This window comes from Aplidium turbinatum, chromosome 9 (genome assembly GCF_918807975.1).
Source record: "Aplidium turbinatum chromosome 9, kaAplTurb1.1, whole genome shotgun sequence".
Lineage (NCBI taxonomy): Eukaryota > Metazoa > Chordata > Ascidiacea > Aplousobranchia > Polyclinidae > Aplidium > Aplidium turbinatum.
In genome coordinates this window covers 13,344,576-13,416,664 of record NC_137480.1, presented here as the reverse complement: position 1 = coordinate 13,416,664, position 72,089 = coordinate 13,344,576, and the positions used below count along the sequence as shown (strand labels likewise).

Sequence of the window (72,089 nt, the reverse complement as noted above, 5' to 3'; positions counted from 1 at the left end):
TAAAACCATGATGCGTGCTAACTTCAAAAAAAAATTTTTTTTTTTAATTGGGTAGAGGAAAGATTGATGAAAAGTTTGGCAAAAGCAGTGTAGTGCTAAAGTCCCAACTTTTAGCCCAAATCATATTTAAATGTAGTAAAAGATGAAAACATTTTGATGTTTTTTTATTTTCCCTGAAGAGGTTCAATACTTCTTTGTGATGTCATAGTCATGTTTGTTTTCCCTTAATCACACCGAATATTGTGCTGTCATAGGCATGTTTAAAAGAAGTATGGTTGCACTTAATCCATCCAATTTGAACTAGTTTGCAGGACTTTGAGACTTTAGCACTTTTCTGTTTTTGCCAAACTTTTCGTCAATCTTTCCTCGACCCAATAAAAATTTGTTTTTTTTAAGTTGCGCATCATGGTTTTATTGGTGCGTAACGATAAGAGGTCAATTTCTTTTTATCTTTAAAAGTAGTAGGCCTAGTTTCCAAATAAAATAAGTTTTCATCTTTGATGTTCGTTATGTATTTTTATCCTGCATTGCGGGAATATGAGTAAAACTTTATACTTGTATATTTCATCACCCACCAGGACAAGAAACAATAACTTAAACTGGATATCAAACCTCAATCGTCTTAGGCTACTGTGTGATGTGCAGTCTAACCGTGGAAAGAGCTCAACACCTGCTTTCCTGGGCCACATTGAAACGGGTTTTTGCCTGAGGATGGGTTTCTTTTATGTCCGGTTTTCTTTCTCCATCCTATTATTATTATTATGACTGCTCATCCACATCAATATTGGAACTGGCAAATTCAATCCACAACACTTTTCATTAGGCTGTCATTCATTACTACATGTGTGCTTCTCTCTGTTTTTGTTTTATTTTTTGCTATTTGTTTTTTTGGGTTTTGTGGCCGTGCTAACTACTGATATATAGCCTACTACATAATTTTTCATTCAGGCACGTTTTAAACCTTTCAAGGTTTTGCCACCTTTTCCCGTTCGTTAACGTGCTGGTAGGTTTATATCGATTTTTGTAGTTAGTATCTTTTTCGTCCCGGACGCGTTAATGACGAAAAATAAAATGATTGATTGATTGTCAGGAAAAGTGTTATGAAGCATTTATTCACTATGTGAACACTGAGCAGTGCTGAAAAACTCCACTTTAAAGGGAAAATTTCTTCATTCAGGGTTGGTAGTTACTAGCAATAGGCTAGTCAACATGGGTGGTGGGCATTTGAAAGGAACATTAACCTAAACCTTTTCTGACACATGCATTTAGGCTACTTTTGACAGCTAAAAATATCAGTGATAAGATCTCTTGCATTATGTCACAAATGACCTGCAAGAAGCATCAATGACAAAGTGTTTAAGACCTTACAAGTTACAACACACGAAAAGAATACTTCTGTTTCAACATTTATAAAGCATATACTACATAGTTGTTAAGCTATCAGTTAAAAAACATGTTTAAACAAGCTATTGGCAATAGCTTGCATTAATAAATTACCACAAACAAGGTAATGTGTGTTCTGAATACTGCCATCTTGTTTTTGCCAAAATTTCGTCAGCCCATTGAGTGTGTACAAGAATAACCAGTCCCGGTATACTAACATCGTAGGCTAACTTCCATAAAAGGAAAAAGAAATTAACTCATCTACATTATGTGACCCAGTGGCGTATATTCAGGGTGTTCAAGGTGTGCACTGAACACCCCAAGAAATCCAGAAAAAAAGAAAACTTCCATCGGTTGTCGATGTTCTTTACTTTCATGATATTCTAACATCTTGTTGCATGCTGATTGCTTTCTTTTCAATTGCAAAACTCGTCCCCTTCTAATTTTAATACTCCAACGTTTGAGGTCATTGCCTTTAATTTTTTTCGGTCATTACCTTTAAGCTGGGTGTGCACTGACAGCTTGGCGAGTGTTATTTAAAATAAACAATTAAGAAAAATGACGTCACAAGGCAGCGAAAACAGCAATGGTTTTAGGTCAGCCAGGCTGTGAACTCGCTGATCTGAACACCTTGGCGCGTCATTGGGGGAATCCCAGGCAATAGCAAGTTTTAGCTTGCTGGATTAGAGTTTGAGGTGATCAGAGTTGGAAACAAGATAAGATAAAATGTTTTTTATGCACCAAGTGCCAGTAAATTAGGACTAGCTTGTCTGAATCTGCAACAAAGCTTATGGCAACAGCCAATATCTTTGATGCACCATTCTAAAACAACACATCTAATCGTTTTGTAATTTCCACACAAGGACAAGAAAGACTGAGCTCGCTCAGCTTTCTTTCAATAGAGAAGGAACTTTTGCTAGAACTGAAGCAAAAGCAAGCTTTCTACGACGATGTAATTCAAAAATTTATTGCACAAACAAGAAGAATCGAATTATGCTATAGATGAATTTTCCTTCTGTAGTCGAGGTGTTAAACATTTTCGTTTTTACTAAGTAGTACGGCGGATAAAAGTACAGACGACCAACATAGCAATCGACTTTCTTTTCTTGTTTGGTATCGAGTTGCTTTGCTATTGTTTTTTGTTTTAACTTTCACCTGTTTGTTTTTAATTCGCTTGTACATTTCTCAAGGTGTTGCGACCGTGCCTAATCCTTGCATGAAGTAAATCATTTCCATCTCGAGCACGCTTTAACTTTCGCGTTTTTTCAGACTCCTGCTGTGTTATGGCAAGTAGCCTAATATTGTTCGTTTTGATGGTCGGAAATAAAAACTGAACTGAAGTATGTGACTTTAGAAATGCAACTTAATGTTTGATATTATTAAGTCTTTCATTCAATAGGCGCTGTCAAATAAATATCTATTTTGTATTCTTCTCCATTGCGACAACATTATTTTTGTCAGTTCTGTTCATGTTCAGAATTTGTGCTGAAAATGCTCTCAGAAGGCACCAAATTCAATGTTAATTTTAAAAAATTTCTGCGGGAGGCCCCCAGACCCCCCGCTGTTGCTTTGCCGTCACTGAACACCCTGTGAAAGTGGTCACGGTACGCCACTGATTATGTCATGTATCAAATTGCATTAATTCAATGTTTGTCAGGTCTACTGCCACAACACATGCCTGAGAATGAAGAAGAAAGCGAAACAACGTAGGACTATGCAAAAAGCATATGCTGCTGCCAAGCACAAACACTTAGGAATTTCAGCACAACCATAAAACCATTTTTACTAGTTTAATGTTTTTCAAGAGCATTATTATAAAACTAAGCTGCAAATTGTAAAAAATATGAAAAAAAAACAAAAAAACAAAAAACGCGTGTTTTTTTGGCCCAAGTTTTTTTTGAAAAAAAAACGGTTCGTTTTTTTTTTGCATTTACATCTCTAATCACAACCTAAGCTTACTTGTGCGGATGAATATGATCTACCTAGTATCATTTCAAACTCATTTATGCTTCGTGTTTTGTTTAAAAGACATTGTAAAAACGATTGTTTGTAGTACTGTACAGTAGAATTCGCCTATACTGTAGTGACTTTGGCTATAGTGACACTTCGCCTATAGTGACACCTGTTGCAAAGTCCCGTTTGCAAACCATATGTTTTGCATAGAAATGACTTCGCCTATGGTGACTTCGTGTATAAGAACACGTTGCTTACAGTGACACCACATTTCTGTTCCTTGGGCTCAAAATTTTCCGTATAAGGACACTTTACGATGTATTTCCAGTTTAAGTTAGAATCATATTTTGTCCTTATCAGCATTCGCCAGTTCCCAGCCAGAAAATCCATCTTTTTACATTGATTTAACGTATGCAGAGGTTGAACCATAAAGGATTGATTTGCTGACTAGGTTTGAATTAAACCAACATGGGATGCGCATGCGCAGATACTGCACAAGTGACGTTATCAAAGACGTCATCATTCGTCTATAGCGACACTTCGCTTATAGTGACGCTTTTTCCGCGTTCCCTTCAGGTGTCACTATAGGCGAATTCTACTGTATTATTTTACCAGAGTTGAGCGGCCTCGACCTCCATTTTCCATCTGCTTTAGGTCACCTTCAGAGTTTTTCAATTTTTCAATTTCACCAGATACGTGCGTGGAATAGAAATGAAAAAATACTGTGGGAGTGGTAACAGCAAGAAGCTGAAAGAGGAAAAAGTAGATTGCTGATAAATATATTTGCAACTACAGTACTTTAAAGTTGTGATTTGCACTAGTTGCTTAACGTGAACATATTATATAAACTTTAAAAATCTGACTTGAAACAAGTCATAAAAGCCACTTGGTCTAGGCTACATAAAGACCATAGACCAAACTTAACAGTGAAGTGCAAAATAAATTGTAGACTTGCGTTCCTTCTGCGTGTCGACTGGTTTGTTTAAAATAAAATGCAACGAATCATGAATTATCCCGCAAATAAATATTAATTTTTTGAAATGACATAAGGCGTATATCCTCTACTAATACCTGAAAAGCCCAAAATCTCATGTGCGAGATTTTAGCAAACTGATTGTAACACATGTTCGTACATCCAACGACATCCTCGCTACACTTGAAAGCAGATTGCTCGTCGCTGTAAACTATACAACGTAATGAAGTAAGTAAAGGTCCCATATTAAGTTACTGAACTATGTGTAATGAAAATATAAGGTTTTCACAGGGATTCATACTATAGGGATCGCCAACTCGGCTGGAAATCCGACAATCGGAGTGTAAAAGTGTTGCCAGATATTTTTTATATTTTTAGAAAAAAATATTATTTTGGCATTTTTAAAGTAGTAGTTGCCCAAAACTTGCCCTTAAATAAATATTTTAAAACTAATCTAAAACAATTTTATTGTTCACTTATCAAACTATCATATTTTTGGCAAATTTAACCTCTCTTGTACATAATACATATTACTTGAAAAATAATTACCGGCTTCAACACTTAAAACATGAAGCTCTTTATTCCTGAGGTCTATTTTTAAGTTTCTCAATTTTTTTTGTTCTTAACTGGTTAGTATCATTTTTTTTAAACCTGCAAGTTTTATTTAAGTTTTGCACATAAATTCAGCACATTCTTATTGCAAAGTAACACAACTACAAATTACTTTAACTCAATCTTGTGCAACTTTAAACTTCAGATTAGTTTTAAACGGACAAGCTTTGGGCGACCACTACTCTTTAAAAATGCCAAAATAACATTTTTTCTAAAAATATAAAAAATATCTGGCAACACTTTTACACTCCGATTGTCGGATTTTCAGCCGAGTTGGTGATCCCTATACTATGAATCCCTGGGTTTTCATCACACAAAGTCTTGGAGCTAACGAGAGTAGGGTGGCCAATTCTTTTCTCTCGACCGTCTTTACTTCAGTAACTGCGTCCATCCAATTTACCACAGCACCTTAGGGATGAAGGTGAGTGGTGCTTTCAACAACCAGCTTCAGATGGGGTGTCGAACCAGGATCGTATTATTGAAAAACCAGTAGTAAAGTAAGCAACTCACTCTGAACGCTAAACCACGTTATGTAAAGCTAATGCATGTAGGCAGGGGCTCTACTCTATCCACTTTTAGAATTCGGGGGGGGGGGGGTGATTTTGGACAGTGGGTTAAAATTATCATAGTCATTTAAACTTCTGGGGGGCTACGCCCCCCAGACCCCCCATTGCAGCTTCGGCTTCATTGTTCATGAACGTGCACAGGGTTTCCAAATGGTTCCACAAACTATGTTTCGGAAATGGCAGCTTTGGGTAAGCATTTAACTAAGTTAAAACTCCACAGTGTAAACGCCTGTCTCGTAGTTCAAGGTTACCAAATCAAAAAAGTGATAACAGCCGAAATAATTTTTTTTCAAGATTCGATCAATAAAATATCACAAAACCTTTTCAAAGCCAAATGAGTGGGGGGTGATTTTGCATTGCTCATCCCCCTCACCCTCCCCCCCTTGGATATAGCCCATGCATGTAGGCCACAATAGATCAGACCAAGTCATTGCAATTTGACACTGTAAGATCGAGGTTACAAAAATGCTTCATTTTCCAAATTTTTGGGTTATATACTGGTTTACAAGTCGTTAACACGGAAAGACTGACTTTTAAATAGTAGCATCTGGACTGGAAACGCAGTGACCAACAAAAGGCCAAACAGTTGGAACAACAGTTGGCCAACAGCCAAGTAACTAACCCTGTTGGCCCACTGTTGGCCAACTGTTGTACCAACTGTTTGGCCTTTTGTTGGTCACAGCGTTTTCAGTCCAGATGCTACTATTTAGAAGTCCATGCTTAAGTCTACTGGCGCTTTTAGTTTATTGGCATAAAGACCTCCACTATGGCGTGCAACAGACCACAGCAGGCAGAAATGCATCAAAGCATTCAGGTTCCTTGCCCATTGCCTGCCATGGCTCCTTAGCTAAAATTCAAAGCTCTACAAATCACGAAATAGTTGTTAGCACTAAAAGATGAACGAAATGTTTTGGTTTTCCGCTCTGTTGTAAAGCAATAAAAAGGAATTCGAGAAAAATCAACAAAATGAACTATTTATTGCCGAATAAATTATATTAATTCACCTGCATTTCCAACAGTTGCAACGACGATTAGTCGAAAAAGAAACACCAATACATACCACAATTTTCCAAGAAATGAACTGTACTTGGTGACCTAAATTTAAAGAGATGATTTACGGACGTGCGTCGTGCAGTTATCCTGTATCTGCCAAAGATAAGATATACAGCGAAGATTTTTGTCATTTTACATAGTAAAACAAAATTTCTTATTGTATTGAAAAGAGCGTTCTTCCCGGCTATCAGCACAAGGCTGAGCACTAGGGTGGCTCGTTTTTGCACTTTTTTTTTTAATTTTCTCGGGGTAGTGGGGAAATGGTGCCAATGAGTGAGAAAATAATCATGACAAAATTTGAGATTCGTAACAAATTGTCTTCAGCCTCCTCATGGGGCCCAAAAATCGAAAAATGGGGTCAAAAACGCATTTTTTTTCAAAAATATTTTTACTTTGGGTAGATACAAAATTGTTTAGATATATCTAAATAACCTAAAAAAGAATTGAAGTCATTTGAACTATTCCTTCAGCTACCTCACAGCTTTTGAAAATTTTCATTTTGGTGAAAATTTCGCATTTTGTTTGTGGTTACATAACTACAAACTTCGTCAGTGACGTAAATTCAAATAAAAGACGTCACTTTTTCCTACCAAATTAACCCAATTTCATTAAAAAATGACGCAACACCTCAAGACAGGTCTATAAAGAGAAATACAATGACGTTTTATAGCTGGCAAAATGTCTAACGCAATTATGTATCATGTAACCACCCACAAAAATGCAAAATTTTTACCAAAATGAAAATTTTCAGCAGCTGTGAGGAAGCTGAAGGAATAGTTCAATTGACTCCAATTTTTTTTCTTAGGCTAATTAGATATATCTAAACAATATTATATCTACCCAAACTAAAAATATTTTTGAAAAAAAATGCGTTTTTGACCCCATTTTTCGATTTTTGGGCCCCATGAGGAGGCTGAAGACAATTTTTTACGAATCTCAAATTTTGTCATGAGCGTTTTCTCACTCATTGGCACCATTTCCCCACTACCCCGAAAGAATTAAAAAAAAAAGTTCAAAAACGAGCCACCCTACTGAGCACTCATCAGTACAGCGAACACGGTGTCTATCACTGTCAATTCTTGCCACAATCGGCTGCCGAGAAACAAATTTCTTATTTTGCAATGTCAAAAAATTAACTCATTTTACCGGATTCCGTTTCCACGTTTTTTTGACGTAAATCAGTGTAAAACTAATTCTTATCAGAGAAAAAATTCACACACAAAAAATCTTTAGGCACGGTAACAAAATGTCATTCATAAGCATTGGTTACAGGAAAACAAAGGACCGACGCTAACTCAGGATTCCGGTTCGATTCCCACCGGCAACAGTTGGCTTTGTCAAGATAAGGTAAGAGTGTTATGTCTGAGGGAGGTCATAAAGATGAGTTTCCTTGGCTTACCGTGCAATTAGCGTACAATCCTTCAAAATATTGTCAGCGACACTAAGCGAGTATGAAACCAATCATTACAACTTATTTTTAAAAGAGTGATACACAACCGTAAAATAGCATATGGCCAGTAGGGATAATTAATCAAATTTATTTGAGAAAAACGTAATTTTGCCTCAGCAATATGGCTGACGTTTTTTTTTTTTTTCTTTCTTTAAACAAATGCCGTCTGTAAATAATAAAATCTTCATCATCTTTTCTTCGTTATCGTGATCAACCTTTTCTTTGCGACTACTAAGACAAGAGATAGGCTTAGTAAGGGTCTTGATCATTGTGTTTGCGATGGCAGTAATCTTAGATTAGTTAAATATTAGGAAAGGTGTCAAGCGACCATTGTACTGGTTTATCAGTTAGTTCAGGCAAGTCTTGCACTCCGTCAGAAGCGCTGCAGATTGTGCTGTTTCGTGTACAATGAAATCCACACTTTTTATATCATGTCACCAACCTGTTCAGAAATGTTTTCCAATGTGTTCCACATCTCGAAGTCTCTTTTTAAATCACAGTAATTACAAACAGATTCAGTCTAAACAGCATGAAGATTATTTGCCTAGCCTCAAATTGAAGGCATCTCAAATGCGTTCAATGTTCTCACGGCATGATTAAACTATCAACCTTTTGCAAACAGCAACAAAAAGAAAAAGTTGTTCCTCTGGCGTCAAAAAAAATACCTTAAAAATCTTTCAAACGTTGGCTGCAAGGTTAGAAAAGAAATTAGCACTCCAGTTCATTTACGACGTAAGAAATGGGTTTTGTTGCATGCGTGCAACTGCATGAGTACATGAAGACCTGCGATTATTCGATTAGTCTACCTACACCTGTCATCGAAAAGCTTTCTACTCGTCGATGCTTATTCGATAGCCACAATTTAATGCAATTTTACTTTTCAATGGAGTTGTCAGCGCTTAATTTTGTGTCCCGTGCTTGCATGTGTCGATTTGACACCCTCTCAAGAGCATGTGGCTGTGTCTTTGGCAGGACACTTCATGTGTGTAGAAAAATTTCTTTACAAAAACACTTATAAATTGTAAGGTGAACGTGAGGAACAAAGTGAAGTCATTTCGCCGACTTTCATAAGAATAGTTTTAAAAGACAAGCCTTTGATGTGTAAATCAAACATCTATCCCACGTGTTTTGGCAACACCAATAGGCTAAGCTAATCGGTAAGGTTGTTCTAAAGCTAAACAATATTGTTTGAAATAAAAAATATATAAATTGGAATTGACCAAAAATATAGAGTGAACTAGCTGTTTTGTGTCTTGACTACTTTTCTTTTGCTTTATTAGTTTCAAACCGAAACACTCACCTAACCCTGAAGGTTGGTGTTGAAAAGTAATGAAGTAAAGAAAAAGTAATAGTCTAGTTTTTTTGTGAAATAAACTTTAAATTGCCCTTGCACTTGCAAGTGTTAATAGGACTACTGTATTTAAAAAAAAAAAGGGTTTTACTTTTTCTATCTTTCTTCTAGGTTTGGTGGCTGTATAATTTTAAGATAGTGGTAACACTGTTTTATCGATGAATATTTTAAACCTTTGAGTTTTGCCATCTTTCCCTTTTTCTGGAGTCAAATTTGTATGCTTACTTTGCCATTCTGTACACTGTACAGTGTAGCCTACATGCATGTTTGCGCCAGCAGTAAAAAATAAAATTGAATTTAACTGAAAACTCTATTTGTTTAAATTTCGTTTCACATTAAATACATTGCTAAAAACCTTTCGAATCAAAAAGATTAATTTTGGTAAAAACAAAACTTAATTTCCTTCTAAATTTATTACTAACAAGCTATTTTCTCGTAGGCTATTCGTTTGCTAAAGACTAAGACCTGCCCTTTCCTGAGATTATTTGCTTCTATGCTACACATAAACAGTAGTTTACGAAAATCTTCAGCTTGCATTCACCGAAGTGTTGACCTACGAAATTTTATACGACCTACCAAATAACGTTTCAAAAAGTAGCCTCAGCGAAAATCTTCAGATAACTTATCACTGACAACTGACAAACGAGCAGGAGTGCTGCCTTGATTAGCAAATTTAACAAGCGTATCTCCATATCTTGGGAACAGACCAACTAGACTTCGAAGAGCTTTATTATATTATTTCATCATAGTAAGCATTGTTTTTCACTGACTTTGAAGCTTCTCTCATTTTATAGGCCTATTTCAGATTGCAAAGCGTGCAAACTGCAAAGTAATCAAAAATAACTTTCTTTCTCAGCAGCCGATTGTAGCAAGAATTGACAGTTATAGCCCGGAAAAACGCTGCTTTCTTCACAAAAATAATTTCTGTTGCACAAATCAAGTCCTACTCATATTGTTAAAATGTCATATCTCTACAACAGCGCACTTTACAAAGTTATAGCGATTGTACAAGATAAAATGAAAACTAAAATGAGATAAAGTAAAATGAAAACCATGAAAACACTTATTTTTACTCCCTTTCTGCTACTTCTTATCTTATAATATCCAGATTAGCAACGCTCAATGAGCAAATCATCTAAAACAAAGCTACATCTGCAGATTAAAGTTGAAAGACGCAAATCACTGAAAATTTATCACTGTTTGTGTTTAAAGTGTAAAAGCATAGGCCTACAGATAATTCATAAAAAAAATGTAATTGCATTAATATAGCTAACATGTGCACTGAGAAGTGTCAGAAACATTTTTTGCTGAAACAAAATTTGTATTCAATAAAAGGAATCAGAGAACACTTCTACAAAAGGCTTAAGCTATAAATATGAAAAAAAAAACAAGAGTTAGATTTCAAATAGTTTGGGTTTTTTTATTATTATTTTGTGTTTGCATTAGTTTACCTCGTGAATTAGTATTTTATCTAAACAGCAATGGGGCGGCAATTTGTGCAATTTAAGGGTGCCGATGTACAATGGGCTACTTAAGGGCGCCAATGGTGCTGCAACTACAACGTCACTGCTTGTAGTCAGGGGCGATTTTAACTGAGGAGCACTTTTAGATCGGGGGGTCCGTGCAAAAAGTTTTTCGTGCCGAAGGCGTGAAAAGCTTTACAAGGTAACTTGTAAGTCCCCCACTATGCTGGCAATCCCTTTGCCAAACTCAGTCGCCACCTTGTGACTAAAAATTAACCTTGAAAGAAAAAAGAGGCATTTTGTAGAAACTTCAAAGGCTGAAAAAATAATAATAACAATAACACAAAATCACATTTTTTCCACGTCGGGGGGCCTTCAAAAAGAAAGCCGGGGCAACTGCACCCTCTGCTACCCCCAAAAAAATCCGGGCTTGCTTGTAGAGCTGTCCAAAAACAAACATGTATCGAAATATTTTGCATCGTTTTTTTATTTTCATTTGTTTCTTTTGAACAAAAAAGAAACTTTATGTCGCAGTGAATTTGATTACCTTATTAGTTTTCAATACAAAAATATTTCAAAATATCATGATTTTAGTTAAATTTTCTGCAAAAGACTTCACTATAAAAACCTTGGACTAGGCCTGCGGTTAAAAATGACTAACCTACTTTACACTATGAAAATAACAGATTTCTCTTCACTGAAATGTCATTTTTAAAATGTGATTTTGGCGTCACTGTCAAGCATCCTCAATAGACTATGAGAAATAGTTATCACTAACGTAATGCAATCGGTTGAGTTTCGCTTTTAGCAGTATGGTCGTTGTTTATATCTGCATTATGTATCTACATTTGCGATATAAGTGTAATGATTGACATTTACTGTATTGAAATAGCTGATTTTTCTTTAACAAAATCAAGTGTTAAAATTTCATGACCGTTTTGACAAGATAATGCAATAGATTGAGTTTCTTTTTCAGCAGCATAATCGTTGTTTATCACAAATGAGGGCAAAGTAGGTAATGTGGTGATAAGCTCTCAGAATAATTGGCTTGCGATCAATAGTTATTTTCTCTTTGATGTACAATAATATTCTATCTACACTCACTACAATGTATAGAAAAAATATATAAACATTGGCTCAACTGGCTCAACTACTTTGATCACACTAATCTTTTTTGTGTCTAAAATAACCCGTCTAATTTTTAATAAAATGGGTTTTAATATGGACCATTAATTCCACTCACTCACAAGATATCATTTCACTTACAAGCCAGGCAATGCAAAGTATGATACAATATTGTAATCAATTTATAATGCTGTAAAAATTAGTCGCTATGGCATATGTAAACAGGGAAACCAGGAGTACAAGCTCTGTGTTGCCAACGTAGCCAGACCATTGCACCCACTGCTTCATGGTTCTGGTATTCTTGAAGTTTTCAAAACAAACAACGCAAGTGTTGTTTTCATAATATGTTTAACTTTTTTGCTCTTCTGTGATGTGGAAGATGATGCAATATCACGGAAGCAGTAACGGTAGCTCCTAAGGGATACGGAGGTATGTGCTCCCCAATCATTTCGAAGTTTCAGTAATTTTTTTTCGTTTAGTTTTTTTAGATCGTTGGTTATAAACTTTTCTGAATTATAAAGTATCGGGTGGGGGGTCCGGGTCACTTAACTTGTGCAATTCAAAAACTCAAAACTTTTCTGTTTTGAAAACTTGAAAGCAAGTTAAAGAAATAGCAGTGCCATACCAAGGTACTACGATAGTTTATCGAACGACTATTGATCGAACGATAGTTTATCGAAACGACAGTTTATCGAAACGACTGTTCACCGAACGACAATTTATCGAACGACAGTTAATCGAAAACCTAACCCCTAAGCTAAAACCTAACCCTAACCCCTAATCCTAACCCTAACCCCTAACCCTAACCTTAAACCCTAACCCCTAACCCTAACCCCTAACCCTAACCCTAACCCTAACCCCTAACCCTAACCCCTAACCCTAACCCCTAACCCTAACCCCTAACCCTAACCCCTAACCCTAACCCCTAACTCTAACCTATCCATTGCATATGTGCTTCGTCGTTCGATAAACTGTCGTTTCGATAAACATTCGGTCGATGAGCTGTCGTTTCGATAAACAGTCGGTTCGATGAACTGTCGTTTCGATGAATTGTCGTTCGATAAACTGTCTTTCGATAAACTGTCGTTCGATTAACTGTCGTTCGATAAATTGTCTTTCGATAAATTGTCGCGTCACGCCATACCAAGAATACGTCACTAATGAAGTTGTTGTTTTTAAAAACGTTGTTACCAATCAAATATTTTCTAACGCATTTATCGTGTTTCGGTGACATCAGTTTTGTTGGTCTTTTACTTGTCAGCGGAGTAGAAGTTAGCTGTTTTGCGACGTGCAGATTTTACAATTTTCAGGATAAAGATATTTTTATGAGTTTTTGCATTACTAAAATCTTTACCCTGGCTGGTTTGGAGGTCAATCACACCCATTGAGTGTGATATCTGAACTTTTTTTATTACTTTATTTTCACTAACTTGTGGCTTTCTTGAGCAAGTTATTATAATCTTTCCGAATCACTCAAAGTCTGACCAACTCTGCCCTTGCGGTCAGCCGGTCACCCGTTATTTTTTGTTATCAACGCGAATATTATTTACTTTGTTCAAGTAGCGGTTAAGGAACACATAACCTATGTTTTGACAATTCATAAATTTTAGTCAAGAAATTTTCCATGACGAAATAACAAAGTACAAAAATGTGTGGTTGATAAATAAAAATTTATAAATGTTTGCCTGCTTTAAAATATGCTTTTGGTGTTTTGAATGCCTGGTTGGGTTACCGTATATAAAACGAAATTAGTTTACTGTCGACCCAGGCGAACCGCCTGCTTGAATAACTGGTCTATTTGTCTTTGGTGGCTGGTCTAATTTTTCGGAATGGCCCATTTCGGTGAGTCCGATTCGGTGAGTCCGATCTCTATTCGGTGATTTTTTCAATTTTTTTTTTAATTATCGGGTACCGTAGCCTAATTATCATTGTTGTTTTAAGGTTAGGGGTTAGAGGTTAGGAACTCACCGAATCGGACTCACCGAATAGTAGCAGACCCCTAATTTTTAGTGGGCTACAGTTTTAACAGTGTGTTAAGACTACTCGGTTTAATTTAACAAGGCCAAAAAATGAGTGAAGGTTTTTTTGATGATGTTTCAAGCTCAACAAAAAACGGGTCAAATCGAGCTGTTAAACTGTTGCAGTTGCATCACCAGATGTTCCATTTAACCTTTGTACTTTATGCAAGTTTACAATGTTCTCTGCTCTGTAGGTAACTTACCGCAAGCATGTCAATTCGGAGTCACGTGTCAGTATACAAGTTTCCTTGAAAGTTTTCCCACAACAACTAAAGTGAGTTTGTGAGTTCAGAAGTATGTAGGTTTGAACCAGAAAACTTTCTTACGTGAAGCCACCTTCTTAGCCTATGCCTTTGGTTTAAACCAAAACCATCATGGTGTGTTTCTTGCTAAACATGAAGTTTCAGGTTTGGCCATGAGATATCCTGTTTCCGTGTTTCTATCTCCATGTTTTTAATGGTATGAACCATGGACGTAGCCACAGAGGAGTTTGATGAGCAATAGCCTTCTCAAAATTTTATTTTGCCCCTCCCCCAAAAATGTTTTGATAATGTTACTGCGTTTTAATATCATTGCTATCCAAGTTCAATAACGTCTGCCCCCAACAGTTGTTTTAATCGCTCTAAAAAAAAATCTAGCTACGTCACTGGTACGAACTTCCGAATTGCATTCGTGCTTGCATGTTTCAATCAGCCAACGTTTTGTAGCAGGTAGCTAATTCACATCGTGGTATTTTGTTTTTCTAGGCATTGGGCCTGTGGAGAGTTTCTTTTCATTAAGCAAATGAGTAAGCAACGATGCATAATATAAATAAGTCATATACAGTAGGCCTATGTAGGCTACTGCTCAACTCTATAGTTTCTTCATTTCTTCTTATTAATGTTTTGTTTGCATCAGACCAATTGGTCCATATTTAGGCTACTATCAAACATGCAAAGAAAAACAACAAACAATAACCGAATAAACAGATAATGTTGTTGCGGAGAATTGTCGGCGAGTTAACTGAGAATGTCGCCATTGAAACAGGACGATTTGTCAAGAGAGTCAGAATTGCAGAGAGCATTCATGTAACACTTTTTTGAAGACTGACATCTACATAAAGAGTTGTAAAGAGATTTGCGAAGTAGGCTACTGTATCAAAGGTCAAGATATTTTGTTCAATTTAAATAGGGCGGGCCCTAATAATAATGTTATGATTTTAATTTTACATATTGTCGCTCTACAACAGCTGAAGTCTTTCAGCGACAGGGCTCATTTTTAATTTTATATCAGGTTCACAATTTCATCAAATTATTACCCGACTTGTTCTCACTACGTTATACAACAAAGAACACAATCGGTACCGTTTTTAGCCTAAAGCCTTTGGTTTGACCTTACCTGGAATCGATCTCAGATCTACCAGAACCAAAGCGAAGGCGAAACCACTGGGCCACTGAGCTGGTTGTGCGGGCACTAGCATTAGCGAGATAAGCCATGTAGACTATCATAGGCTACGAAAGGCATCGTTGTATGCAATACGCAAATGATTGATGGAGGCACGAGTAAAATTACATCAAAGTTGACATGCATAAAAAGAAACACAATGCGTCCAAAATAACAAAATTTGGATAGAAACTGAGCACTTCGAAAAACTAGCTCTAAAGTTGTTTCTTATGTGTTTGTCTACAGATATAGGCTACAGCAGCTAATGCGACATTTTCTGTGTAATCAATGAGACCTACTTACATTTACATTGCATGTTATCTAGCCATAGGTGTTGCAAAGGTTAGTCTTTTTAAATACAAAATAGTTTGTGCCCAATCAAGGCTGTTGCGAAGGTAATTTGGGCCGGTACCAATCAGGCCTTGAATCTATCTTCGGCCCTAAATCAAGACACTTCTAAGAAACACGCATTCTGTACAAAAAAATAGGCTATACTCAAGTTTCGTCAAGTTTTCGAGCCGCCTGAAAAGAATACGGGCCCGTAAAATTATGACAGAGCGTTGTGTCAATTTCTGGTGGTGGGACTCTCGGTCGTTCTGTTGTTTTTCATTTGGTGCTCTATTGCTGCCTGGATTCTGTCGTTCAACGTTAAGCTTAGGCTATAATGTTGGAACGAATCAGAAAGGAATAAATTAATAAACGAATTAATACCGAAGACCATTGTGACCTAAACACTTTCCGCCATAACCATGCCCAGAAGTGTACGTAATACTGAGGCGCTACTCTAGAATAAAGATAAGATTCAAAAACCAAAACCAAACCAATAAAACAAAATGGAAACATGGATGACGTCTTTGTTTCACCACTATACCAGAGTAAAAGTGTTTGTTTTTGAAGTGTAGTGGTGTTGGTGTTGGCTGTTGAGTTGGTGACCTGAGAGTCTGAGACCTGGTCAAACTTTGACCTGAGTAGTGAGCATGAGCATTGATTGGATTCGGCTTGTGTTGTGTCCTATTGGCTGAAGTTGCTGGCCAGAATTTTCTCAATTTTTGAGTAGACTTACTGATATATTCAGAAATTTATTGAGACCTGGCTTGTGCCACCAATCTTTCAGAGGTCTACTGGTGCTCTCTGATGTAAAAAAGAAAGATAAGGCAGAAAGTTTATTTTTGGTGCACAAAAACATTAATGTGGACAAAAGTACAACAGACATGCAAAACATACACACAAGCAAGCAGTGGTGTAACCAGATTAACTTTACAAGGAGGCAAGACAGTTTCAGGAGAGGTACTGTAACATTTTCAGTGACGTCATATAAGTTGCTTAAAATTGAGGTTATCGTAACGTTGAATCCATTGATGAGGGAACTTGATAGATGACGAGATAAACTTTCTGTTTAGGAAAGCTTTGGACTGATCATATGCCGAGGCGTAACCAGCACAAAATCTCTTCAAAGGCAAACAAGTAGCCTGCTACAGCAGACCCAGGCCATGGGGGAGTTTGGGGGCCTCTCCCAAAATACATCGAAGTTGCACATTCGAAGAGTACTTTCAGCCAAGGTCAACAGTAAAATTTTTTGTCAAATGCTGTTACAGAAGATGATACTTAAGTTATATAAAAACCAATACAGCTGTCAGAATAGAGTGGGCTGGTAATGGTTGATTCAATGGTAGGCTTCAGCATATCAATAAATACTTCAAAAATACAAAACAGTACCGATACTTTTCTAATGTTCATATTCGATCTAAGGTGTGGGTCATAAATAGAAACAAGCATTTGACATTACAGGCTAGGCTTCTGGTAAGCAAAACATTTTACTTTAAACAACAAAATTTCATAGCCCATCACCAGTCTCTGACTATTGTTAGCAGTGAAAGTGTCACATGATTAAATGCCACATAAATTTAATCAAGGAAAGAGTTATTTTTTAAAAATTTATTTCACAGCTTTTCGATAGCTTTTTGCAAGTCTTATAGTCGGTTGCATATGCAAAAATATGCCAGAGAGGGTCCCCTCTGGCTACTTTCCTGGCCATACAGATTGCTCTTGCTGATTCTGGTTTGGTTATAATGAAAGGAAAAGAGACACAAATACCAGTTCTAAACAACAAATATGCTGAATGAAGATAACACCTCAACTGTGACATACCTATTTGACTGGATCAAGGAAAATGGTTGTTAACTGAATAGCTTACAGACGAAATCGGTTAAGCGACATAGTCTACCGTTTAAACGTATTAATTGTTTGTTTGAATCTAAGTCTGAAATCCCAAACCAAATGCAATCTATTGTTAAGTAAAACCATCGGTTAAGCGCATACCGCTTAAAAGAATAAGTCGGATAATAGTATCAGGATTTGCTTCTCGTATGCATACTTTATGCATTTAATCGTATCTCTTAGCCATTGGTTCCCAAACTTTTTGTATTTGCATACCATTTAGCAGTTTCATACAGTGCTCACGTACCACCTATGCTACAATCAGAAAATCTCAAAAATATATGTACAATAAGAGGCAAGAAAGTTTAACAAAATTTGAGCACAGCGCTTTAAGACTAAACGATTTTAATATTAGACTACATATAGTAAGCTATTGACTTGTTGGAGCAGTAGACCAATAAATAGGGTGCACTACTACTGCTACTATCAGTTGCAACATTGAAAACCAATTTAGGTCAAAGGTTCTCAAACTGTGCATCACCATGTTCTCGGTGCATAGTTTTAATTTTTCAAGGGTGTCACACAATGATTCCGCTTCGTATCTAAACTCAATTGCATAATAAAGCGCTCACAGATATTGTTATACCCTGACATGTGCATGAGAACTCATCATTGCATAACTGTAGCAATTGCTTATGGCTTAACATTCACATAACGCATTTCTAAATTCATTTCGATGCGCAACAAATAAAGGCTAGTGACACAAATAAATAAAAATGACTGAAATTCCTATTGGTGAGTGCGCAAGTCCAACAAAATTTTTCACAAACGTTGCAACAAAAAAAGTTTTGGAGCCACTGACCTAAATGTTGCACCATAAACGCTTGAATCTCTTACGAATAAAATTAATTATGACACAATAATGCACATTGAGTATTTTGAAAGTTTGTGCAAATTGTATCACTTTATATTAACTGCTGTCAATTGTGGACGTCCATGTGTCAACTCAAGTGAATTTCTCGAGTACTATCTGAAAGACCTTTGCATACCACTAGTGGTATGCGTACCATAGTTTGGAAACCACTGCCCTAAGTTTGCATAATTTTCTGCAATGTTCAAAGGCAAAATGAAGCAAAGGTGAGACAGATGCATGCGATCAAAACAAAGACAAGTGTCTGTAATCCCAGGCCATAATCTTATGTCACTAGACATCGCACTGCAAACAACCAATTTTCGTACAGCTGGGCTTCATTGAAACAGAAGAGCAGACAAAAGTTAATAAAAGTTTAGACAAAAGTTTTAAATAATTTAAATATATTTCAATCTATAGTTGGATGCTACACCTAATATTAAAAGTATCTTTAATTACATTTGTATATGAAATACATTGTAAAAAAGATATATATACATAGCATATAGCGTAAAATGTAACAGAAATGATGCCAATGATTGAGATAACAATTGAGATTACAAATGCATATTGCATAAGTTATATGATATGCTTTGCCTAATGCCTATTGCCTAGTTTGTGTTGGCGTTTATTGCAGAGTCTGTAATTAGTATATGTCTAAAAGTAACTTATAAGTTAAAAACGAAATCATGTTGTAGAAGGTTTTGTGGACTGTTATGAGATGGCACTTCGTGGCTTGGATGCTGAATTTTTGTTTGCTCTACGAACTTCAGGAGAGAAAAGAAATGAAAGGGTAAGTTTTCTATTGATATGAAAAGTTTGTTGTAAGAAAGGGCTGTTTGTTGTGTCAATATACAGTATTTGTAAGCATTATTACAGCCATTTGTCTCAAACATAGGTGTTACGTTTCAATTTTTGTGATATTGTAACATCACTGATTTTATTTTCTTAGTTGTAACTTACTTTATTTGAAGCAGTTAAAACATGAAAACTTTTCTGCAGCCATGCTTATCTAGCTTATGTGTCACTGACATTGAGCAGCTTTTTAATGGTATTAACACTTTATTTTTTATGTTGTCACATTAAAAATGAAAAAAAGTATATATCTTTATTTTAGAATTATGAAATCCCTTGATAAGCAGAATTCTTTTCTAACAATATTTTTTTTTTGTGATTGGTTCTTAGCAATTGTATGAGGTTTAACAATCGTATGCAAAAAAAGTTTGGAAATGGTATCCACCGGCACTGCTTTATTACATTTTGACTAAATTAATATTTTTAAAGAAACAAACTTTCATGACAACTGAAACATTTAGGAAATAAGCATTTCATGGTAATTTGAAACAAGCATTTTTTTTTCTTTTCCTGCTCAGTGTTCACTTAACGTAAATCTTCAACTACCAAGTGTAAGACTGGATACAACAAAAACAATAATTTTGGTAGGCTAACTAACTTGGCAATAACAAGCTATTTTCAAACATCGTTTTTGTAGGAACTAGATGTCATCTATTCAAGATTATACAATTTGGAGGCTCTTTCGGATGTGCAAGAGCCTCGATTGCGTGAGCTTTGTCATATAGTACGATATGAATCATATCAAGCTAATGAAATTATGTACAGGTACATGAACCACAACATTTACTTTTATATTATAGTATTTGTAAATCGTAAGTTTTATTGCCTCAATGCCTCAATAGTAGTTTTGGTGGTGGACTTAATACGGATAGTGGGATACCCTATGTTTTAACATAGGGTATATATATAATATATACTATTTATAAAAAAAAACAATTGGAAGTGCTTGTCTGATGTATTTAAATTGATTTTATGCTAATTGAAAATTGTGCAGTGGTGGGTATATATATATACAATTTTATTTTTCATGACTCATAAGGTTCACTCTTACACCGCTCTGCCGTTATTTAAGTTTCTTGTTTATATATTGATGACATTACACTCTTTTTTCTAGTTTCAAAATTTGTGCGCAATAATTTTTGTTTGGAAGTTGAATTTCATTTTGCATGTTTGGTTGGTTTATAGCAACATGGTCCTGTGTTTTTGCCATGCTAGACAGGTAGTCACTACCTGGTCTAGCCCCGTGAAGAAGTCAGTCGCGTTGATTGACAAAACGTTGGAATAATAGCAGATTATCGCCTCATTCATCTTGTGGTAGTTCAGCTTAGTTTGTACCAGATTTGTTTTGCATTTAGGAAAGATGATCTATGTCGATGCTGGTACATTCTTATGTCTGGATCGGTATTCATCCAAGGTTCGATGTTCTTACCATACAACTGGTAAGTCGTTTCGTGGGAAGCTTAAGAATGCTTGTTTGACAATTCATCGTCAAGAACTGGCAGGCAAAAAAACTTGTTAGTCATGCAATATACTTGACAAAGCTAAATGGAAACCAAAGGAAGTTGTTAACGTTAAGTTATAGTTTTTACCTTTGTAGCTTAGTTATACACTAGAAGTCAACTCATTTACAAGCCTGGCTTCAAGGAGTTAGTGTTACTGTTAGCTTCCATGCCTTCAACAATGATAGGCCTGTTTAATGTTTTTAAGTGTTTAAACGCCAACATTCAATGGGGCAGCTTCAATCTTTTTTTATTTCACAACACAAGAAACATGATGATAGAGCACTATTTCTCTAAGGGATCATATTCGGCTGTAATTACGCTTCTTCCTGACTTTCTAGAAAAATAAGTGTTTTTCAAGGTAAAAAAACTATTATTACCCACAGTCCCACATTGAAAACACTTTGTATGACTTGTTTGCACTTGGTCTTGAATTGGTTCGACTTGAAACGAAATGCATGCATTTGTGTTTTCTTTATTATATATATATCGTACTGCACTTGCATCTGTGTGATTTGTTTTTTATTTAAAAAATAGTTTCTTATTTATCAATTAAACTCAGAAAAGTCAATACACTACAATACAAGTTTATCGAATGAGATTGAGAGAACCATTTTAAATGGAAGCTAATCTATCTACTATCAACAATTAATGAAAATTCTGATTGCATTAGAATTGACAAAATAGACTTTTTTATTTATTACAAATTGTTTTTACTTTTTTGTCTCACAGTTCTCTTTTTGTTAGGTTCAAACAGTGCAGACTGCAGAGTCAAACAAGGCAAATGCATATTTTCACTTTTTATTATATATTATAATTGTTTGAAGGCATCTTGTATTGTTCTGTGTGCGACTATTGAAACAAAAACTTGCGACTGTTATGTTTGGTTTGACAAGGATAAGTTTATTTGAGAAGAAATCAAACCCATTACGTTTTGTGTTAAAATAGTGTTCTTATATACACTTTTCTTGTTGCCGTTCATATCTGTCCAGTGTCAAACCGACAAACATGCCTCAACAAATGAAGTTTGCGTAGTTGCTTCGTGTTGTAATTTAAGTGACGCAGGTTTACCTTAAAATGGTCCTTCGTGTTTTAACGAAATGAGTGCCAGTGCTTCAGAATACTTGCTCATTGAAATGCGATGACGTAGGTCTGAGCGTCACTTTAATGAAGTTTCTTTAAAAGGCATTTTCGATTTCATTCAACAGCCTTTCCTTTGTTTATTTAAGTGTTAATTTGGGTATCATTACCTATCTGACTAAAATCTCTAATCTTTTTCTTGCTTGCGTGTAATCAGGTGTGTATTGTATTTGTATATATGTTTTAATTTCAAGTTAGAAGAAACTTTGAATTAACAGCGCTATGGCTCGATCTGTAGTTGTATTGTGTTTCTACTTTCCAGTTTACACAACTTTGACAGATATTTATAGTAAATAACTTATTGTTGTTGAAAACTAAACAGGTTGTACCAAAACAATTTGCGTTGTAAAAGTGTTTATCTTATTGTAAGCACAAGTGGTTTTGTTCAAACAATTTTAGCCTTAGGTATGCGCATTGTAATGTCTAAACTTGGCTTCGCAGTTTTGTGCGTGATTTTGTATTACTGCGAGCACTCTCTACTTGCAGATTGGATGTCTGTTGTGATAACGTAATGTGCTATGTTACTGTATACTGTAAAAGCTTAGCCGTGTCTAGGCGCGCAGTATTGTCGTTGAGTCAATCACATCCTATACGCAAGGTTTAACGAACTTTCCAGTCTTGTCACCAGATTTGTATCAATTTAAGTTTTACGAGACAGGAAAATACTGTAACGTAAGCTTTCCTTGTGATGAGATACTGCAATCTGCATTCAACTTAAAGAAGATCTGACTCTCTGTTATGAGACATCGGTTATTTAAAGGGCTTATTAATAGTTTGCTGTAATTAGCGTATTACGTAAATTTTCGACAGCACGTAAAAATCTGAATGCCACGTATCGACATTTAGTTGCGATACCGTCTATTACGTCATTTCTCCAAGAAAGGCGGCATTTCCTGTGCCCTCCGTCAATTAAAAGAAAAAATATGTTTTGCTTTTTAAACTAACCCTGAAAGGCTACACGCTACAGCGGAAATAGTCGTGTTCTGGTATTGCAGCATTTATTCGTAGGTGTAAAAGGTGGGCATTTTATCCGTTCTTTCAATGATGGCTTTTGCTGCCCACTTAAAGTAAGTCGATGTTGCATTACACAACGTAAATGGCTAAACGTTTCGGCTACGTACATTTATATTATCACATCTCAGTTTGTTGAAGTGCCAACGTAACTCATTCTTGTGATTGTTTTTATTATGTTTTTGCTGAAAATCATCCGTCATGGAGGGTTTTGTGATCGCCATCTCATAAACAGATGTTTTATAACAAATTTGCAACTTTGTGCTCCTTCATGCGGCCACCCAACAATGGTTCAACGACGTACAAACTAAACCTATTCTCGTGGGCATTTTTTGTTAATGTTTTGATCAGGTTTTGATATACATCCAACGATGATTAACTTGCCTTGAACGAAAAGGCTCAGACAGCAAATCAGCCGTTTTTTTACATTGATTCAACGTCTGCAGACGTTGAATCAATGTAAAAAACGACTAATTTGCTGTTTGGGAAGGTGAAAGTCTTTGTCCTCGCTTTGTATTTCACAAATCCATCAATTCCATCATGAGCTTATGTAGGCTCCTTTCTCTTTTACATTGATTCTACGTGTGATTACGAGGGCTGTCATATTACATGAGCTTGCGATTTAACGGAAGTTCAGCCATTAGAACAATTCCCACAAGCGATACCTCGCATGAATATCACCAACATAAAGTTATATCTCGTGAAAGCTAAGCAATTTATATCAATTCTAATAGGCTGGAAGCCTCGAACACATTAACTCGTTACTTCACTGATTTTACTTTGAATACTACAGTGGTGGTTAAACACTGAGGTGGTTTCTTCAGGATTTGTTCTGGCACCTTGGAAGAAGTGCAGTAGCAAGTGATAGTAATATCTGCAGTGGTTCAATGGTAATGTCAGCACTTATTTGAATCTCCGTTTCAAATCAGCGCGATAGGCTATAGAATGCTTGTTTATCGTTTCATTTGCAAAGGGAATGTATAACGGCTGTGTGTTGTACTGCTGTAGGCTTACTTGTACGAAACTTTAGTTTTTGTAGGAATTAGTATCAGAGTTTGTTTATATAAACCAGTATCAACCATGCCACTTATAGGAAAACGTGTATTATTAGAATTGAATGTCGACCTCAAAAAGAGTTTTTCAATACTAATTGTGCGCACGGACGCCAGTGATCAAAGAAATAAAAAGGTTGCAGCAACGCACTCTTGTCCCCTGTGCCGTGTCATTAAAGGTAATAAATAAATCATTCAACGAACTAAATGCAACCTTATCGGGCAAACGTCGTTTATAGGAAATTACGAAAACGGCGCAGTGGAAATGGCACGGGTTCATATGGTGATTGGGCAGTTATATTGCCTAACTATAACTAGTTTATTGCAAGCAGGCAGGGACGCGTTTGAGACGGCTAGTGGAACAAAATTAAAGGTAGCAGTTATGTTTAAAGTTTTCAAATTTTGCTCATAAACCCCTGAACTACAACTATCCTTTTCCAAAAGTAGAATACGCTAGCACTGTTGATCATCGAAAGATGTTTGCTTTGAACGTTATTGTGCATTACAGCCATGTTAATTTTCCGGAATGGTTTGTTTGTATGTCATCGTTTGTAAATAACTTGTCACATTGCAGCAAAAATAAAAATATATTTTTTGATATCAAAAGTTTGGATAACACTGAAAACAAAAGCCAACAATAAGAAACTTTGACATTCAAACTGTAAGTTTCACGTTTGTTTTTTTCTGCATATTATGTTTTATAGTTTATTAGTTTTCTACATTTGTTTATGAATTAATTCAGGTTGCTTTATGTTCGAAAGGTCAAAGCCTTGGATGCGGGGTTGACTATGCTCTAGTGGTTTATTTGGTTGCTAAATACAGTACTGTACAGAGTTTTCATTTGTATCAGTATTGAATTTAAATTTTTGTACCTTGAATGTGTTGTTGCACTGTTAAAAATTTTCAAATTTTCTGCTGTGCATGTTCACTAAAAGTTAAAAGCTAAAGTTAGGCGAGGTAAATGCATTCTCGTGAGGACAAAAATTATTCCACCGAGTGGGTAATATTACCAAAGCGAAAAAGGTAAGCTGATAATAATTAGTACACAGATTTTGATGTGAATAAATTTGCTTCTCTAGTCGGCCAAAACTACTTTTAGAAATGAGGCAAGGATTAAATGAAAAGAAAAACGGTTTACAAGAAAGCGAGTCCTCAGTAAGCAAAGTTGCCGTTTTCAACGTCTTTGGATGTTAAAGCAATGTAACAAAGCAACCTCTCCTAGCTGGGTAGAACCCTTGAGTTACAGGCTGCATGTTTGAAAGCTTGTTACGGTGTTTTATAGTCTATTCCATACAGTTAGCTTTACTAAAAGTGTCTCTGCAAGACGTTATGTGCAATGCAAGCATACTGGGACGGAAGTATTCTGCAGTAGTGTGTCTCGCCTGCTGTCTGTTTGATCTTTATAATCGTGATGTAACCACTTTCCCAACGACATGTGAGTTTTATTTTAGGCAGTTTGTAATGCTGTAGCTGGAATTGATCCTGTCCCGTGATAGCCAGTGACGAAATTAACTAAAGGAAGTTTATTGCTGTTAGTCTAACGATTGCTGCTTGCAATTTCAACGAGAAACACTTTTTTGCAATGCCTTGAAAGCAACCCAAACAATAAATATACACGTTTAACTGTAACCACAGCAATTCTTATTTTCTGAACATCGTCAGAGATAGATTTCAAAGCTCCAACTCTTTACGGGTCGTTTTCAAACCAGTCACGTTCAATAAGTGCATACTGCATTGCATGATAGAAAATTAATATAGCGTAGTATCATATATGAAACTGCTTCTTTTAAAACACTAATCGTTTGTTTAGGAGCAAAATGACAGGAACCGTTGGTTAATCTAATTCTAATAGAAAAGATAAGAAGCCTAAAATGTAGATACCAAACTCATGTTCAGCAACTGTTTCGAAACTTAAAGTGTTTTTATTTTCAGAGCTATTAAATAGCACTGAAGATGAAAACAGTTTATAGTTTCGGGAGAGGGTTTGCTTTCTTGTACTTGTTTTCCACACTGTTGCTTTTAATCGATGCGTATTTCTTGATGCGTGTGTTCAGTTAGCTAGCTGTCTTCAAGAAGTTGAAATTTATTGCATTTTTATAAATATGGTGACTGAGTATGGTATACTGGTGGGGTCTGCTACTATTCGGTGAGTCCAATTCGGTGTGTTCCTAACCTCTAACCCTAACCTCTAACCCTAAAACGGCAATGATAATTAGGCTACGGTACCCGATAATTAAAAAAAATCGATAAAATCCCCCGTTAAGAGATCGGACTCACCGAAACGGACCATTCCGATACTGGTGACGTATTATGAAAATTAGATATTATTTTGGAATTCAGGTTTTAGAATCTATTCATATTCCATTGTGGTTTAACCCACTCTAGAGTATAGGTTAGGGGGCATCAAACCCCCCTCATGAAAAAATTTCTCGTGGCAGTACCACTTCAATGTGCAGTCTGGTTATTCAGTTAACCTACAAAAGTTATAATGCTCAAAATGCTTAAAAAGCGAAACAAACTTTCTAGCCAACTCTACAGTTTACTGTTAGTACTTTATTCTAAGACCTGTAGGTCCTACAATATAATCATCAGAACAGCCTGGGATTTACAGCTTCCGAAAACGTTCGAGTTATTTGTACTGCTTTTATTATTTTGATTATGAATTCAAATACTGTATCAATGGATTTCTCATATTTGTAATTTCTAATCATAACTGCATTGTACTTTCACCCCTTTACTCAAGCTATGGAAATGGTGCACATACCTTATCAATCAAGTAATAAAGTCAGTGATGTGTTGTAAGTAAGGTTTTAAATCGTTTAACTTTTCTACCACAAATGGCGAAAACTTCTAACTACAAATGGAAGTAGTTCAAGCTTAGTTTCTGTGGAAGCAATAGTAGGGGGCGGTATGTACTTTCGTGATTTTTGTGTGTTAAAAGTGATTTTTTGCTTGATTTACCTTTAGACTTATTAAAAGATGAAAAAAATTAGGGTTTTAGGTTTTTGGCCCCCTGGGAAAAGGGCCAGGAGCCCCAATTCCAATCTGCTCTAAAATTAGGTTTGCATTCGTTGAATGTAATTTTTTGTTTGTGTGCAATGTGGTTCTTCTTCGTGGTTAATAAGATATGATAAGTCAAAAGTTCAAAGTTATGATAAATAAAGGAAATTTTTAAGTTTTTCCATGTCATTTTGAAACCATATAAAGAAAACATTTGGTTTGAACACGACAAAATCACGAAACCTATTTTTCTGACACAACGCCGCACACTACAATGCCAAAGTGTAAACTGTGAAGTGTCTGCTTTTGGCAGCTCTCAGCTTGTTCCATCATGCCTTTAGCTACCAATTTGTTTCAACTAGCGCTTCACACGCAGTCTATGTAGGTGCCTCTGCTGGCTTGTACATTAGTTTTGTAGACACCACATTGCTGAACGGTTTAACAACGGAAGCAGTATCACGATTACTTGAGTGTAAATAAACCGGGACAAGCGTTTCAGCTCGTTCAGTGACGCGACGTTTGTCCTGTCGGTCGTGCATTTTCTCATACAATTAAATTTAACTTCCCAACTTATGAGCTATACAACACGTTGATGAAACGTCTGTACATGTCACAATTTGATAATATGACTGTTGTTCGTTTTGATATCCCATCTTTAATTATTTTTTTGTATGAGTATCAGAATATTTTTTGCAGTGACTTCATCTTTTCAAAAATTTTATAGTTTATGTAGTTTCACGTGTAACAAGCTCAGGTTCATAAGAAACCGCTTTTAACTTTTTTGCTTGTTATGATTGAGAACCCTGGAAGTCAACACGCGTGTAGTTTGATTTTGTAACGTACGTACTTTAACATCAGCTGTGCAGTGGTCCAATTAGAACAAAGTTTTTTGTTGTGCTCGTATTAAAATCGGCACTCAACTACCAATCTTTCGGTTTATCAAGCCATTTGCCATGTCGGCAAGTAAAAAATAGTTTTTGACGATTCTATATTCTGCCGCTAGGAGACACTAGAGGCACGGGCTAATAGAAAAAACCCAAACCAAATTTTGTCTCTTGCAGCGCCAGGACAATTGTGTGTTGGTCACAAGTGACGAATTACATCGATATTTATTATGCATAGTTGCATGTACGCGATATTTTTCAGCTATCAAAGTCCATTCTTTTGACATCGATTCAACGTCTGACCTCTTTCAAACGTTTGATTTCATAAATAAAACATATTTAGCCATATTACCTTACACCTTCGCTCTAGGGTTGAAATGTTGAATCTTACATTTTAGTGAAGATCCCAACCAAATTACTAAAAGTTTTTTGTAAAGGTATTTTCTATTCTGTTTTCATCGCACCTGTCACTCATTGTTATTGAAAAAAAACCGCTTTTCCATTGCGTGCTACTGCTTTGAAAGTCTTTCGAAATAGCCGGTGTCGCATTTAAGGTATCCATTGTGATGCTAAGAATTGAAGAAAATCATTCACCAGGTGTTTGTAAAAATATAAGTTAAGATTTTTCACTAATACAAGCTTTCATAGTCATAGCTTCTGTTTTCATGGTGATTGTGTTGAAAGTATCTTTCAGGAAAGAAACTTACCGTAATTATCTTTTGGTACGTTTTTCGAATTTCTACAAGGTGTGCTGAACTAATTTTTAAATAACTCTTAGCCAGTGATCGAATTTACCCAATATATTTGCTGATTAACGTTTCACTTGTGATAGGCATAGAAAGGAACCATGGCTTACTATATTACAACCATGAAAGGAACCCATTTACTCTTCAAACTCAGTTTCGGATTTTAAAAATAGAGCCATTTTTTCTGTTTTGTTTTCCGAAATATATGCATAACGGTGATGCGGTGATGTTTTATTTTTGTTATTAATCATTAAAAAAAAAAAAATTCAATCCGCTTGTTGAAAATATGCTTTCAATCACAGGGTTTCTCCTGCACATCTTGTTGAATTGCTTCATTAAAAGCAATGCGTTGTAAGATAGTTCGTTGTTGACTGCATAGCATGCATTTGACCTCATCACAAAAGCTTTATTTCAGGAGTAGTTTCTGACCATATGCTACGTTATTGATGCAGCTGAGGTTAATCACATCCCAGACAGCAAATCAACCGTCTGCAGACGTTGAATCAATGTAAAAACAGTTGATTTGCTGTCTGGGATGTTATTGATTCATATTGTGGATTGTATGTATGGGCTTGTGACCTTTTCTCAAAGTGAAAAGAGGATTTTCCTTTTCTGATTTTAGCTATATTTGTTGGTGTCATTTGTCAGCCTCTAGCTTCGATAATTGCTTTATCCAGAACTGCTTTAACATAGGCTACATCGATTTTGCCTAATTGTAATCATTTGGTTTTCTTTTCTGCATTTCAATTAACAATTTGTCTTCTTGCGTCTTAACCACTAAAGCACGTTGTTACATCCAGGCCCTGCTGTCATATTATTGTAAGGTTTACATTGCCAATCGCATTACATTTGTCTGAGTGATATTTGTGTTACAATAATATACATACATCTTGCAGTTGCAGTGATGATCACTGATAACTAATGGATTGAAAGTGTAGGTAAGCCTTTTTTACTGAGGTTTTTTTTTTGTGACATCCAAGTTAGCAAAAGCGGTTCGCTCGAGCCTTGACTTCACCGTGACAATGTCAACTCTCCTTTGATGAAGTAACTTTTGGTTGCTGCAGCTATGACTCGTTCACTAAGGACCAATCACTTCAGCTAGAAAGGTAACAACGTCTCCTTAAATTTCAATTCAATGCTTTAAAAGTTATACAGTATTAAAGTAAAACACCCCAAGTCGCCTGCGCTTTTGAGTAAGTTTCATTCTACATTGACACACTGCTCGACCTATGAAAAGATCCCAGCTTGCAAAATCGGTGTTGTTTAGAATTCAAATCTTTCAGTTTTACATGTTGAATCAATGAAAAATAGACCACCCTCTTACCAAAGGTCATCGGGTTCGTTTGCTGATTGAGCAGTTTTAGCGACGATTTGGAACTCGCTGTGACAATGGTGCGATAAGGTGTATTGTCGCTTGAACAACTGACAAACCAACTTTATTTATAGCCAGAAAGAAGCACCATTATTTTTACATCGGTTTAATATTCAATGGCATATCGATTGTTCATTTTTTTTCCAATGTCTCAATTATACCGGCAATTCGTGTGCACCGATGCATTGTGCGCTGCTTCGGGCACATTACGCTGCTAGATTCTCAGAAAGTTACCAGTCCAATTTAGCCAAACAGCTAGTCCAAAAGCAGCCCAAACTTTTGTGACCATCGTAGCACTTCCTGCATTAAGTGACAACACTGGTCTTACTACACAATATTTTTTTTTAAGTAATAGCTACATTTGTTTGGACAATCACTTTTTTAATAAGAAATGAGTGAGTTAGCGGCTAGATTTCGCAACCACATTTCAAAAGTAGGTGGTAAATTGGGCAAGCGAAGCGCAGCCCTGAGGAGCTGTCAACAGACTACTATTGGAATCAACTTCCGTATATGATGAAAACTATCAAGCTCAAATTTGGAATACTGGTGATTGTTAAAACACTTTTGTTCAAATATAGATTCAAGTTTTCCGCTGTTTCTGTTCATTGGTTTTGCCGCATTTGTGCAGTGTGAACTGTACTTTGTACAATTGCGCACATATGCAGAATTGTGGTACATATTCTTTATAGCACATTTCAAGTTTGTTGTGTTCGATTTGCAAAATACCTGAATGGAAAGAAATTAATTGGTATTTATATCTGACTGAAGTCCGGGACTTGTACGACGAACATCAGGCCTTGGTATTGTAACATCACAACAAATACGGTTACCACATCTTTGTCGTAAGGTAACTACACTTGTAATTGTGGAACATATGATACTATTTTGAATTAATGCATTTCACTACTTACGTAAACACTCAACTCTGTTCTTATATTAATCTGTTAAAAATTTCTGGCGCTAAACTCCTACCCCAGGCAAATGACCCGCTTGGAGTTGAAACAGTTGACTGATTTAAATCACGACTTTACTGGTTGTCGAGACTATGTCGCGACCCATTGCGGCATAGCATGGTGGTGGTACGATACTGACGAGGTCTGCTTAAAATCGCACTTTCAAATACCTGTGTATTCTATTGCCATGGATTATTTTGCTACTGGCTGCCATACACGAATACGTACAATGCTAATATCGTCATTGTCACTACGCCAGCCTCAATTCCATTCGCAAAAACGGCATTTCGCTCTCAATGGCATGTTGAGAACTGCTTTAAATTAACAGCGGATTGTATTTTTATGCACTGCCAAGAGTGGTGCACAGATAAAAAGATGAACCGATGGTTGCAGTGTATTTGTGACTTTTTAATTTTTTTTGGACTTGGTCTATCACAAGCTGACTTATCAAGCGACTATCACAAGCTGATGAACTCCAACTAGGGTTTGTGTCTACTTTCACGGAGTCCTCACTTGCAACAGCAGCACATGTTTTCCGAGTTCGCGGAAAGTTTACAACTTCCGAATAGCTACCGATCGTAATTTGCCCAAGGTCCTGTGAGAGTGTGAGAACCGTGGAGGTAGTCAGTCAATGAGTCACGCACGTTGCACTTCTCCTACAAAGAGGAAATTGCTTTTCACTTTCTGGCATCATTCTCTCTTTTTTAACGCGATACTATAGAGTAGAAACTATTACAACAGTAGATGAGCTCTTGACTCCTATGTTCATGATCTTAGTGTGAGGTAGGTGGTTTTAGTTAAGTATGGCAAGCTTACATTTTTTTAAACTTTAAGCAGTTTATCGACTTAGAGCAGTGTGGTCTTTTATATTTTTCATAGTTTTAATCCAGTTTGTGGCTGAATTAAATCCCATTTTATGGTGGTATTATGAAGTATTTTAAAAGTTTTCAAGCATTAGCCACAAAATTTTTGTGTCGTTTAAGCCCGTAGCATTCAGAGTGCAAGCAAAAGAACAAAGTAAATGAACATAAACGATAAAACATGCTGTTCAAGAAGCAGAATTACCGTTTGTAAGGTTTTATTTGTATGTTCTTAAACAAGTTTCACTTTCAAGGTACTTTTGTCTGACTAAAACCGTAAGCAAGGAATGCTTGGTCATACCGGATGACAGGTAAAAGTAGTCGTAAAAGTTGTTTCTGGTTGTTTTGTGTTGGCGACAAGTCAGTGATCACAGTGCCAGCACAGACTCAATCTATTGATAAGGTAGCGAATAATCTATCATATTGCACAGTATATACATTATACGGTCTAATTCTCTCATACACGATCGCTTTCCAGACAGCAAATCAGTTGTTTTTTTACATTGATACGTTAATCTAAAAAAACAACTGATTTGCTGTCGGGGTTGGCTTTTTGGACAACGTTATTTTGTCCACTTAGTCAACACTCCTGAAAAAAAATCGCTTATGGAGATTTGATACTGGCTACGTAGCTCGTTGAGAGAAAGGAAGATTGTTTTTGTCGACTTATTTACGGTCATGATGAATTGATGATGTCATAGGAAAATGATAAAATATGCGTTACTTGCGAAATTTGGAATTACCACATACCGCCGATTCATGAGATAACCACATTGTGGCTTATTCAGGGACTCGTCGCAGTTGTGCAGAACAATAACTTAAACCACCTTCCAGCAATGCTAATGTACGTCAATTCAACATCCTATACTGTACGTCAATTGATATCTGTAAATTTTATAGCAGCTTTAATTTGCCTTGATCTCACATGTTTGATTACAAAATGACGTTTAATCACAGTTTTATTAAGTGCGTTCTCGTTAAACAAGTAGTTTTGTACTTAGTGAAATCACTTAAAATCAATGGACGTAAAATTGAAAAAAAGGTGTTTGTGGAGCAAATGTGATTGCTGCTGTTGTCATTATCAGTAACTAGGCCTACCCGTGCATGTGCAAGTGCAAGCAAGATACATATGAAAGAAAAGCATTATTCAGGAACTTCAATGCAAAAATATTATTTTGGAGTATTTCTTGGTTTCTTCAGCAAGCTGAAACTATGAGAGATTGTAGCAAATGGAAGCATTGTATTATAACCAAAAGGTCTTCAGCTAAGGTTTTTACTGATATTGATTGTATAATTGCTATGACTGGAATAGAACTTTGCTAGGTGTTAAATTTTTTTGAAACAGTTTGCTTGCTGGATACATAGATAACAAAATTATGTAATGTTGTTCTGTAACAACTCTCGGTCCCAATGTGTTGCCTGCTTCTAACAAGCTATTTTTCTGACTGGAAAAAGGCTTTAAGATTTTGGTTTTACAGAGCTTGATAGTCTGTATATGTCACACGTGAATTGAATGTCACATGACACAAAATTTAATGTTACAAACTGTGCAAAAATAGTGGGATTTTTAATCTTGAACTTATTTCTGTCGTGTATGTGTACGGTTTTGTCTATCATATTTTCTTTGAAACGGCAGACCGTGCAAAATTGTGTCTTGGGAGTTTCATCAGTAGGTGAGTGAAGTAGCCGTAATTTGAATAGAACAGTACCAGTATTATGAAACCCTTGTCATTTGAAAATCAAGGTTTAATGACCTAATGCCATTAGAGGCAAACATGCTTTATCTTCTGCAATGGCTGCAGTAATTTATCAAGCCTAGAAGAATGGTTATAGCAATTATAGCATCAAAGAAATTGTGAAGAAACTTGCATGGATTTATGGAAGTACGGGTAGGGCCTCCGAGAGAAATCATGACTGGTCGGGAAACAATACTAAAAGTGGGCCCCAAAAAACATTTTTCAGCAAAAATGCAAGTAACGAATTTGTATCATGCCTTGCATCATGTGTCTTAAGCCGAACTTGGCCACTTTCCTCATCGTGAAATTGAATTCCTTTAAAGTTTCGATTTTAAACAGCGTAGCCTATATAAGTTATTTATATGAAAAAACTGCTTTCAATATGAAAATCAACAAAATCACTCGACTACACTTGCAGCAAAATTGCCATTGTTGCTCAATTTTTTCTCTTGAAAGAATTGCAGTGAAGTTATATGATGTGCATCATGTGCACATCTCATACATGGTGCCTTTGGCCACGGCCGTTGGGAGGAGAATTTAGGCCCCGTGTCAAAACGATTCTCTGGCCCCAAATAAAGACACTTCCAAAAAAATGCACCATATCCAAAGAATGCAGTAGATTGTGCAAACTCTCTGGTGTTTGGGCACTGGGCAGTGTGGGCGTGTTTTCTGATGAATTCTTTTCTGTGTGTTGTGTGGATTCCTGGAAGAGCCGCTTTTGGGTCGGTGATAACGTCTCCTCCTTTGACAAGTCTGCGTCACTGCGTCTGCGTTGGTTTCAGTCATGTTGTGAATAGAAATTGTTATAGGTGGTAACTTTCGTATAACCTACAGTAGATAGAGGAAGAATTGTAAACACACAATGCGGGCAATGAAAATAGCTCAACAAAGCAGTCAATATATTCCGAACCTTTTGCAATGCATTTACGGATCACAGAATCAAATAATAAAGATTTTGCAAGGTCTAATTTGATGCACAACATGCATAAACTGTTCAGTGTTCACTCAGTTTTGACTCGTAATGGAGCGTAAACAATTCCTACAAGTTTCTGTGTGCTAAAACCACGTTTTCAACTCGCACCCGTTGGAGATACAGGTTTACGTAACAAATTTTCAGAGCAACAAAAATATTTGGAAAAGTGTTTCGAAAGTTGCAATCAATGATTTCCTTGAGTAGATATCATGGGGTGATGCGTTCCGGTTTGCAGCTCAATTTTGCTGGGTAGCTTTCTTTCAAAAGTAGCCTACCAACTCATCCAAAATGTCATTGTTGTACAACTTGTTTAAATTTGTTCGACATGCCTGCAACTACACATCAGACATACCGTATTTATCCGTTTATAAGTCGCAAAATTTTGCACCAAATCTTGCCCAAAAAGGTTGGGGTGCGACTTATACACAAGGTTCTGATCTTCTGACAAACGAATGCTACAGATCGCGCGTTAGCGCTGCTATTAAGCGTTGTTTTTTTGCGTGCGAGGATTGCGAGCATCGCATTAACATGATCACTGCACAGCATGCATGTGAATTTTAACGCGAACATGTGCGTGTGCGGCACGCTTGATTGCAATGAGAAAAAGGCAGAGTTTGAGTTTGAAGGCTTTTAAAATTTTGATTGTTGTTTTTCAATAAAATTTGCTAAAAAAAATTTTGTACCAATATTTGAGCCAAATTTTGGGGTGCGACTTATACACGGATAAATACGGTACAAGGATATTTCCATTGGACTTCAAACTTATTGATATCTTTGAGTTTGTTGATACATTTGTGAATAAACTACCAACAGCTAGCGAATCCTTTGCAACATAGTGTAGCCTACAGTAGAATAAATTTCGTTTGTAAGATTGAGCTGGTGAAGCGGAGTTGTTGGAGCGTTTCGTCCCCAGAAAAATAAAATCTTTTTTTAATTCATAGTTCCTATAACAACGCTTGAGAGTAGCCTACTTTCCAGTTTTCTGTAACTTTGATTAGCCTACATCTTCCTTTAACTTCATTAAATTCATCAGCTTATTGTCCATTCATCGTCGTCGTGTGAGCCTCCTCTGGGGCCGAAAAACATTGCACAGTTCTTAATCGCTGCATAAATAGGTTAGTAGAGTGAAGTTGATAAATTTTTATTTTAGTAATAAAAATGGGCCCCCCTCAAAAGTGATAAAACGAAAAACTACTCGATTTTCCTTTACAATGTTATGCTAGGGGGGAAAGTAGCCCGACTTCCCCCCTCTCTCTCGGAGCCACTGAGTACGGGATGTTTAATCACTTGCCAAGAGAAGGATGCGTTATACAAAATTATATCCAAATGTTGCTCAAGCCAGGTTGCGTTATTTTCACAGTCTGATCGCAAAAATGAGCAGAAAGATTAATAAGCAAAATCTGAAACAACAAACGCCAATTATACGTTAATTAACACAACTCTCTTGAACATATCCTTATACTTTCGTCTTTTAGCCCTAACACAGCAGCCTATCTCTAGGCCCTGTGTTTGCCTACCCCTGACTTAAAAATTTGGCGGGAAACACGACCCTTTCATCAGTTGAATATCCACGATGATGTGTTTTATTCTGAATGCCTTTCAATTTCATTAAACTTTCTGAGACGTCTTTAGTCTCTGTTTTTGAAGTAAGCGGGGATTTGCAACTACAGTACTCTCAGCAGGACTTCTGCTTTTTATTGTATGACTACTGACTAGTTTAAGTAGAGCGTTTAGTGGTGCTTTTGTCATCATCCGGTTTACTTACATCAAAGGGATGAGATTTTGGTTTAATGCTGCTTTTTTGTTAGATTTTCAAATCGTTGCTGGTTGGAGAATCCATGTTCAATTTTACCCGTTGACTGTTCCGCAGAGGCTGATCTTGACAAACTGTTGTATGCGACCCTTGTTGGTGAAAATTCTGGAAATCTTTTTTTTTTTTTCTGAAGAAGCATGCCAAATAATGCAATTCACTTTAGTTTGTGAGCTCATCTCCGGTCACTTTAGCTTATCGAGTCACGTTTTTTTCGTTGAAAGTGAGCACCATAAGCGATCGGCAGTTGTATAAAACGAGACCATTCATTGTTCCTTGTGATACTTTGAGTCGTGTAATATTTGGCAAATGAAAAGTAATACAATAAAGTTTCCTTGAAAGTCTGACCCTCACCACGAGAAGGAACATAATTATGTTGAAAGTAGGTTGTAAAATTTCACTCCTACAAACGAAGCTCAGTACAACTTTATTCTATGTCTGTAATCTGTTTGGTGCATGGCCTGGTTTGGTGACATTGATATTCACGCGCAAATGGAGAGAGCTTGTAATGATTAACCTAACACAATTGCGCTCATCTTTAAAAACTTCAAAAAAGACTAGATTCTTGTATGTAATGTTGCGGCCATTTTTTATCAGTGGGTCACTAGCTACGCTATCAAGAATCATTATTTTGCAAACGCCTTCTCTGTGGACAGGAATTTGATGGAAAACACCATCTGCTATTGCATTGTCCAGCTAAGCCGCTTATAGTGCGTGTGAAGGTGCTTACGCGTGTTCCTGATAGTAGCGCGTAGTCGCTAATGGTTGAACTGGCCTGCAAATCGTAAAGGGACTGATTATAAAGTTGCTACCCACAACCCAGACAGAAAAATCCGTCATTGTTACATAGATTCAGCGTCTGCAGACATTGAATCTATGTAAAATTAATGGATTTCGCTGTCTGGGTAGACGATAGAATGATGTTATCATCTAAACCAGAAGAATTTAGTTTGCTAAAGACAAGTTTTTGTCGATTTTCATAGAATGATTGTTTTCAAACGTCAAATAATGTTTAATCATTGAATTTACTCTCATGCTGTACAAAGTTGCGTTCAGATTCGTTTCACTTGTCATGCACAAAAGTTTGGTATTGAATTTCGTATCCACTGACTGTATCATTTTGAAGGTCACGTCCATTTACAGTGAAAAAAAAAAGAGTAATGTTTTGCCCTAGATTCTTCATTCAGTCGCTGCCATTAGAAATGTTTACAATGCCCCCAGGCGTTGCTGGTAGTAACTGAGAGTTTTACTCAACTATTTCTTGTGTTTAGAATCTCGTCAGCCACTTAATAACGCTATAGACTTGCAACATAATGGGCGAAGATTTTTAGTGTCTTTAATTGAGTTTGTGAATATTGTTCACTCTTCAGGCAGTTCCTTCATAATTGTGTTTTACCTTAAGACAGCCTTTATAGCTATTGTTGCATCAGAATAATTCGCATCTCCAGCGATTGAGGAGTAAAGCGGAAGTTATCGTTGAGTGGGTGACTCTATTTGACAGAAATGAAAAATGTCTCGCACAAATCGCATTGTGTTATCAGACTGATGAAACGAATATGCTAGTTGTTAGTGGTGTACATATCAGTAGGGGAGGGGGAGTTAATTTATGATATCAACTTTAGCCCTGATTTTATGATACTACAGTACATTCTAAATCTAAGACCTCTTCCTCTAGAAAATTATTTTTTAAATTTTCGTCAAAAAACCTCTCCCCCTACTCTGAAGTGAAAATTACTTTTCGCGTAAAATTGCCTGGTATTGCATTGATGTCACTTTTTGTTAATGGCATTTAAAGTTCAAATATTATTTGATACTGTACCAAAACCCGTTAATAATGTAACAAGACGGTCGCAAACAGTTTTTCTGGTCTTGGTTTATCGTAAAACATGGAAAAGTGATCATTTCTATTTGTGCGCATGACTACGCGTATACGCAAAAGCGCACCGAAAATACAGGTATTATGTATTGAAGAAATAGAGAATAGGCTACCATTAAATTGATCCATTAGTTTTGTACAGTTTTTGCTGCACAAGTATGACTTTTTAAGTACACCTATCATTCTTATAAAAGTGAAACTTTAAACTTGATAAAATAGATATGTAGTCACCGACAAAGCTACACTTGTGTGGCGAAAGCTTTGTAATACACTTTTATTTATAAATTTATTGCGGTAGCCTACTCTTTGCTTCTTTGATTAGTATTGATCGCAGTACCCAGCCATTTGGATCATTGGTAAATTCAAAAGAAGATTGAAAACTTCATTCACGAAGTTTTATTTTCGAATTTTGTATTGAGCCGGCCAAACTAACAAATAAAATAAGTATAACCATATCCACTGAAAATCCATTTCGAAAATTTCACAGGCTTTTTGCTCTTTTGTATAGTGCATGAATATTGAATATTCCTGTAGGCTTATACAGCATAATTTTTGTGCGCATAGGCTACTTGTAAAAATCTACTCCAGATTAAAGTCCCTGACGATGGCAATATTTATAATAGGCTTAGCCTAAGCAACCTTTTTTTCACGATGGAAATAGCCTAGTTTGGGACTGTAAATAAGGAGGGGGCATGGGTCGAAATTTCCTCTTGTATTCTAAAACCAGGGCTAAAGTTGGATTTGAAAAATAAAGGCCGATTACCCCCTGGCCCCTAATATTAGTAGCTAGTACCATTACCAAATTTGAAAACAAGCAACAAATCAAATGTAAAAAAACTTTAGTATTAAAAAAAATTACTAATAGAAAAAGCTGGTTTGAATGTCAAAAATTCTGATATATTTGGGATCTGACTGAGTACAAATATCTCATATTTACTGTGATAGTTAGCAGTGTTCATGCACCTTTGTTCTTGCTGTTGTCAAACCAAAGTGGAGATGAGTCTCGCAAAGGTAGTTACAATGGGTTTCCTGTGTTTCTTTAACGTTGTACCATGAAGTTTTATAATAAATAATGCAAGAATGCTTTTTGTTTTGTATTTGTTTAAAAATGGAAGTTGTCAGAAAACTTGAGATTTTCCGTCTGGACTTTTGTTTTCTAAAGTATCAAACAAAACTGTCATCTGTTCCTAAGACTTTTGTCGGAAGCAATTGGAGTTAGGACCTGATCAATCAACACTGCTGTATGGTCCGTAGCCTATCTACATGTTTATATGTTCACTAATTCTTGTAATGTTTACACAGTTATCAAGAAAGCATCATGACTGGTTTTATTAATTGACTCTTTGATACCAATTCGAGAGAAAATTTGAAAAAGGCTGAGACGTCACACGTTTCATGCATCACATAGCTTGAAAAATCTCAATATGTGCTGGGTCGGTGCGGAATATGAACCACTTTGAAAATCATTGTTTTCTGCCATCAAAAGCTATGACTGAGGCGGATTAGGAAAGTAGATAGCTGAGGTTAGCGGTAGTTGTAGTGTATTCAATTTTTCGTCGTTCAGCAAAGTAAATATTACTTTCATCATCATAGATAAACCACAGTATTTGACATTTTGAAAGTGAGAAATAATATAATATCTATGCACAGGAAAGGTTTTGTACTGATCTCGATAAGGCAGCCACCTCAGAAAAGCGTCAACGGACTATTGTTATGCTGCTGGCATGAAGTTATTTCATTTAAATCTGATTTTTCAATGACTTGAAGCGACATGCTGCCCTCATCATTTTCTGAATTTGCTAAGTTTGGTAAAAGAAGGTCTTATTCCGTTAGCGACGCGGAACAACTAAGGTGTGTAGATTGCTTGAAAACCATGCACGACTTTTATGTTTATGTTGACAAGATGTCATCAAATTATTTTGTCATTGATTCTGCTATAGTATTGAAGTTTTTGGAGGTCAGTTGCTTTCTCAAAAGATACCAAAGAGAAAGGGAGATTTAGAACTGCACTGACTGTCCGAAAGCGCTTTGAAGACACTGGTGTTCCATGTTTGGAAGTTTATCAGTAAACTGAGTCGCCCGAAACAGCGAAATGGTGACAGTTGCTACAAGGTAGCCTACTGGTTATTTTCGACCAATATCAGTTGTTAATTTTACGACAGAAAATGTAAGTTTTTGTCAGGTGAGGGCGATTGCTGTGACACTTTTTGACCTGAATTTTACAGCAACCGTGGTTAATTACAACCTCCAGTAGTATAGTTGTACAATTTGTCAGAGCTACTTCCATATTATTAATGCGATTTATTGAAAGCTGACGGTATTCGCATTCGTAACGCAATGTTGGTTTTGTTGTAACTTTGTATTGGTGGGTTATACCAACACCACTTGCCACTTGTTTGAAAAGTTAAGACTGGATGGTTGTGGACATATCGATCGCACTGATGTGTATAGTCTGATGCTCAGCGGACTAATGTTCAAACGGTTTTCGATGATTTCATTTTTCACAGAATGAACCACTCGTTACGGTTAAACAAAGCAGCTTCTAGTGATGACTTGTCCTTTGTGTCAATGCTATGATTTTGGGCAGATTAAAAGTCATTAGGCGTTCAATCAATATGCCAACAGACTTTCATCACGGAAGATGTTGTTACCAGCGCATTTTCTTGATCAGAAAAACTTCTCAGCTTACCAATTAGATTTTTTTCATTGATTCAACGTCTGCAGGCGTTGTATCAACATAAAAAAGACTGATTTACTGGCTTGATTGCTATTACCATCAGTTGTGAGGGAAAGCCCCATTTAATGCTTCTGAAAAACATAATCTTTGCTGAGGTTTTTGTAACGTTGAGGCTTTTGTTGGATTGTTTAGGGATGCTCATATTTATGCGTGTTGATCAATGCACATTAAATTGTTGGTATCATGAACAGTTTGAACACGCCTAATAAAAGCTTGATCACGTATGTTAGTGGAACACTTGCTAATCAATTGAGTTGTCTAGTTATCGCAGTGACTAATATTCTGCCTTGTCTCATCAGCCCAACGTGAAATATTAAATGCAATAAAACACGTTTTGTGAAGTGAGACAATCAGGGATTCATAGGGAGACAACGTTGGCTCAGAACCAGTAATTGTACTATACTGCATATACCCTAAACGTTTTTAGGTGACTTTTTTTCAAATGACCATTTACAAATTGAAAATTTAACTCTGGTCATTTGAGTCAGAGCTTTTCAAACGTTTTTGGCATTGCATTTATAAGTTCCTTTCGAAAATATCAGGCATTACTTTTATGATCACAAACGTTTTTAAAATTGTATGTTGAATTTCAAGAAATAATTAACCTTTCTGTGAAACTGGTTGTCTACCCAACATGGTGCTTCCACACAGTATGGTATTTCGTGCTTGCGCTGACAGACGCAAGGGTACAAATTAGCTGAATTAAACCATTTTCATTGATCTTTGCCTTGTGAAGTTCTGGTGTCACTTGCAGCAAGGCAAAATTGACTTGTAAGACTCCTTGGTTAATTTTGTTTTTACCGCTTGAACATTCATTTTCATATGCCTACTTTTTTTGTTGTGCAACCCCTTTTCTTTGTTTTTGTTTTACTTATTAGTCAACTATGTTTGAGCTGCTGCTGAAATCATTTTGACATATCAAAGTTTAACATTATTATCTCTATTTACAGTTTTGGTAAGCAAATCCCTGGTACAAAACGTAGAGGTTGTCAATGTGTGGTCTTGGAAGCTTCGGAAATGATTGCTGTGAGTATTTGCAGTATTTTTATACTACTTCGTTTATTGACTGACAAAGCCTAGATGCAACTTAAGTGTTTTTAACGTGGTTACGATCACGACTGCGATTTGGCGTTGCTTTCTGTGCCACTGCCACCTATTCATTGTTCTACTTTAAGTCTTGTTTGCATAAAGTTGTCTCTGTTTTGAACTTTAAAAAGAGATGTATTTGAATGATTAATTGTGATATCAGAACAGGCTCATATTTACATTTTTGTTGCCAGAACACGATTATGTAGATCACGATTCGGTGACGTAAGCTAGTTTTTACTTCTCATTAAAAAACTATCAAGTCGCATGCATTGCTGCGGTAGCGAGCCTCGCACAGGATGAAACAATACGTCACAGTGTCTGCACTAATCTCTACGAGGTGATTAAGGAGGAATGCATCTGCAATTTCGTGCCACTCAAAGTCCTTTATCGTCAGATGGGTTATTTAGATTAGGATTGAAGGGTTATCGTGTGTCTTCTATATTTATCTTTTTCAATCTCACAGCGCGTGATTAGTGTCGCTAGTATATAGCAGTTCTATTGATTTTGATAACAGGCTAACAAGTCTTTGTCGTTTTGGCCTTCACCCTACCTCACTACCTTGTCGCGTCTTTTTCTAGTTTGAGAAATTTGAATCTCGTTGAATGTCAATGGACTTAATGACAATTACCAATTACTGAATTTTTTTACACTACGCTGACTAGTGACTACAGTACTTAATGTTACCACTGAAATCGTTTCAATTACACTTTTAGATCCAGTGCATCACCACATTCTACAAAAGGGGTTTAATAATACACATTAGCTCTTTAAGTTAACGGTTGCCCACAGCCCCACATTGACAAACATGACTGAACCTTGTCAAAAAAGTTATCCTTTTTTTGATTTTTTTTTTTATAAAAAAAAGTCAAATGAAATGTCATTTGCTATGCACACCACAATTTTAACATTAGTGATGTAAGGCACCTGCAGTGCACTGTTATGGACAAGGGCTACGTGTTTGTAGCTCAAGCTAAGAAACAAATGCTGTTAAAAGTTTCGGTTCCCATTAAAAATGCCTGGTTTGATTTGAAGCTCCGGCTCCCGGCCTTTGTTTTTCGTCGTTTTCTTCAGCACACCTTCAGCTTTCAAGGTTCAAACACTGGCCAGGAAAGAGATTTGTCTGGGAATTTTCATGGATACAATCTAATTACGATTGATGTATCATTTGCTGTGATTGTTTGAACGTTTACTGCGATTCGTTGCAACTAAATTTTCTGTTGCGGAATGTACTTGAGTTTTATTTTGTTACTCGATTTTTTTTCAGTTGAATCTCTTTTGCTATTACAGAAGGTCACTGATCTATATTTCATTTTCTCAGTTTCATGGCTTTTAGCTTTGCTAAAAAGTTCCGTTCTCTTTACAGAATGGTATTTACCATAGAAGTTAGCTTTCGTATCATTTTTACTGTTTTTAGCTAAAGAGTAAAAATGTATGAGAGATCTTTTCATTTTTTTGCAAAAGAATTCATTGATTCAAAGCCTACAAGAAAATGGCTGTACCAAGATCAGGCTGCAAAAAGCAGCAAGATTGCAACCTCTTAAGCGCTTGCAGCTCCACTGCTCCAGCCCTTTTTCTCATAATTTTGAATGGAAAGCTCTTCGAAATTTTATCGAAACAAGAGTCTAATTTACTTGCTGTTTTCCGCAGATTGACTACCCAGACATGCCGCTGTACACCGGTAGCATCACCACTCGCCCTCACGCTCTTCGTCACAGCACCACCAACTCGAGCTCTCAAAGCACACTTGATAGTGTACTTGAGGCTAACTCTTCGTCATCTGAGGTTTGTGATTAGTGGCTTGTCGTGGTGTTTGAGACTTCATCGTGTACGTTCACGGCTTTGTTTATAAAGGCTCTAAATTAGTGCAAACAGCAAAAGTGGGTCACCTTTAAAATGCGTTGTATTTCACACGATTAACTAAAACCATCGCTTTTTTGTCCTGTCATAGTTGAAAAGAAAAGCTGATTGCTTTTTTTTTATAAATATCCGCTCTGGCATCATTGTAATATGAAATATATCTGCATCTAACACTACATTGTTAATGAGCACAGCTGAATTTCTTTTTCGCGACACGTTTCCAGTTTTGGTGTGGTACTAGTTTTCCGTTTTCGTCCGTTTGCTTTTTCAAATTCGTATAATTTTTTAGTGTCTACTATGTAATTGGCGAGTAATCTGGTTCCTTATAATTGTCACATGCTCCGAATAGGTTGAAGAATTCACTATAATTATGATCATCTGCGCTTATAACGATGCAAGAACGAACAAGGATGTAATTATCTTGTTACATTGCCATATCAGGGATCCCCCAGGCATCGGTTTCGAGACAGCAGCTTACAAAAGTCTAACACTGGCCAGGGTTTTATTATGGGAGACTATGAATCCCAATCAAGCTTGTCTAAAGACATGGTACGTTGGCAACATTTTTTGAAGCTTGCTTTGTTTATGTTTATTAATTGTTACTTGCTGTGTTTTGAAGTGTAAGTTGCAATGTTTTGTTAGGTTCCAGGATACGAATTGGTTTTGAAACTTTTAAGCCAATTCCGCCACCACTTTCAGATATAAGAAGATGTGCAAATAATCACCGCTGTCGTCACTTGCAATTATTATAAACAACTCATTTCAATGGTAGCGTGAAAGATATGCCATTCAGATCATATTTTATTCAGGACGACGATGATTATGCGGAGCAGTTCTTGGATGAAGATGACTCCATTTCACTCCATTCCACTTCGTCCATCGTTATAAAAGATCTGGTCATTGACGTCCTCAAAAAAGACATCGGCGATAGAAACGATGAAGATCTAGGTGAGCCAGGGTTGCCAGAACAGTAAGAATTACTACTATTTTTTGTTGACAAATTAAGTTTAAATATAGTTGCAATGCGAATTTCACAGCAACAATTGAGGGAAAGCGATTTTTGCTTGATTTTTCTTTTTGCAAGTATTTACAACAAATGTGCATAGATGATCGTGTTTTCCATTTATTTACACAGTTACACTTTTATTCATGCGGTGGTCTATGTCCTTTCGCCAAAACGCAAAGCAGGCTTACCTTGCTTTTCAACCTCCTTTTTAAGACTGTGGATCTGAACTGACGTTGCTTTTCAATGCTAGTTTTTAACTTTAGTCTTAAGTATTAAAGAATTCCTATGTCTTAATTTAGCCCACAATAAAAGAGGTCTGACTTATGTATTGAAGGCAAGTGTACTCATTTTAGGCGTTCAAAGCAAGGTTGGAACTGCATTATTCCAACTTTGTGCTATTTTCATTCTTCCATTTTTGTCTTAATACGTAGATTATGAAAATTGATCTGTTTTGTTGTGATATGAATGGAAGTGAAGTTCACCTGTACTCGTTTGGACGCCATCGAATACTTTTTGCTTTATCTTCACAGATCATGTGAAAGTTAGTTTTAACATTGTAACGGTCTTGGACGATACCATTATATTATCGTCTTTGTTTCTATGGTCTCATTGTGGAGAGAACGTTATTTTATGTGCGTTCGTATATTGTCAAATGACTTGTGGCAAAAATTAATTGTCTGGCATTTTGTTGACTGTAAAGTTCAATGCTTTAGAAATCCTTTTGGAGTTTACAAAGAGCCTTCGCGCCTTCTCGAACATGACAGAGCCTATTAGAAGAGCTTTGTGCAAAGTCATGGTCTTTGCTTGGGTGGAAAACGCCAATACAGCGGTTTTGAAAGACAGTGAACAGGTTTGTGTGTTATTTTTAGGTATATTTTGCAAAATGCACTGCTTTGTCACACTTCCCCTGCTAGTATTGGTAAAAGTTGTCATATTCACATCGCTTCAACGTCACCAGATGGAAAACAGCAACTTTGCTGTCTGGTATTTTGTGTAAAGCTGAACAATTTAAAGGTCACATCAGGCTACAACAGGGTATATTTGACCTAGTCAGCGAAATGTATTGTTCTTATTGATTAGCAGAAGAACGCCATTTTATGCTTGCCATAATCTGTTGGATTTTTTATTTCAAAACCGTTGCATTTATCTTAAATATCTACGTTTCTTTAACTTTTCAGCTTGATTCTTGGTCAGTGATAATCAACGGCCAAGTCCTGGTCAAGAACGAGGACAAAGAAACTACTCTTGGTATGGGCGACAGCTTCGGTGTGGAACCAACTTTGCAAGCCCAAAGCCACAAGGGTACAATGACCACCATATGCGACGATTGTCAGGTAACTTACCAGGCAGCTAATCAGTCGTTTTTTACATTGATTCAACGTCTGTAGACGTTGAATCAATGTAAAAAAACACTGATTTGCTATGTAGGTTGCTGTAAAAAATTACAGACTCTGAAAGTTTATGACTAAACATTGTGGTCACGAATGTCTCGTTCTGCTTATTTTCTTGCAGTTTCGCATGCACGGTGGCAATTAAAAGGGTTTGGCTGAACATTTCCGATCGCGTTTGTGCCCCGCTTGTTCAACATCTTCAAATGTCATATTAACAGAAATATCCACAGTAGTAATTTACACTTCAATCCAGTTAGCAAAATTCGTCCTTTTTACTTCTGCAAACGTTGACTCGATGTAAAAAGGACCAATTTTATGAGCTCGAAAAGCAGACGATTCACGATACCTTTTTCTATTTATCATCAGTTTCTTTGCATCGCGCAAGACGAATACTTTGATGTTCTTCACCAAGGTCAAGAGAACATACAGAACATATACAACGAGGCCGAAGAGTTGGTCATGGTGAAAGAAAGACGAGAATTCAATAACGGAACAAAAAAAGGCAACATAGTTATCAGGGTATGTCACCATATCACTCACTGTCTGTGATCAACCAAGGACTTCTAAATAGTTACTTGGCCAACAGCCAAGTAACTAACCCTGTTGGCCCACTGTTGGCCAACTGTTGTACCAACTGTTTGGCCTCATGTTGCCCACTGAGTTTCCAGTCCAGATGCTACTATTTAGAAGTCCATGGATCAACTTTGTATAGCTTTGTCTTAGCCTTTTTGGCCATTTGTGGTTGCTTCGTTTCTCCCATTCCAAAAGCAATAGAATCTCAAAGATTTTATTATATAACTTCCTGTACGTTTTTCAAGGTTATATTTGAAAGCTGTGAGTCCATTTGATTTCGAAAGCTTTTGCAACTTTGGCAAGACGATCATTATGGCGTTGGTTTTAGTTATTTTAACTATAAATTATTTCTTTGTTCTCAACGTCGATATCAACTTCATAGTTTTGAAAATATTTGGTTTTAAATATGATTGAAGCTTTATGAAAAGAAATAGTTTGTCTGCCATCATCACTTGGCTAATTCTCGTTGCTAAACCAGATAGACAAGTTTTCGCTAGCTTATCTGTGCAGTTACTCTTTCGTTTTCCACCCAGCCGAAAATCACCGACAATTTTTCTCCAGTTTGCAAGACATCTACAGACGTTGAATCAATGTAAAAAATGACAGATTTTGTTCTCTGGGTTATCTTTATGCATCAGTTTCGCCTGCAGAGCGTATCAATATTTGCATTTGTGCTGTTGCCAGGGCAACGCAGACAGTCTCATGCGCCATCTGCTTGATGATAACGCGATAGACCCGACCTATGCCGAGGACTTCCTGCTCACCTACCGCTCCTTCAGCAACGAACCGTTGGAACTTTGCAGCAAATTGCTCGAATGGTTCGATCTGATGATGTTTCGAGATAAGGTGGGTGTGCTTTTCCAGCGAGAACTAAACGTTTTTTAGGCAGGATTGCGACGTTTCATCAACGTAGCGTATCAAAAGCGTTTGATTCTGACGCAATCGTGCAAAGATCTTCTTCGGGTTTTGTGTAAATCCGGTTCAGTAATTGACTTTGTGATGTGGTGATTTTTTTTGCTTCTGCAATGCCATGGAAAACACAAAAAAAATTATACTACGGATGACAAAGTTACCTGCGGAAGACCTGACCATTGACCAAACAACGTTGCAATTTTACATCGATTTTTTGTTTCTAGACGTTGAAACGACGTAAGAATGACAATTTTATATGGCTAGTGATTATTAGCAATTTGATATGTATTTTCGTGTTGTAGTTCCGAAATTAGGGAATTCGACTTAAAGGTTAATGATGATGCACACAATGATGCTTCGTAAATCAACTTTTATTTTAACTTCCCACTGTCAATCAAATTTCCTTGCAAACCAGGTCAGTCGCATCATTCTGCTTTGGGTGAACAATCACTTCAACGATTTCGAGCGTGATTGGCGTATGATGGCGCTTCTGGAGAAATTCGAAGAGAAGCTGCATGAAGGGAGCATGCATGGCGAAGTCAAGCTCTTCAATATCGCTTGCACAGCCAAAGCAAAGCCCAGGGTTGTCAGTGTTGTAAGTTCCTGTTTTGATTATGTGAAGCAGACTATAAATTATTTTGTTTGTTTGTGATTGAAGAAGAGTATGTTGTTTATTAGCCTCGTTTATCTTTAGCCTTGTCTTGGATGATGAAACCAAAGACTGGCTGCTCTCTCATACCTTTCCAATGTAGTCCGAGAACATCGTAAATCTGGGGTGATAAAAGGATAGACCCTCGGGCCTCGGCCCCAGAGGCTCACACGACGACAACGACGTCTATCTTTAAAAGCCATGCCTTTGAGTTAAAATTATGACTTTTTAAAATCTCTGAATATCTAAAATGTGTGTGTTTTAAGTAAATTGATTAACAATTGGCGACAAAAAAAAAGTTGAACTATTTATTTCGTCTGCAATTTGCAACAGAGCCGAAGTTCGTGCGAAATCGATTTGGGCTTCGAGATTCTGGGAGGGTCTGAATATCAGTTTCCAATCTACATTTCCACTGTGATTGAAGGCTCGGTTGCTGAAAAGAAAGGAGTCAAACGAGGTACGTCCTTGCAATGAATCGTTTTCCCTACGATCTGCTTGATAAAGAATCTTTTAGATTAGAATCTAGTACTTGTCAACGTAATTTTAAGGATACTTTTACTATTGACGAAGATGATGCATTTTTTTTTCTGAAGGCGACCAATTGCTTGACGTGAACGGACAAAACTTTGAAAAGATTTCCTTCGAAAAAGCTCAAGCGCTCATAAAGAAAAACACCGAGATGTCTTTTACCTTAAAAACTAATTTATTCGGTGAGTTGAAAAGTAAAGTGTGTCTGCTTTCCCCAGAAAACAAAATCCGTCATGTTTACATTGATTCAACGTCTATATACGTAAAAATCAATGTAAAAATGACGGATTTTGCTGTCTGAGCACCTGCTTACAAATTCGTGAATGCAACAGATGGACTAATGTGCTGTCTGGGACGGTATTGCCTACGCTTGCATCACCTGTAGTTTGAAATTTTCAGCTTTCAAAGAGATGGTAGCTGAACTGAACAACCCGGAACGACAGAAAAAGAAACGAAACGCGGAGAAGCATTCGCGCAGCTTCCGAGCGCCTCGAATGGCCAGCACACTCTCTGTTTCTTCTACCGACAACGAGTCGTATGAAGGAAAGCTGAAAAAAGGTCCGTACATTTTTTTTCCTTCAAACTTTTTTTTTCCATCCTACAAAACGAGTCTGTTTTACGTAAAATAGTGGTAATACCCAGACAGCAACATCCACCATTTTTACATTGATTCAACGTCTGCGCAGACGTTGAATCAATGTAAAAAGGAGGGATATTGTTGTCTCAGTACCGAAACAACTCACTTTGTAGGCTAGGTTGTTGACGAAAAGCTTAAAAGATTTCAAACGGTTGGATATGCTTTCAGCATTTGATCAAGGTTTCTTGGACTGAAAAAGTCTGTTTCATTTTTTCGGTTTTCCCAATTTCACTCAGTAGAGCGATTCCTTATGAACTGAGTCTCCACCACAATTGTGTTTTCCCATGTTTCAGCATTACCCGGGCCCAGTCAACATAATAGATCGCGTAGGCTAAGCTTGATCGCTAAGATTGCCAGCGTACCCTCCTACCTGAGCAATCTCAAATCGTAAGTTTGATGGAGTATATCATGTAGCACGTAGTGTTTGCTTTTAACTTCATCATTAACAACCTGTAGTACTGTTGTTTTGAGACCCATTAATACAAGTTACACATCTGTTGACGTTGTGTTTTTGCATCAGTGCAGTGAATAATCGCTGTTATAGATGTTCAATTGCTGTCGGTGTACAGTAGTATTGTGAAAAAAATTAGAAAACTTTGTTTCCAAATACAATATTCTGTCAAAGCTTCCGATGCTGGAGTGAGTCCTAATTTCGTATTTAAAAATTTGCTCATTTTCTTCTTATATCAAGTTTGTGCAGTTGACTAGTCCTTTTATTGCGTTATGCACGCGACGGGTACATTTCGTTGACACCTGAGGCTAGCCCAGATAGCAGAATCTGTCCTTGTTTCTTGCGAATATGCATTTCAAATTTTCTTGGACGAGGCTGTATCTCTGCACAGCAGTAGCTTACGACTTAGTGATACACGCCCTACAAAACCAGTCTTTTTCATTGATTTTACGTGTGTGAATAGAAAATCAATGAAAAACCTGAGTTTTGTTAAAGCTAGGCAACTTTACCTCTGACAGGTGGAACATTGGGTCGAGCCACAAATAAAATAAAACGAATGTTCAAAAAAGAAAGCAATTTTACTGACTTTATGTCCAAGCAGTAAGTCGAAGTCTTTTAGTTTGTCAGGGATGATTTTTGATTTGACAAAAAAAATTGATTTCAGTGATTCACATTATTTTTTTTCTAATTGTCACAAGTCAACAGCACACACATTCTGCGATCAGCAGTTACCCAGCTGAGGGATAAACCACTTTTTGCATTATTTGAACGTGTTTTGGCGTTGACACGATGCAAAACATGGAAAATCTTCTCACCTGGAAGAAATAAATCACGTCTCGTTGCGCTGTTGTTTTTTTCATTTAATTTCCATCTGTTTCTCATTGCATGCTTCAGATTACCTGGCAACTCTTCATAGCAAGCTGCATAGGAAGTGCTGCTACTTTCACGATTCGTGTCGATGCTCTATACAAATTTAACTTCAAAGCACCTCAGAAATATCACAATTTACAAATTGATACGAAGATTTTTTGGTTTTCATCGTCAGTTCGGTCATCGCTATGATACATTTCTCATCAAGCATTCTGTGGTCTATTTGTTGAATTCTCATGGATCTTTCTGTTTCAACTCGATAGCGCTTGCAATGCGTTTCATAACGAGACCACGTCTTTGGCCAACCTGCAAAATTGATTCTTTTTGCATTGATTCAACCTCTTCATACGTTGAATTAACGTAAAAAGGACCAATTTTGCAAGCGAGGAAATCATTGCATGGTCACTAATTTGTTACAATAAATGCTACTTTCAAACAAACATCTGCCAACTTTCTGCTGGTTTTTATGCGCTGTAGAGAAACAAGATAGAAATTAATCACATTGATCACGTCTCTGAGAAGTAATCTGCTTTTCTTTTGCATGGGAAGTCAGCTTGTTATAGTATTGCAGTCACAAAAAAGTTACAGATTGATTTTGTTTTTTTAATATATCCCAGACAGCAAAATTCGTCATTTTTATGTAGATTCAACGTCTGCAGACGGAATTTTGCTGTCTGAGTTGTCGCCATGCATGCCGTAGTATCGCAGCCATCTTGCACGTGCTTGTTTTTTAATCAATTGTTTAATTTAAACTGTTAAAAACTGGTTTAAATGTGAGGTTAAATGTCTTTTTATGTAGGCCTACGTCTGAACCAAATTCCAATAATTTGGTGCTTGAAAGTGACAAACTTACTTGAAATTTAACTGCTTAATTACTGCTGTACAGGCTGCTTTTAATATGGGACAGAGTGAAAACGCTATGTTAACTTGTGAAACTTAATGGCTTTATGGTGCTTTAAAATAAGTTATGAAATAATCTTTCAATAGCGTTTGTTGTTGGTAGCTAATTTTCTCTTAACGAAAATTGCCATTTTTCTATCGTTTTAAACGTTGGTGTGACATCAAAATAGCAATTTTCGTTAATTGGGTTATGACCTGCAGCTGGTGGTGTAAGCAAGTTGCAACTAACGTTTACGTTGATCTTACGTCGTCTTGAGACAACGTGCTGTCGACGTAAAACAACGTAACGTGCTGATCGTGTTGGCAAATTGTCTAACCAAGGTTGCATGTTGTTTTTTCTTTCTCTCCCATCTTGCACCACATCAAACATCCACCACAATGCATGAAAACATGCTCAAATTTCGAAACACGACATTTCGAAACACCGGAACGATGTCTGTCACTGTCATTTCTTTCTGCCGATAAAACCTGCTCGTTCACTGCTTCAACTCACTTTCAAAACTCACGTTTTCACTAAAAAAAACAAAAAATAACACTGTAAAAACAAATACACTGAAACACAATCACTGCCACACAACTTCTGCGCACAGTGGGGCCATCTCCCAGGTGACCGTTGACGACTCGTATTTGACGATCCCGACAAGACACCTTCTCCCCGGCTCATCTGCAACCATTGATACTTCTTCAAGGGCTTTGCGACAAAGTTCAAACATGAGTCACAGTAACCCAGATTTATTGGAACCATTAGCCCTTGACTTTATGTCTCCAACAGGTAAAATGAGCCAGACTGTTAAGAAGACGAAGTTGTGTTTGTCTGCTGTTGTCGATGCTGGTTAACCTTTGTGTGTCTAACTACGCAATTTTCAAGTTTTTTCTTCTCTTTCAGATTGGCATTACTTAGTCTTGGCGTTGATTTTAGACCCATTTGCGTGAGGACAATGGTCTTGAGTTTGAATTGAAGTTTTTAAAATAACTTTTTAACTTTAAAATAAAACCATTCAATAATCGTCTGAAATTGCACTAACACAATCAACCTTTTTTTTTAAGCGATTTAAAATGACAGTTTTTGCATTATGCTTGATGAAAAGTTATGATGTCTGACTTGTTCAAACCTTTTCGTCATCAGATGGTCTTCATGCAAACTATCTAGTCGATTTAACGTCAGCTAACGTTCGATCGTTGTATGAATGGGCTTTTAAACAAGTAACGTCTTCAAAGCAGCCTCTGTTGACAATAGGATCTTCAAAAATCGATTTAACTTTCACATGTATTTTTCAAAACAGCTCATTTTTTTCTGATGCATTGTTAACTATTGGTACTGATTGACTGCCTCCTACCCTACGTCTGCAGACGTTGAAGCATTGGAAAAAAACACTGATTTGCTGTCTTGGTAACAGCACTTACGTGATTTACGTCATTCGTTCTCTGTCTTCAGAAGTTCCAGAAGACGTCATAAAGGTCTACAGGGCCGACCAATCATTTCGATTCATATTCGTCAGTCGCGACACTACCGCTGGTGACGCGGTGCAGGCCGCATGCAAGGAATTTGGCATCACAGATGACGTCAGCAATTATGCTTTGTATAGGGTAAGTCCCGTTTGACTGTGGAAGCTTTTCTCAACAGAGGTAGTTTTTACTGGGCGTTAAGGTTTACAGTTTGTCTACGTGCGGTTATATTTGTCGTAAACTGTAGGCTACTTTTCTTAAAAACCGAGCGTTTTAGAAGTAATCTATTTTGTGTACAAACAGATTGTTTCAAAGCTAGTATTTATCGTTAAAAATTTGACTAAAAATTCTCGTTCTCTTTTAGGTCTTAGTGGAAAGGGAAAAATTTGTAAAACAATCCAAATTGCCAGATCCCCTGTCTAAGCTACCAGACATCCCGCTTGGAGCGAGGTGAGACCGATTCAAAACGCTGCTTTCCCAGTCTGCTAATTAGTCTTTTTGACGTTGATTAAACATATGTATTGTAATGTAAAAAAGGATTGATTTGCAGTCTGAGATTTCAATAATTGACAACCAACCCAGATAGCAAATATGTCGTTTTGTACTTTGATTCAACGTTTACAGAGGTTGAATCTATCTAATAAAAAATACTGATTTGCTGTCTGGGAGCGAACGTGTTGATAAATAATATGCGAATCAAATGCATACTGGACGAAACGAAATGGTGACACCACTACTTTTGCTCAACAGATATTACTTAAAGCAGCCATTGAATAGCGAGCAGCTCCTGCCTGATGAAAATATTCCTGAATTACTGAAAGAAGCTAATTTTTCGTTTCTTGATCTCAACTGCTTCGAGGTGAGTTGTGTGAATGACAAATGCTCTTCTTTTCATCGGAATGTCAGGTAACGTTGTGCAGTCGCAAATTAACGTAACAGTGATGTTGTTGCTTTGCTTTTGAGCTGACGTTTAACGCGTTCCACTGAAGATCATGTCTGCTGGTCAAAGAAAACCTTTTGACTCACATATTCATTCGAATGATATTTTAGCCCCAGGCAAATATGACGAGGATCTGATCAGTTGATAAAGAATAATATATCTTTGCCAAATTGCCTGAATTAAATTTTAAAATTTCCTTTTGTTGCCATAGACCGGCATCTGCTTATGATATTTCGTCACTTTGCTTACGTTTCACCGACAATGCCACTACACTTTCTCAGAGCAAGCGTTGCACTATTGCAATACAACATTTCCAGCCTGCAAAAATAAAACATTTATGGACGTTGAATCAGTGTAAAACAGATTAATTTTGCCAGCTGGGTTACAGCGCTTTTTGTTCGTGCAAAACTGGCTCCTCGCATTACATCATAAAACGAATACCAACTTATGATGTGCACGTGGCTATTACGTAATCGCCTGGTCACCAATTTGTAATGATTTCGTCACTTCCTGCCGTGTCTTCATATAGACTGTACAAAACGACATAATATGTTTCTTTCTGTTCGACTTTCAATATTATGACAGGAAATCACACGTTTTTTGTTGTGAACTTTTGTACCCAAAAACGTCATCAACCACCTTTAACCAGAACAATCCTGATTTATTCAGTTAAGTTTCAACACGTTTATGCGATACTTTGAAACCTGACCTCAATGTGATGACGTATTGCGTACGAAAGCTTTGCCGAACAAATCCCAGCCAGCAAAACCTTTTTTACATGGATTCAACTTCTGCAGACGGATAAATGTAAAAAATGACTGATTTGTTGGCTGGGATGTCATCAAGGACTTTTCCGGCCAAATTTTTCTTATTTAAATTAAGTTTAGTTTTTTGACTGCGTTCGATGGATAAGTTTTGTTTTAACTTTTATTCTAAGACTTTCTTGCAACTAACTCTTTGTCAAACTCAGGTGGCGTTGTACTTGACACGTGAAGACTACCATTTGTTCCAACTGACAGAATCAACAAATTTTATCGACGACCTTTTCCATTTAGAAAGTCAATTGCAACAGTTCAAGCAATTCGAAGGTGAACAAAAGTTTTGATCACGTCCAAAATATGTTTCAATGCTTTGTCATCACAATTTCAAAATTAAAAATTGCCCCTTGCGTGGCCGAGTGGGGAGAGCGTCTGGCTGACGCTTAATTGGACCTGGGTTCAATTCTCATCTAGAGCATGCGACCATGTATTAGTGAGATGCTTAAAGAATGCCGCTGGTGAAAACATGATACTGTTTGTACAAACTGCCATTACTGTTGTATAAATGTTCGACCACAACTCAATCCACTGATCCAATTCAGTTTATTTTTTGCTGTTGGTGCAAACATGTACAGAACGGCAAAGTGAACGTACAAATTTGACACCAACAAAACAGAAAGATGGCAAAATGTAAATGTTTAGAATAAACATCGATAAAACAATGTTACCATAATGATAAGGATTGAAATGTGCTATTCAAACGAAACACGTTGTTAAAGCTTTGTAAAGCTCAATTGTAGCAGAAATCGCATTCAGTGAATTTACCATTTTTTTAAAAGATATGTTAGATTGATATCATGTGATTTTAACCCATAACCCATGTTGATGCGCAATCTGCTTCAAGCGAAAATGGCGATTGAATATAGTATGTTAGATTAAATAAGGAAATTGTGCAACAAAATAATCTAAAATTTGCTTCCCAATTTTCCTTGAAAAAAGAAAATGATACTTCATTGACTTCATAGTTTTGTTGACAACTGAGCGTGTCTTACTAGTCTGCGTAATTTCATCATCAAGAAACGGTTCGCCGTGGCAATTGCTCATGTAGCAATTTCTTCTTCACAGATCTTGTCAACCGAGAGTTGTTCTGGGTTGTCACCACCATGTGCAAGGAACACAACGTCTTCCAGCGATCTAAGATCATCAAACACTTCATCAAGATTGCTCAACATTGCAAGAGTCTAAAAAACTTCAACTCGGCATTTGCTCTTGTCAGGTGAGAGTCCGTGATGGTTATTGGTGGTCCGTGGTGATAGTCTTGAGCACAACCGTTCAGTGCTTCTTTTTGTTTATTTTCATCTTTTTTGTAATAATTAGCATAATAAAAAATACTTCTTTCATACTTCAGGATAAATTTTTGTTGCTATTTTGATCTGAGCTTCCAGCTAGTTGTTTATTTTTGTTATTATTGCACTTTGTTTAAAATTCCTTGATTTCGTTTCAGCGGTTTGGGCTACAGGGCCGTGTCAAGGATGAAACAGACATGGGAGAAGGTTCCTGCCAAGAGCAACCGTCAGTTTGAGGAGTTGCAAGGACTCATGGATCCTTCTCGCAACATGTCTAAGTATCGGACTCTTCTCAACGAGTTCATCCACCAGCCTCCAGTCATCCCGTACATCCCGGTCGTGAAGAAAGATCTCACCTTTTTGCATTTAGGTCAGTCAGCAAGGTGTTAGCTCCATCGAATATTTACCGCAAAATCTTTACATCATCTTTGCTTGAACCATTGTTTTGCTTTATTAGTCGAAAAGTTAAGGGGGTTCTGATTGTTAACTTGTTGTTCAGGCAACGACACTAAAGTAGATGGATTGATCAATTTCGAAAAGATGCGGATGATCGCCAAGGAAGTGAGGAACATCTGTAAACTCTCCGCTCCCGACAAGTCTCAAATCATACCAAGCGCGACTGCGTGAGTTGAATCGTTGAATTTGATCGGCTTTTTGCGTTCATATAACGTTGTTAGACGTTGATATCCTGCAGTCGGTATATTGTGAGATGGTATATTCTTGATTGTTTTACTTGCACCACAACTTTTGTATTGATTCTTTTACTGTTTCTTGCGGTATTTTTAAGCTCTAGTTTATAAAATGAAATTAGTTTTTTTTTTGTGTCTTCGATAGTTAAACTGTTATGAATTACCATAATCCCATTCCTATGAGGCTATGAAACCTTGTTGTGTTCAGATTCTATAATTGCAAGAACGGTGCATGATTAAAAAGAGTCCATTATCGAAAATACGAGAGCATGTTGGAAACCAGCGGTTAAAAATACGCAAAAATAGGTCAAAAAAGCAACAAACTAATTTTGTCTTTCAGCGCTCAGCAAAGAGACGACAAGGGGGGTATCTATCAAACCCTGGCTAGACGGGGTCGAAGATCGTCCTTGAACAACGCTCGTCGCATGTATGAGGACCAAATGAACGTGCGGAGGGTGCGGCAATACATGAAAAAGATGAGCGTTATCAGCGACGAAGACAAACTCATGGAACTGTCCAAGATTGCTGAACCTCCTTCGGGTATGGCGTCCTTGTTTGATTGAATACTAAAAATACAACGAAAAGGTTGGGAGTCATGATGAATTTAGCTTCTACATTTTGCGGTTTGTATTTGAGAATTCGAGAGCTGTGTAAGGATATGAATTAAGGAGTGAACGAGAGTCGAAATCAACAACGGTTGATGATGATTTGAGATTGTTTTTCATAAAAAAACTTATAATTTTCATCTTTTTCCAGCTCCTTCTTCGAGCCAAACAAGGCGTCGCAACACCTCCAGTGCCTTCGCAGACTCCCCATCCCGGACCTCGAAGACTCTTCCCATCCAAGGCAGGAGCAACAACGCAACATCCGCGGCAAGCTTGACATCTCGCAACAATTCTGAGCCTCACTTAGCGGATGTTCCCACCATCAACATTGAAGGATCGAAAAAGAAGTTTCCCTCCTCTACTCTTCCTAAATACGGCGTTGGTGAGTGCTGGTGGAGCAGGAGGAATCTCAAAAATTCAGTATGATCGACAATATTGAGTAGTTTCTCTTTCAGATCGGGATTTTTCACTCTTCTTGGATCTTTTCTTAATAGCTAAATATATTTCATCTAATAGCTAGGTTAACAAAAACGACACTACAATGAGAATATGCACAATGCCATAATTATGTAGGAGGTTCTTTCTTACCAGGAAAAAAAGCATCGTCTTTAATCTTCTTTTTTTTTCCAGGCTCTCATTCTCCTCAGATGCTATCCCGAAAATTGCTGTCTCTTTCTGAAGACTCGAAAGAGGATCAAAAAATCAGAGGAAAGAAACTGAAAGAAGCAAAGAGAAGCTTCTCAGTGAGCACCAACGAGTTCTCTCCATCTTCATCACCTTTAAGCACTCCAAAGCATCGCAGCTCAACTAAGCAACCAGTAAGTTCCGATTAGTCTGGGATGGAAACAACGTTATCTTATTTCCGACATGGTTATTGGTTGACGGTGATCACGTGATTGCTGTCGTCAACATGCACGTGTTGACGAGCTAGTTTTTGTGTTACGCATAACACAAACAAAGCGTATGGAAGCTTATACAATACATGTCATTGATATAGCCTATCTCAAAGGTCACCAAACTACGGCCTGCGGGCCGAAACCGGCCCGCCACGTGCTGCGGAAATAACAGCTGCACTACAACTGTTAAGGAAAAAAGTTACCAAACTTTCTGTAAAGGACTGACGTTGCTGTTGAGCTACCATCACATTGCAGCTTTATGATTAGGCCACCAGCCCACCACAAATGGGAACAGCCTAGGCCAAATTTGGAAAGATGTAATGTTGTTTCAAGAGCACGATGCCCTGTAGTGTATCACAGCAGGGGATAACTTTTCCAGCAACTTTTCGATTTTCATCACAACTTTGCCATTCCACCGCTGACTTTGTTATTTATTGTGCTCAATTCAAGTCAATGGAGATTCTAAATAGTTGTATATCTTTTCGCAATTTGCATCCGGCTCGCAGCTGTTAATCTCGCAGCAATCCGGCCCTCAGAGAAAAAAGTTTGGTGACCCCTGGCCTATCTCAAAACACCTCTAATGTGGTTTTTAGCTCTTGGAAAGCAACTACACTGTTGGAATGGAGAATGTAAACAGGAACAACAACAGACGTAGCCTACCTGCAGGTCCGTTGCCCTATTTATGTCTTTTGTTTTATTCAATTGCAATATCCCAACTGCATACTTTTTAAGATGCAGATTTATTGATGGATGCGTTAAGATAAAGTCAAGTTAAATTTTACTTAAATTTTTCTAATGTAATTTTAGCTTTGTGAAAACTTTTCTATGATGAATGCAAGGTCACTTTGGTGGATGCTAAGTCTTAAAAATGCGTTCAGTTTAGTCTTTAGACGCAGCAAGTGTAATTGGTTGTTTTTTCTTAGGTGCAGGATTCGGGTCAGTCTCGGAAGCCTTGCCTGGATCAAACATTGCAACAAATAAGAAATTTTCATCAACCAACAGCAGCAGCACCAGCAGTCCTCCTTCTAGTTCGCGTTCCAGCATCGCCAGCGCGTCCAGCCTGGGAACAGTGTCTTCATCTGCTCCTTCAGTCTCATCAGCAGGAGGAAGTAACAGTCCGCGGTCCTCTTCCCCTGTGCGATGGGGATCGAACGGATCCGCGTTCAGTGGAACAACATCCTCCCCAAGGATGCTGCATTCCCACTTGAAGACTGGAGGAAATCCAGCGAGATCAAGCTCTGGAACGTTATCTGACGCTGTCATTTCCCCAAGTTGGTGTTTTTCTTTTTAGCAAAATGTTATTAAACTTTACCTGATCGGTTGTCATCCTTATCGGAAATGTCATTAAACAGTTAATCTTACCTGATCGGAATATGTCAGGCTAAGCAGGGTTGGTCCGATTAGTCGTGTTTCTTATTCGTCTGGCTTTATGTGAAAGAAGCAATACTGTTCCTCTTTGAATGAGTGGCTGGCTGAAGGAGTTTTGATAGTGAGCCTTGTAGTCGGTCTTTGTTGGTCATGCTCTCATGAATCAGATCATTTCTACTCAGAAATTCTTTATTTTAATTTTAATTTATCAAGACAATCGCTAATGTAACAACTAGGTTGATTGTCACAGAAGACCTTCAACTGCTTTGTAGGCATTCAACTTCAGGCAAATTTTTTATTACTTAATCGACATCAATCTCACACCTAGGTTTGCAGGTTACCGTCCCGCTGATGTATAAACTGTCTCTAGCTGTTCTGTATATCTGCACCTATTGTGCTTGCATTTCCCTAATGAACGATTCTATCCAGGCGCTAAGCACGGATACCATGAACGACCAGTCATCAAGCAAGCCAGGAACGGGAGGAGCAGCTCTTTTGGAGGAGGTAGCATGATGATGATGACACTGAACGACAGGAGGTTGACGCAAATAGCTGCTGTCTCATCGTCATCTCCTACTTTAAACATCAATGGAACTCAAGTGAGTCATTTTCACGACCACACGTTTTATCAGCAGAATGTGTAATTGATAAATTTTGTGCTACAAAAGATAGCGACAGATTTGTCAATGCAGTTCTTTTGTTTGTGCGTCTTGTTTTAGACTATGGGGTCGGAGTCTATCCTTTAACCTCCCCAGACTGTTGCTATTGTTTTAGTTAAGGTGCCACTGGGATTTGCAATTTGAATCCTAAAAACAAGGAATCCTTTAAGATTAAGTGAAAAAAGTTTCAAATTGTACTTAGACTTTAATTATTTTTAAATGATTTTAATGAGGAATATTGTGTTATCTTTCAGTCAGCGCTGATCCTCCCAAACCATCCTCGCATCCCGAGAACTCCAAGCGTCGATAGTGGAGTAGTGAGTGGAGGATCACTTTCGGCTGACTCAGGAAGATTTCATCTTGCTGATGAAAACGAGATCTTTGCTCACTCTCATCCTCATCACAGCCATCCATCTGCGTCTCACATCCAACCTCCTCATCAGATGAGGCAGTCAGAAGGCTATGCTGGCATTGACCGCATCAGTAGCTCCCGTGGGTTGCCTGATCATCCTCCTGTAAATCGATCGCTGCCTCATTTCACTTCACAAGAGCAAAATGCAACCAACAACAAAGAAGAGCGGACTTTTTTATCTGGATTTAGGGGTCAAGGGGATCCCCCGCAATTAGAAGCCAAAGATTCCTACCCAACAAACTTCCCGCATTCGGCCGCGAATGTACAAGTTGATTGTGGGAAGTTTAGAGAAGATGCTGCGCATTATCCAGCCAACATCCCTGCCGGCATGGGGTCCCTGCACGCCCAGAAGGTGATGACTCGAAATCTGATGTCAAAAAGCAGCCTCAAAGGCATTCACGAGTTTGTTTGCGAGCGTCATGCGTCTGTGCACACTCGTCGTTACCGGGCCAACGCAAATAACATCTACTACAATCCTGTCATGCAACCAAACTACCTGAAAGATGCACGTACCACAACTCCAGCGGCAATGCTTGAAGAACAGCTGGTTTTGGAACTTCAACACCAAAAACTGACTTGTCAGAGGCATAGCAGAAGAAACACTCCAGTGCAGGAAAACCCACCTAATTTTGTCGATCTCAGGCGGTTGAGTTTGAGCAAATCTGACCCCTCTTTGAACAACATGTCAGATCCTTCTGGCTATTCAGAGACAGGGAGCACTGGAGGAACCCCCGTCTTCTCTTCGTCTCCTCCACCATCTCGGGTGCCCCGTCAGAGGTCGTTAGATCAAGGCTCTCGTCTTGCTCCGAGGCAAGAAAGCGGTTTTGTGAACACCAGCACTCGCTCTTCGGTCAGCTCTTTAATGCAACTGCGCACAGAACTTGTGTCAGAAAATCTAGTGGATCAAAGATCGTCTTTGACACCAGTTACAGGCCACTATTCTGCCTCAAACCCTTTGGTGATGAATCGACCTAAAAACCTTCAATTGTCAAAACAAACTGCCAGTCATAGTGATAGCTGGGAACATGTGCAATCAAATACTCAAGTCGCGTCACCTATGAATGAACGTCATCTTCAGCAAAGCAGTCGCGCGTTTGCCACCACTTTTCACTCTCGGCAAACGATGGCCAATCACGCTTCAGAAACTTCCACTCAAAGTTCGCGTCATGACGTTGTCGATGGCAACGCTCACCATCCGCGCGACCCATCGTATCAATACATCGACGCTTACTCGAGAATTCCGCCGCAAAATCGTCGTTCTAGTGCCGGGAACATTCCAGCTGGCCACGTACTTGTTCAACAATCACATTATCAAAAAGTTCAGCACAGTCAAGAACAGTGGCATCAAAGTCAAGTGCGACGAAAAACCAGTCAGGAGTGGAGCGAGATTGACCTGGATGGTGAGAAGAAGCGGCAAGCAACGAAAGGTGAGCAGCATCACAAGTTATGACACTATTACACTTCTTTAATTCCGCATTCTTTTTTTCTTCTTGTGCCGTGATGCATTGCGCAGTTTTGTTGAAACTGTTGCAATCCATCTTTAGCTTACAACAACAATACAACGTAGTGCGCCATTCACAAAACCAACAATAGTCTAAAATCTCATTTGATCAACTTCAGTCATTCATAAACTTGATATATCACATTTTCTGTTGTTTAATCACGAGTTAGTGATAAATTACCGGTTTACATTTCACTAAACACTTATATTGTTTCATTGATACCATCTGTTGCGTAACGACATCTTCATACGGTAACAATGGGAGTAAGATGGTGATTGTATTTTTAACCTCTCTTTCTTCAGTTTGGGAGAATGGTGCCGGTCCGCAAGTCGCTTCTCCACTTCCAGAAAGCCTGGCAGCATCCAATCAAGGTTATCCTCTTCCTCCCTGTAATCTTCAGCCGAATCTTCTCCATGGTACATCCCGATCCGCATCGATGGAACCAAAGACAAAGAAACCCCCTGTTCCTCCTCAACGAAAATCAAGGTGCGATGAAGGGATCTGTTGATTGTGATGTAGACGCAGAATCATTTCCACCACTAGTTCAATTGTTTTTGTGCAATCTTATGTTGCTTAAACGTCTTGCTCATAAACGCAGCTTGAAAAGATGGACATTTCAGGTTTACGAAAGCTGAAATGTATGCAGTACGTTTCACATTCCTTTTTGGTTGAAACACATAGTTTCAAGACAGCTAAAACTCAGCATAAAAGAAAAACAGTCTTCATCATTTGTCTTAACCTTTGCCCACGCTTTTGCAGTTTACCGTTATCTTTCAATTAGGAATGTAATATACACAATACACATCTCTAATCTTTCTTCAGCATCAGCCGCTCGCATCAACTTCAGTCGAGCAGTTCAAGCTCCCAATCATCCTCTCCCTCTCCAAATGTCGGAGGCTGCACTGAAGACATCGAGACTTACAGCAACAATTTCGATGGTTCCTTTTGCGGAGGAGCGACCGGTTTTGATGTGACGCAGCAGCGAAACGCGTCATTTACTTCAGGTTTGGACGGTGTTTGATGAATATCTACAAACTTTTATATATTATGTTTCATGATTGTTTTATTATGTCCCGTCATTTTTGCATCGATTTAACGTATGCAGACGTTGAATCAATGTGAACATGACGGATATTGCTGTCTGGGTTCATCCAACAGAGCTTGTAGTTTAATGAAAGATTTAACAGCATTTAGTGGAGCGCACAATTTTGAACTCATTTCATTGAAAGCTCATTATTGAAAATTGGTAGCTACTGTAATTGCATTTGGCATTACATGCTCTGTGAAGTATCAGCAGTTTGAACTCAATTTTGGTTGATGCAGCATCGGCGGCGCCAGAACAAAGCAACAACTACGAGCGAAGGTCACTGCCCACTTACACTGAAGCTGTCCATCAAATCAATGCAAAACAAAGTTCAATTTTTCCATCGCCCCTTCCCAACTCTTATCGTTCATTTCCGATAGGTGAGTTGTTACAAACTGCATTCGAAATACCGTTGCGTGTCTTGGGACAGCTTTAATTCTATCTTGAAGGTGGGCTATTGTCTAGTTTCGATATATTTTTAACTCAATAGTTGTTTACTAAACATGCCTTCGTCACTCAGGTTAGATTTGAGAGTTGTTTACATCGGGAGCGTATTCATAATAGCAATTTAAAAAGGCAGTATCGCCCACCAATTAAAAATCTGATATTGTATAAATGATCACATTGTGTGGGATCTATGGCGTTGAATATTTTGCAGCCAACTTATTGGTATTGATTTCTGTACCGCTTCAGTTCTTTCGGTTTTATAGCAGGCAAACTGCATGGATAAGGATCTTTCAAATTTATGTTAATTTGCTTTCAAGGTGTTGATGAATAAAAAAGCCTAAAAATATCTACTAGTCTGGCAAATACAAGATGTTTTGATGTCTGATGAGATTGAAACGATGTAAAAACGGCAGCTCTTCATAGCTGGGGTTGTCATCCGATAGAAACTCTTCCATTTTTTTTTTTCTTTAATTTTGGATTTGTTTATAACTACGGTCCATTACTATTCTAAACTCCGTTATCTGTCCCATTAATGAAGAATACTTGACGCATCTGGTACGACGCGTGAAGGTTTGCTTGCTTTTATTACAACAGATTTTCATCCTCTACATTTTTTCCACAGATGCTCATAAAAACCAAGAACAGATATCGCAAGTTTGACGTCATTTTTGTCACGTGCTCCCACTAGCCGATATTGTCGATATATGAATTTCATTTTAATTTAATTTTCATCAGATTTGATGTGTGACATCGGATTCTCTGTCAGTCAGCGAAGCCATTTCGGAGCATTTTTTAAATCTCAGATAGCAAAATTCGTTATTTTTACATAGATTCAACGTAAAAATGACGGATTTTGCTGCTAGGATCACCCATCATGCCACTTTCTTTGCCATTATTGTACGAATATTGCGTCTTTTGACGTGTTATTTACGTAAAACGCCCAATGTTTGCCAGCTGCTTAGCTACGTTTATTGCGTTTAAACATCAAGTCTTGACATTGTGTCAAAATTGTGCCTTTACTGTTCAAAGAACTTTTTGAAGTTAGTCAAAGCTGAACAAAACATGCACGTCATAGTTTTTATTTTAAGCTTTAATGTCGAATGTGAGGTCGACTTTTATTCATCCTAGATTTTACGTCATACTTCTCATACTGCCAATTTACGTTGGCTAGATTTAAAAGATTTTTTTTCCATTTCTTGTTGGTTGATTGATCGGATTATTGCTGTGAAATTGCCCAACCGTGACAACCGTTGCCATAACAACCATCGCTAGAACCATCATTGAAAAATCATTGCATCTTCGTAAAACGACAGCCTTTCTTGTTATGAACAGAATTCCCAGACAGAAAAATCCGTTATTTTAACGTCTGCAGTCGTTGAATCAATGTAAAAATGATGAATTTTGCTCTCTGGGTTTTGACTTGGAGATGTCAAAGGTGTTATTTGATAGAACGTAATCATCACACTTCCAACTGCATATGGTTGCAGGCTATCTCTGTTATTTTAATAGATTAATCTCAAAGAAATCGACATTTTGTACTTGGCTGCTAACACCGAGCTGCTTCCACTAGACGATTTTATTTTGCAGATGTTCATGCCATGATCAAGCACTGCCGTCTCTGTTGCAATATCACACCATGACACTTGAGTTATTTTTCATTGACGCAACATTTCTAGCTGTTGTGTCAATGTATAATGATTCGAATTTATCCGCTGGCTCGTTTTCGCTACTGGTGGTTTCATTCGTATTCTTGTGACCGATCTTGTATTCTCGTTTAATTATAACGGTCTCTCTCTTGAACGCAACTCATCATTGAAGCCTCTTCTATAGAAGCGAAGTACGGCAGATACCGATACAGGCTTGCGTCGACCTAGTTTTCTCTGCTGTTAAGCAAGGGCATCTTCCAAAACCATGCAGAGATGCCAGTTTTGCATCGTCTAGCGATTTTGAAACGATACAAAAAGGGAAAAGTTTTGCTGACTGGGAATCAGTTTTGAAGCTAAACTTGAGCTTGTCTTTTATGAAAATAGTCGAGGAATGAATGCACTGAAAACAATTTGTTTTTCTGTAATAGGGATACTGGTATTCGTTTGGTCGCGAGCAGGAGTACTTCTAAATGGTAATTTTTAGTGAAACGTTTGGTGTAGGGCTTCTACAATATTTTAGCTTGGTCGCATTAGCTGAAACCTAATATTTTTAGCAGGGCTAGTCAAAAAGTAACGAGACCGGTTTAATTTTTCTTCTGATTAAAATTTAATATGGACAGGATGACAATTACATGTCAAGAAGTGTCTTGCCAAGGCAAGGTCGATCCAGCGTTCTTATTTTTCTGTCTACACAGCCATGGATAGTCATAAAGCGACAAGTAATGTGCTTGTTCTGTAAACCTGCAGGTATGCATATTCTCATCTCAAATTGACAAGTGAGGAGTGTATTTCAACAATTTCATCGCCAATTACGATTCTAACGTTGTATATCGAGATTGGCAATTATCAATGAGAAAAGCAAGAAATAATGACAATGTTCTAATGAAACAAACACTTCATATAACTTTTTTCCGTTTACTCCCGTCAAACTATCACTACCCAGGTATGTTGTTATGCCACAAACCCTAATTCACAATTGCCACAGTTAGTAACCCAAATCTTTGATGCTTTCAAGGAAACGTTTTATGGTTTTTCGGATCGAAAGAGCAATGCATCAACTAAATTTCAATAGAACATGCTCTGTGTGCTATCTTAGTACTGCTGGGCGAATGCTCTGCTCCAGCCTACTGGCCTGGCATTAAAATCCAATTGAACATGAGGTTTTGTCGTAAATATTCCTCTTCCTTCGCGGACTCCTTGCTTTCTATGAGGAGCTCCTTTGTGCATTCTTGCATCGAAGTTCACCAAAGCAACTCCGTTACTCGAATCTGGTCTAAATTCATTGGAGGAGTCGACGTAATATTGATCTTCCTGAACACCATTGTAAGGATAATACTGGTTAGCTGGTGGAGGAGCTGATTCGCTTCTGGAAGAGTGAGATCTGTGCGTTGCATCCACGGAGTTCCATCGTCTAGTCGGAAGAGTTTGCACATCATCGTATAGAGAATATCCCGAATCTACTTTCGCTCTCCATTCTGGAGGAGGAGAATGTAAAGGGCGTAGAACCGGACCTCGTTTTTTCCCTTTTAAAGAATTGTTGTAGAAATTAGCCTGTGATGACTTCTTCGCCACGTTCCTCGGATTACATCTTTCTTCTTCACCATCACTGTAATAATCTTGAGAATCATCGTAGGCTCTTCCGCTGGAAGCAAGCGACGTGTATTCATCCATTCTCTTCTTCTGCTTCATGAACATCTTTCCTCCTCTCGATGAACTCCTCAGGGATCCAGAATTCTGCAATACACCGTCAAGTGAGGATAATTTATAATCAATAAAGATTGCTACAAATTGCAAACGATTGCAACTCACAACTTCACATAACACACCAGGTTCACGCTAAATTTCTCAGCTCTTTCAGGAATCATAGCCAGACAAAGCAAAGTAACTTTAGCGTGTTTAACGTGTTTTATTACAAACAAAGGTGGGCAAAGTTACTTTCAAAAGTAACTGAGTTACAGTTACAATTCCTCTGCCAAAATAGTAACTGAGTTACCGTTACAGTTACCGATTTTGAAAAGTAACTAGTTACCTTTACTAGTTACCGTACTTTCAGTTACTCACAAATCTGAACATAAAATTCTCCACCTGGCCAGCTCTACACGCAAGTCCTGTTTAACCGCAATGTTTGATATATAGTGTTAGAGCCATCCATGCCAACATAAACAGCACAAGTACAAAACCAACAATGTTTTATTTAAAAAAAAAATTACTCAGTGGCTTATATGTTTATTTCTTTTGAGAAATACGAGCATTTCAAAGTGCTCGTCACTTAGGCCTGCCCTTTTGGGCTTTAAAATGTCCTTGCCCAATCGTCGTCATCGTGTGAGTCTCTGGGGCCGAGGGTCTATCGTTTTACCGCCCCAGATTTACGATGTTCCCGGACTACACTGGACGGCTACTACAGAGCAACCAGTCTTTGGTTTCATTATCCATGACACGCAGACCTTCCACTCCGTGAGGTGGCTTGAAGATGGTAGGCTACAGTCATTGATGATGTCCGCCCCGATAGTTCAATTGGTTAGCGTGTCACTTCTGGAACGAAGAAGCTTCAAGATCAAGCGGCGCTGGTTCGACTCTCAGGGCGTGCGCTTGAGCAACGCACGTTAAGGACTGCTCTCCATTTAGCGGCATCTAATGGATGGAATAATTCCTAGGAAACAAGACTTCAACAATCGGAAACTTCACTCTGTCAATCTCGGTGACCGGGCCTGCATCAGTGATTAGCCTTTACTTTACAAGTAACCTATGCGAAACTGCCAGGATTAAGCTCTGCAAGAAGCTTTCCCAGTCCGAGGATAAAGAATCAACCAATCAATGATGTGGTCTGCGGTCTGTTCCTCGGCACCACATTTACAGGAGGAGGAAGAGGCCATTTTCCATTGGTGCATGGTTGAGCGGAAAAGTCCGACACCCGTATGGAGACGGTTGAGGCGCACCCATGCCTGTCTTGGTAGTGTCAGGCCGATGGGGCGTGTGTCGGCGTCGGGGATGAACGAGCACAATCTGGTGATGAACAAGTGCTGCAATGAAAACAATATTTCCACTGCAGCACTTGACGGAATGGGAGTGTTATGTTTTTAAAACAGTGTTTTCATCGGTCCGATTGTGAATCTGGATTCGCTTAACTTGTCCTCAGGGTGCGCTTCCAAATACTCCTGTAACAGATTTAACGCGCATTGCTTTCTTTTCTTGGTTTTTGCGTAAAGTGGTGCAAACAGTCCTCCGTGGCTCTACCACCATCCACTTCAGTGTCGCTGCTACTCCCCTCTTCAGCAGAGCAGTTTGCTTCTTCAATTGCTTGAAGCATGTTCTGTTTTATTTTGGGTTTCAATTCAACAGTGTCGCTTAATTGTCAGGCATTAAACACAGATAAGTCTAAATTGTGGGTGGAATGCAGTCGCAAGCTGAAAGTCGCTGTCCTCGAACCAATGACCAAATCTGGTTTGTATTGCTTCCACAAGAACGTCCACCAACGGCAAGCAAACAGCAATGCTGTTGCTGGTTTTGATGTCACACAATCTTTTTAGAGGCATTGCAAGCGTTACACTAAATGAAATAAATTTCAACTTCTTGAAGGTAACTAACTAACTGACTATAAGCATCAAGAAATTGCTTCTAATTGCTGCGTGTTTCTTGATGCTTATAGTCAGTTAGTTAGTTACCTTCAAGAAGTTGAAATTTACTTCTTTTTTATAAATATTTTCAGGTTCCCAATGAGGGCTTAAGTTAAACCGAAAACGTTTGACTGTTAAACTATTTGTAAATATGTAAAATATATTGTTATAATGCTCAACCCTGTTGTATTGTTGTGTCTTGCCTGTCTTTGGTACATATTGATTAATCGCCAAAAACAATTAATTTAGCCAAATCAGTTATCAAAAATAGCCAAAAAAGAGCCAAATCATAAATATGAAGGCAAACGTTTTAAAAAATCGCCAGATTTCTGGATTTTAGCGATAAATTCGCCAATACGGCAACCCTTTTCAACAAGACAAAACAAAAGTAGAACCGCGCATGCGCAGTGCTGCGCCGACACAGCTGCGAGAAAAATGCATTATTGCGCAAAGCGCAATAAACACGCACAAAGCAAGACACAAACACGTGCACAGAAATAAACGGCAAGTAAAGAAACTGAAATTTCAGTGCAAAAGTAACTTGTAACTGTTGAAAAAGTGCTAAAATAGGAACTAGTTACCGTGTTTCGTTACTTTTGGAAAGTAGTAACGAAGTTACAGTTACTCAAAAAGTAACTAGTTACTGCCCACCTTTGATTACAAAGAGATATAACATAATTAAAAAATCAACTCAAGCGTTTTCGACGAATAGGCTACGTGTGTCCTCATCAGAAATTACTTAAATCTGCAATATACATAAAATGAAAATTATGAGATAAATCTGACTCATCTGACTATGCACTATATTTTCAGTCCCAAGTGTCCTTACAGTTATAGTGCATAGTCAGATTTATCCCATAATTTTCATTTTATGTATATTGCAGATTTAAGTAATTCTTGATGAGGACACACGTAGGTGTCGAAAACGTTTGAGTTGATTTTTCAATTATGTTATATTTTTTTGTAATAAAACATCTTAAACACGCTATAGTTGCTTTGTTTTGTTTGTCTATGGTTCAACAAAGCAAACTCTCTACCAAAGCTTTATCTTTCAGAAATCGATATAGTTTTTGCCAGCAACTGGATGTTTGCATGTTCATATTGAAGTGAAATAATCAATCTGACTTCTGTTGCTAGGTACTGAATATCGCGATGTACAGTAAAAATCTAAAAGGGTAAAGAATAACAATTCGACACAACAAGGTGATGTGTTGCCAGCAGTTGCATCACTAGCAATGCTTGATACACTCTACTACCGAGAAGTAGCCTATCTATTATTGTTAGCTATTGTTGTTAAGTTTAATTAAACATAAAACGTGTTCGGTTGGTCATGCGATCTGATCTACGCGCTCATGATTATCGATAGTTGTAAATACGCTACTTGATGATTGTTTAAAAACTAAGCAAAATTAAGTTGCATTGCCTACATCAATAAAACAAACCTTTCAACGCAAATTTTTTCTCTTCAAACTGTTTCAATCTTCGCAAACAGGTTTTAACGCTAATGATCAATTCCTATCTAAGAAATGCCATCTGCAACTACTGCTAAATAAATTATAAAACCATTTCTCGTTATCTGGTCCTGTGGGCCTTAGTCCCATTATAGGAATGAGCCAACGCCATGTCGACAACTTGTAGTGCCAATGTGTACATTGCAGATCTAAGCACAGTGTTTATAGTCTATAAAACGACTACATGTATACAGTATATACGTTCTTTTAATTTCAAACTCACCACGTCAGCTAATACTTTATATCCCTTTCCTGCTTTCTTGGCTCGTTCTTTCAGTCTAGTGCGAGTGTCTTGAACTAAACATTCGTTTGAGTTGGGATACTGAATTGAAGGAGGCTGTACTCCTGGCGGGACACCTCCAATGACCAGCTGTGCATTTGGTGGTAATGCTCCATTACCAGCTTGCGTTACACTTTGAAAACCACCTGGCATCCCTGGAGCTTCGTACACGTAAACAAATACTTTTCCACCAGGCTTTGGTGGCACTGCTGGCGGTCCATTGTTTGTTCGTGGAAACGGTAGATCTGATTTCGAAACAGGTCGCCGCACAGACTTCCAAGGCTTATAAGGCCTACTGTCGAATTTTGTTGACACCATAATACCTCGGTGAAAACAACTTCGACAATGACAATAACCTTTCACAGTTGCTCAACTGAAGATAAACATGTTTGATCCTGATCTGGCTTTGTAGAAAGCAAAGCCAATGAAGTTAAAACGCCGCTTTCAGTAATTTCATTGACATGCCAGGTGATAGACCGGAGTGAAGTCTCTTTGGAATATCATACACTTCAGCAGCGTCTCCTGAGACCGACGTCAGCAAACTAATTAAGAATGAGCAACTGCGTAACGAATAACTACGTAAAGAAAAAAATTCATTTTAATGCCTTGTTCATGTGAACTTGATGATTATTTTACGTTTTTATGTAGATTGCGCGATAGGTTTAGTCAGTTAAATAAGCGCACGACTTTGAAAATGAAGTGGTAACATTAAGCAACGCTGGTTCGGTTCTAGGAGTATTGTTTTGAGGAACGTATTTTTGAAACACCTCTCTCCATTCAGCAGTACTCAGTGGATGGCATAAATTAAATCAAACAACAAGACGAAACTTCCTCTATTTTTCCAGTAAAAGTCAGTTTTTGATTCCCCTGGTTTGAGTTGTTTGTTTGCCAAAAATATTAATTGCTTTCCGAATGAAACTCATAATGCTATGTGAGTTTCAGTGAATAGGCCACGAATTGGAGTGTCTAAAATGCATTATGGCATTATGCTTAGTCATGATACGTCTACAAAACCAACGCGAATTCTTCACTACACTGAATCACGTTTTAACATCAACACAAAGGAGTTTTGTAGCAGGAAAA

The 72,089-nt window shown here is 37.6% G+C and overlaps 3 protein-coding genes across 6 annotated transcripts in view; 1 reads left to right on the top strand and 2 right to left on the bottom strand.

Moving 5' to 3' along the window:
• The window catches only part of LOC145777076 (gap junction gamma-1 protein-like), a 16,507-nt gene extending 8,003 nt beyond the window's left edge, over window positions 1-8,504 (bottom strand). For all 3 annotated transcript variants that reach the window (XR_014290313.1, XM_082588364.1, XM_082588363.1), the window contains exons 1-4: window positions 8,433-8,504; window positions 6,492-6,582; window positions 4,408-4,520; window positions 3,949-4,083 (exon numbers count right to left, since the gene is read on the bottom strand). Coding sequence is in view for 2 of the 3 variants with exons in the window: in XM_082588364.1 (XP_082444490.1) it covers window positions 3,949-4,083; window positions 4,408-4,520; window positions 6,492-6,582; window positions 8,433-8,465 (372 nt within the window). In the remaining variant the exon portion in view is untranslated. The remainder of the gene's footprint in view (window positions 1-3,948; window positions 4,084-4,407; window positions 4,521-6,491; window positions 6,583-8,432) is intronic.
• Window positions 8,505-19,122: 10,618 nt separating this feature from the next.
• Window positions 19,123-65,755, top strand: LOC145777146 (rap guanine nucleotide exchange factor 6-like). 2 transcript variants are annotated; one of them, XM_082588449.1, is made up of 35 exons: window positions 19,123-19,229; window positions 19,929-20,056; window positions 20,647-20,730; window positions 41,891-41,966; window positions 43,677-43,811; window positions 44,328-44,435; window positions 44,696-44,834; window positions 45,606-45,742; window positions 46,071-46,226; window positions 46,650-46,802; window positions 47,541-47,702; window positions 48,184-48,363; window positions 48,751-48,874; window positions 49,011-49,127; window positions 49,345-49,503; window positions 50,552-50,633; window positions 52,394-52,575; window positions 53,239-53,390; window positions 53,614-53,699; window positions 54,000-54,108; window positions 55,160-55,277; window positions 56,073-56,223; window positions 56,452-56,663; window positions 56,793-56,916; window positions 57,323-57,522; window positions 57,739-57,969; window positions 58,218-58,405; window positions 59,077-59,149; window positions 59,407-59,754; window positions 60,281-60,450; window positions 60,765-62,349; window positions 62,727-62,910; window positions 63,247-63,428; window positions 63,748-63,888; window positions 64,578-65,755. In XM_082588449.1, exons 1-35 carry the CDS (start codon window positions 19,158-19,160, stop codon window positions 64,613-64,615), a joined length of 6,486 nt encoding a protein of 2,161 aa, XP_082444575.1. In that variant the 5' UTR covers window positions 19,123-19,157; the 3' UTR covers window positions 64,616-65,755. The 2 variants fall into 2 exon arrangements, with proteins under 2 accessions (XP_082444575.1, XP_082444576.1); XM_082588450.1 differs by lacking the exons at window positions 50,552-50,633; window positions 52,394-52,575.
• A 610-nt stretch (window positions 65,756-66,365) lies between these two features.
• LOC145777268 (uncharacterized) lies at window positions 66,366-71,470 on the bottom strand. The gene is made up of 2 exons (XM_082588611.1): window positions 70,950-71,470; window positions 66,366-67,335 (listed from the first exon to the last, which is right to left on the bottom strand). Exons 1-2 carry the CDS (start codon window positions 71,322-71,324, stop codon window positions 66,694-66,696), a joined length of 1,017 nt encoding a protein of 338 aa, XP_082444737.1. The 5' UTR covers window positions 71,325-71,470; the 3' UTR covers window positions 66,366-66,693.
• Between the last annotated feature and the right edge of the window lie 619 nt (window positions 71,471-72,089).

Coding starts and splice junctions, on each gene's coding strand:
- LOC145777146 (XM_082588449.1), top strand. CDS start 19,158: ATGGCACTTCGTGGCTTGGATGCTGAATTTTTGTTTGCTCTACGAACT. Junction 44,835..45,605: donor TAGAAACGATGAAGATCTAG/GTGAGCCAGGGT, acceptor TCAATGCTTTAG/AAATCCTTTTGGAGTTTACA. Junction 62,350..62,726: donor GAAGCGGCAAGCAACGAAAG/GTGAGCAGCATC, acceptor CTCTTTCTTCAG/TTTGGGAGAATGGTGCCGGT.
- LOC145777268 (XM_082588611.1), bottom strand. CDS start 71,324: ATGGTGTCAACAAAATTCGACAGTAGGCCTTATAAGCCTTGGAAGTCT. Junction 67,336..70,949: donor ATAAAGTATTAGCTGACGTG/GTGAGTTTGAAA, acceptor GGTGTATTGCAG/AATTCTGGATCCCTGAGGAG.